At 40.7% G+C, this 60,948-nt stretch overlaps 3 protein-coding genes across 6 annotated transcripts; 2 read left to right on the top strand and 1 right to left on the bottom strand.

Moving 5' to 3' along the window:
- Positions 1-327: 327 nt before the first annotated feature.
- Positions 328-29,628, bottom strand: med23 (mediator complex subunit 23). Of its 4 annotated transcripts, none has more exons than XM_074684980.1 (31): positions 29,430-29,628; positions 28,867-28,898; positions 28,629-28,716; positions 28,409-28,533; positions 27,514-27,625; positions 27,080-27,178; positions 26,836-26,937; positions 26,667-26,736; positions 26,351-26,463; positions 25,048-25,143; positions 24,381-24,398; positions 20,121-20,327; positions 19,531-19,674; positions 17,835-17,980; positions 17,267-17,512; positions 17,024-17,166; positions 16,723-16,897; positions 14,735-14,898; positions 14,514-14,638; positions 14,218-14,423; positions 13,631-13,826; positions 13,384-13,554; positions 13,013-13,229; positions 10,986-11,095; positions 10,760-10,886; positions 10,430-10,595; positions 10,218-10,290; positions 9,918-10,132; positions 9,703-9,823; positions 1,870-2,001; positions 328-1,076 (listed from the first exon to the last, which is right to left on the bottom strand). In XM_074684980.1, exons 1-31 carry the CDS (start codon positions 29,478-29,480, stop codon positions 840-842), a joined length of 4,227 nt encoding a protein of 1,408 aa, XP_074541081.1. In that variant the 5' UTR covers positions 29,481-29,628; the 3' UTR covers positions 328-839. The 4 variants fall into 4 exon arrangements, with proteins under 4 accessions (XP_074541081.1, XP_074541082.1, XP_074541083.1 ...); XM_074684981.1 differs by having other exon boundaries at positions 13,631-13,811; XM_074684982.1 differs by lacking the exon at positions 24,381-24,398.
- Positions 29,629-31,058: 1,430 nt separating this feature from the next.
- Positions 31,059-35,928, top strand: il20ra (interleukin 20 receptor, alpha). The gene is made up of 7 exons (XM_074685655.1): positions 31,059-31,107; positions 32,175-32,298; positions 32,637-32,845; positions 33,015-33,190; positions 33,315-33,459; positions 33,797-33,933; positions 34,405-35,928. The coding sequence occupies exons 1-7, from the start codon at positions 31,059-31,061 to the stop codon at positions 35,470-35,472; spliced, it is 1,908 nt and encodes a 635-aa protein (XP_074541756.1). The 3' UTR covers positions 35,473-35,928.
- Positions 35,929-37,820: 1,892 nt separating this feature from the next.
- ehd3 (EH-domain containing 3) lies at positions 37,821-58,255 on the top strand. Its single transcript, XM_074685051.1, has 8 exons — positions 37,821-38,945; positions 43,730-43,906; positions 44,493-44,590; positions 51,468-51,609; positions 51,733-51,832; positions 53,539-53,709; positions 55,908-56,072; positions 56,166-58,255. Exons 1-8 carry the CDS (start codon positions 38,719-38,721, stop codon positions 56,691-56,693), a joined length of 1,608 nt encoding a protein of 535 aa, XP_074541152.1. The 5' UTR covers positions 37,821-38,718; the 3' UTR covers positions 56,694-58,255.
- Positions 58,256-60,948: the final 2,693 nt, after the last annotated feature.

Here is a 60,948-nt window from a genome sequence, read left to right as displayed (position 1 = left end):
TCTTTCTCTCTGCCTGTGCTTTAACAACACAACACAAAGGTTGACTAACTGGAGCAAGAGTGAATGTTAAACTCCCCCTGCTGGTTTCAGCCCTCTGAGTTATTTTCCTTTTTTTGTTCCACGCAGTCAAGCAGGATTCTCAGGAACTTGGGCATCTGGGTTATGACTTGTTTAAGTTTTTTGTTTGTTTGACAGAGGAAAGAGTTCGAGAAGGTGAGTATGATTCTGAAACACAGCTTAACAGGACAATGAAGCTATCCTCAAAAAAAAAAAGAAAAGAAAAAAAAAAAGCATTAAAATGTCCACTGAAAAAAAAAGTTTATTACTTCAGGACTTGCTACAAAAGATTCAATAAAAATCTCAACAAGCATAATTACATCCTCTTTTAATGAAGTAATAATGATGCACAATATAAAAAGTGAGTACAAACAACAAAAATAAAAAAACTAACTACGATACTAAGACAGGTGCTGGCCCCCTGAAAGCAGCAGCTTCTGGAGGATATATGTTTTTATACAGCTACACCTTTCTGTTGTGATGATTCATCACATTGTTAGATGCAGATTAAATAAACAAAGCAGTCCCTCTGGTTGATTTGCTTTTCAGTTTTGAAGCAAAATCTCTGACAGTTTGGATTTCAGGACAAGCTGTGATTTCGGAAATAGAGTTTTTACACAATTTTAAAATGAATGAAATATTGTCAGCTCGGCAGGGTTCTTCTCAATCAAGATTTTTCTCCTAGTGTGCCAAAGAGAAAAAAAGCAGTGAGAAAGTGTTTGACATCTCCAAATAATGAGGTCTGTGATGTTACTTTGTAAAAGTCCATCTTTATTATCAATCTAGATGGGGGTGTGTGAGTGCTGCGTGGAGGAAGGCGAGGCGGCGGCAGATGATGCCGACAGCGAGGAGGAAGTAGTGGGCTGCGGGGTGGAGGAGGAGGAGGACGCAGAGGAAGCAGCTGCTGCGGCGGTAGCTGAGGTGGCAGCTGATGACGACGTCTCTATTATGCTGCTGTGTGTGATGAAACGTAGACGCAGCTTCATGGCTGGGCACAGCGTCATGATGATTTTCTCGACCTGAGGAGGAGAGAGGAATACAGAGCAGGTGAAGTCAGGATTAATAACACAAAGCTCTACAGACTTAACTGCACTTAATTTCCTAAGGCAGGAAATTAACACAGCACAGTGTGATCACCCTGTCCACACATTTTACTTTGGTTTGGTGTCACAGCCTCTGCACCAAAAATACACAGGAGACCCAACACAGGCTTGTCAATCAAATTAGGGACTTGGAAAAGACGTGAAGTGTTGTGTAAGTACACTGGTGTAAGCCTGGAGCACAATAAGGAGCTACAGTTTCCTCTCCTTTAATTAACTCTGCTGTCAGCTCCGGGCACTGGAGGGAGTCTTCTTGGTGCACAGGAGGTGACAGATTCAAACTAAAAAAGGAAAGTGAAAACATAAAACTGTCTCCTGAGGAGCTGTGTGTCCACAGATGTCGTCTCTCTTGAAGACTGGGTCACGAAGGTCTCTGCTTGTCTCCACTTCTAGTTTTCGTCAGTGTGATATAAAGTGGTTGCTGTTTATTGTGGCTTAAATGCATTGAAGCACAGATGGAGCAGGCGGGGACTGTTCAGCTGGAGAACAAATTGAAAGCCCTCAACCAGGCCTGATTTTTGATTATTTTTAAACCTTGTTATCCTGATTTACGGTGAGAAGCACTTTTAGACGACCTCCTGCCTACCTCTTTCCCTTTGCACACTCCTGACTTTGGAGGAGTGTGCAAAGGGAAAGAGTGTTTTATTGCAGGTAAATATCTCTTAATGTCATTCATTCTTCTCCGTCGCCACTGTGAGAAAAGTGTCCTCACCTGCTCCTTCACGCTGTCTCCTGTGTACATGTACTTGATGTGATAGAGGAAGTCACAGATTGGGTCCATGTAGCTGAGATGTTGGCACTGTTGGTCCACAGCCTGAAGCATCTCATAGAAGGCAACGCCAATCTAAAATGTAAAAACAAGAAAAAGGCTCAATGAAGTTGACACACAACTAAAACAACAAAGAAAATATGAGCTTCATAATCACGCACACAAACATAAAGTGTCACTTTACTTAATGATGCACAGACACATTTATGCCATCAGCGCCTTCATTAACTGAACATCAGCTACCCTGCGTCAAACGGTTTCTTTTTCCCCCTGACATCAAAACTTCAACATGACCTCTTAACTGGCTAGTTAATTAGTAAGGCTAGTAGCTTACAGCCATTTGTTTTTTACGCTATTACCAGAAGAGTCAAAAAACCTTTTTTTCCTTTGAGGGGTGTTATGTTGTCTGTTTATTAATACGGGCACCGAAGTGAGGTGATGTCCCATTTGATCGACTCTTGCTCTCCAAAGTGCGGCAGTCTCCTTCCTGAAATCATGATTTTCATCCAATAGCTGAAAGAGGACTATGCCAATACATTTGACCGCTGTCAATTAAACGTACATGTGGCGTCAGGACTTTATCAACCTGTCACCTGCACACTCCTTACCTCCGCCCACTGACACGAAAAACAAAAGTAAAAGCCTCAGACACCAAACTGCAGATTTAAGACAAGAAACATCCTGGGAGAAAAAGGAGCTGGTAACATGTTTATTTAAGGTTCAAACCAGTGCAGGGTGATTCACAGCAAGTGTTTAAGGATCTTGATCAGTTATTTCTCTGCTCCGCATGGAGGTGGGTATGATGCAAAGTGACACACGTCGTGATGTAAAACCTACAGAAATGGCCCGCGCAGAAAGTTAAAATGTCGTCACTTGTGCATTTTTGTTTTATTGCACACAGACTAGTTGACCTTTAAAAGCTGTGAACATACACTGAATGTAAAAAAATGCTGATACCCTAAATGTATACGTTCACAATATCTCACAAGCTCTGATAAACTGTGGTTTCTTTTTTGAACTTTTACAAGTTGATTGTTTCATAGTTTTTATGAATATCATTTTCCAGCGACAAATGCATTTCCTTGTCTTTTAAAAAGGAAAAATTCCATTAAAGGGAGAAAAAAAAAAAACACAAACGTGCATACTGTGTGCAACCAAATCAAATTGTTGATATTTGTATAGCTTTGTATAAGCTTGGTCTAATTAGAAATGTTAATGTTTCAGGGTTAGATGGACAATTAAAATTTTAGTCTATGTTTTAGCGTTGTAGTAAAATGTCCTACATTGTCCCGCATTGTCCTGCACAAACACACTCCCACATGTCCCACATTTGGCTTATAAGCACCTGGTCACCCTAGATGTTAGGCATTAAAAAGCAGAAAACCAGGACATTCATGTTGTGTCTGTAATTTTAGAAAAGCATGTGAATGTGGATAACCAATTTATCACATTATGAAAATTGTATTGAAGTAAATTGCTGTCATCCAACAAACAAAAAGATCACTATCATGTTATAACACAAAACTTTTCTTGACATAACAATATAGCCTTTTATTTATTTTATTATGGTATTACTATGGCTTGATAACTTGTTTCATTATAACTAGTGCTGTCAGGCGATTAAAAAAATTAATCTAATTAATTACAGGATTTGTAATTAATTAATCGAATTAATCGCATTTTAATCTCATATCTGCTTAAGGTCCCAAAATAAAGATTTTGAATTCCAGGACATTAAAATTACATTAAAAGACACTAAAAAAACATTTTAAAATAAGGTGGGAATATTTAAAACACATTTTTAGGTACCCTGATGCATAAGCAACACATGAAAAAAGTTTTATGGTTCTATCTTTACAAAATCTACGCATTCCTGCGCCTAAGATAAGCTGATTTGATTTTTAGGGCGGTTTTTGCTTTTACTCGATGTTGACTCGATTTTCACTGCAATATGAACTTCTACACTTCTATGAGGTCAGGAGAACCAGGGCTAAAGGCCAAAAACTGTGAGGAACTATGTACAAAACACTTAATTCAAGTCTTGGATCAAAGAAAAGTGAAGTATTTTCAGTTTTACATGCTCTGAACGCGATGTAGAAGGCAGTCTCGCTTCCCTCTCTCAGTTTTTTTTTTACGTGTGATACATTCAGGGACTGTTGGAAATTTGAAAATCTGACGAGAACACCTCTTTTTCCAAGTAGGACACACGGTTTGTAAATGCCAGACATTTAAAAATAAGTGCGTCTTTGAACGTCCCGCGGGTTTGGGATCCAGATTAATCTGCGTTAATTTTTATAAAGCGTTAATATGTGGTGTAATTAATTAATCTAATTAACACGTTAAAATGACAGCCCTAATTACAACATAAAAGGTTTCACATTTAAATGTGACCAGGATTGCCAGAAATACAACAGTTATCGTATTTGTGCTACAATTTGGTCTGGTGTACAATTAATAATCCCAAAAAAGGCAATGTGTACAATAATTTGACAGTTTCGCAAATGTGTAGTTGACAGTGAGACACTTGTCTGTGAACCTTGAAGGCATCTTTTACCAAAAGATGTTTCCAGACAGCGATAGTTGGTTGAGGTGTGAGATACGAGTGACGTTTGTCTCAGAACAACAAGCATGATTGACAGCCAATCACGCTCCATAAGAGCTCAGACAGGAAGTTGATTCGATTGAGGGAAATGAGTGCAGCTGGAGAGGACGGAGTGATGAACGAGAGGCAACCAAAATTATAGAAAAAAGCTGGAAAGCAATTTAAATATTGATGCATGGCTGAGATCTGTTGCAGGCTCTGAGTCTGGTGGTGTCGTAACACAGAGCTGGTGGCTGAAATCACAGTTCTAAAACACCACAGAAAATCCAATAGATACAAGGAAAATGAAAAAATTCAAGCACCTGCATTGAAGTCAATCATCAGATGTGGGGCGATGAATGAGCATTCTGTACTGTAGGACACAATTAAACACAGTGTGGCTATATGTGACCATAATGCAACAGTAAGCTAGTTATTTTTGTTAGGACTGGTGTATGATAAATTTACCCAGAATAGTATAATTTTGAGTCTTTTGTAAATGTTTTAACCGTAAAGTGATTACTTTTATTTTCAAACTCGTGTTTGAATTAGGAAAAAGTGAAATGGAAAATTCAGCTCACGTACACGATGTGATCTAAATCTGCACCATGCTTGAGTTAAAACATGGAGAGATTATGTACACCACTATTTTGTGGAAATATCAACAGTGGTGTATCTGTGTTTTGGGCCATGGTGGAGCGACTAGATTAATAATCATGGGGAGTCAAACACAGCACAAAACTTGTCTTGTGTGACCATGAAACGTTTCAGATTATAAACAAATATGCAAAAAAAGTTTCAATGTGAATACTTTAGCCTCACAAAAGGATACATAGGATTTTGTTGAATACTATTAAATATATAATTTTGTAAGTTGAATCTCATTATATCTTGTTATAATGTGATACATATTGTTATAAGAGGAAACATTTCATAACATTATCCTGATATTGTTTTTTTCATGGCATGGCACCAGCAAGCTCCCATAATTCATAGCATTTAGTTTTCAAATCATTTTTTGGGACCCATTAAACCAGAGATTGGCCATCAAAGAAAGTCATTCTGCTTCTATTTTGTCCAGTAAATTCTGTGACTGGCGGCTGGATTTCAACTCAGAGTTAATTTTGGACTCTGTCAACTCGGTACGCTGTTCAGTTTCAGGGCAGATTTCAGGCTGGCCTTTTCTGTGGATCCAGATGGTGGTCAATGACTCCAGAGCAATGCTGACACAATCTGATTTACAGACACAAAATATGGAAACCAAGAAGTTTTCAACAAAAAAAAAGAGTAAAAAGTAAAAAAATCTGAGTTCTGGATTTACTTTTACAACAGATTCAATGAGAAACAAACTGTGCTTCATGCTCAGATCTGGAAACTACTGTGGCAGAGAGAGAGAATCACACCGGAGGCTTGTGAAAATGTTGCAGCTGTCTCTTTCACAGGCAGAAACAAGACTCTAAGCATGTTGCCAAGATATTACCAGTTGTAATGTTAGCGCAACAACACCAGCCAAGAAGAACCAATACTATTAATACAACAGGAGTGAGTTGGGTAAGATACGTGGCAAAGAAAAGAAGGGAAATGAGTTGAGTGGTTGAGAAAAATTTGCTCTAATCGTAAAACAAAATCCACAAGAATGAACAGAATTCATGTAATTTTTTGCGGGACGGTTGGTCCTTAGGGGACTCATTAAGCCACATTGTTTTTTTGGGACCACTCTAATGCTTCAACCTTTGACTGTGCTGATCAGCAAAAGTGGAACATAAGGAATAGGTAATTCATCTCACTGCTGTATGAAAAATAAAAGTTTTTTTTCTCCCACACATTATTCTTCAGGATTTGAACCAGGTTGACTTGAGCCCTGGATGTGATCAGCAACAGATGGAAAAGCAGAAACCTCTTGAAACAACAATTTCAGGTCATATGGTCTCTCTTTAAACCTATTTAAAATGTGTGTATGGCTCCTGTCCACATCATTTCAATAAATTAACATAAACCAGTAAGAGAGGAAGAGAGATCGGGAGAAAGAATGAATATACACTCACCAGCCACTTTATTAGGCACACCTGTCCAACTGCTCGTTGACGCAAATGTCAAATCAGCCAATCAAATGGCAGCAACTCTATGCATTTAGGCATGCAGACATGGTCAAGACGATCTGCTGTAGTTCAAACCGAGCATCAGAATGAGGAAGAAAGGTGATTGAAGGGACTTTGAACGGGGCATGGTTGTTGGTGCCAGACGGGCTGGTCTGAGTATTTCAGAAACTGCTGATCTACTGGGATTTTAACCCACAACCATCTCTACAGGGAGTGCAGAATTATAAGGCAAGTTGTATTTTTGAGGATTAATTTTATTATAGAACAACAACCATGTTCTTAATGAACCCAAAAGACTCATTAATATCAAAGCTGAATGTTTTTGGAAGTTGGAGTCAGGCTTTTTTAGTTTTAGCTATTTTAGAAGGATATCTGTGTGTGCAGGTGACTATTACTGTGCATAATTATTAGGCAACTTAACAAAAACCAAATAAATACCCATTTCAACCATTAATTTTCACCAGGGGAACCAATATAACAGCTAAACATTCACAAATATACATTTCTGACATTCAAAAACAAAACAAAAACGAATCAGTGACCAATATAGCCACCTTTCTTTGCAAGGACACCCAAAAGCCTGCCATCCATGGATTCTGTCAGTGTTTTGATCTGTTCACCATCAACATTGCGTGCAGCAGCAACCACAGCCTCCCAAACACTGTTTAGAGAGGCGTACTGTTTCCCCTCCTTGTAAATCTCACATCTGATGAGGGACCACAGGTTCTCTATGGGGTTCAGATCAGGTGAACAAGGAGGCCATGTCATTCGTTTTTCTTGTTTTCGACCCTTTCTTGCCAGCCACGCTGTGGAGTACTTGGATGCGTGTGATGGAGCATTGTCCTGCATGAAAATCATCGATGGAGACTTCTTCCTGTGCCACTGCTTGAAGAAGGTGTCTTCCAGAAACTTGCAGGAGGACTGGGAGTTGAGCTTGACTCCATCCTCAACCCGAAAAGGCCCCACAAGCTCATCTTTGATGATACCAGCCCATACCAGTACCCCACCTCCACCTTGCTGGCGTCTGAGTCAGACTGAAGCTCTCTGCCCTTTACCGATCCAGCCACGGGCCCATCCATCTGACCCATCAAGACTCACTCTCATTTCATCAGTCCATAAAACCTTAGAAAAATCAGTCTTGAGATATTTCTTGGCCCAGTCCTGACGTTTCAGCTTGTGTGTCTTGTTCAGTGGTGGTCATTTTTCAGCCTTTCTTACCTTGGCCACGCCTCTAAGTATTGCACACCTTGTGCTTTTGGGCACTCCAGTGATGTTGCAGTGCTGAAATATGGCAAAACTGGTGTCAAGTGGCATCTTGGCAGCTGCACACTTGACTTTTCTCAGTTCATCGGCAGTTATTTTGTGCCTTGGTTTTTCCTCACGCTTCTTGCAACCCTGTTGACTATTTTGAATGAAACGCTTGATTGTTTGATGATCATGCTTCAGAAGCTTGGCAATTTTAAGAGTGCTGCATCCCTCTGCAAGAAATCTCACTATTTTTGACCTTTCTGAGCTTGTCAAGTCCCTCCTCTGACCCATTTTGCCAAAGGAAAGGAAGTTGCCTAATAATTATGCACACCTGATTTAGGGTGTTGATGTCGTTAGACCACACCCCTTCTCATTACAGAGATGCACATCACCTGATATGCTCAATTAATAGTATGCTTTCGAGCCTATACAGCTTGGAGTAAGACAACATGCATAAAGAGGATTATGTGGTCAAAATACTCATTTGCCTAATAATTCTGCACTCCCTGTAGGGTTTACAGAGCATGGTCCAATAAAGGGAAAATATCCATAGAGCAGCAGTTCTGTGGGCCAAAATGCCTTGATGATGCCAGAGGTCAGAGGAGAATGGACAGACTGGTTGGAGCTGATAGAAAGGCAACAGTAACTCAAATAACCACTGGTTACAACCGAGGTCTGCAGAAGAGCATCTCTGAACGCACAACACGTCCAATCTTGAGGCAGATGGGCTACAGCAGCAGAAGACCACACCGGGTGCCCCTCCTGTCAGCTAAGAACAGGAAACTGAGGCTACAATTCACACAGCAACACCAAAACTGGACAATAGAAGATTGGAAAAATCTGGTCTGATGAGTCTGGATTTCTGCTCCACATTCAGATGGTAGGGTCAGAATTTGGCGTCAACAACATGAAAGCATGGATCCATCCTGCCTTGTATCAACGGTTCAGGCTGCTGCTGCTGGTGTAATGGTGTGGGGGATATTTTCTTGGCTCACTTTGGGCCCCTTAGTACCAACTGAGCATGGTTTAAACACCACAGCCTACCTGAGTATTGTTGCTGACCATGTCCATCCCTTTATGAGCACAGTGTACCCATCTTCTGATGGCTACTTCCAGCAGGATAACACTCCATGTCATAAAGCTGGAATCATCTCAGACTGGTTTCTTCAACATGACAATGAGTTCCCTGTACTCAGATGGCCTCCACAGTCACTAGATCTCAATCCAATAGAGCTCCTTTGGAATGTGGTGGAACAGGAGATTCTCATCATGGATGTTCAGACGACAAATCTGCAGCAACTGTGTGATGCTATCATGTCAATATGGAGCAAACTCTCTGAGGAAAGTTTCCAGTACCTTGTTGAATCTATGCCACGAAGGATTGAGGGGGTTCTGAAGGCAAAAGGGGGTCCAACCTGGTAAATGGACTAAATGGTAAATGGACTTGAGCTTATATAGCACTTTTCTAGTCATGGACTACTAAAAGCTGCTTTACACCGCAGGTCACACTTACCCATTCACACTCACATACCCTCACTGATGGATCACAGTGTTACTATGTTAGATATCCATCAGTATATCTAACACATTTACACTCTTTCATGCCCATTCACACACCACTGACGCAGCAGTGGGAGCAACTTGGGGTTAAGTGTCTTTCCCAAGGACACATCGTCATGTGTCGCCCAGAGCTGGGCTTGAACCTGCAACCTTCCAATCACTGACCAAGCGCCACCGGTACTAGCAAGGTGTACCTAATATATCAGGTATGACTGTATATCAGGTGTACTGGTATTTGTCTTGTTTCTGTGTGACTACAAATGCATCCTAAAACACACTTTCATGTACCTCCAACATGCATCGTGTCCTCTCTTGCTGGAAGCGCTGCAGGAACGGCCCAACCAGGTGATACACGTAGAGCAGCTGGAACTCTGTTTGAACAACCGGCTTCAGCGTCTCTGACAAGAATCTACAAACAAGCAAATCACAACATGCATGAAGACTCATCAAAGAGTAAACCGAGAGAGCTGAGCAGTAAAAGAGTTCAAGGAAGACTTCTTTACTTGGGAATGAGAGACAGTTGTCCGATAGATGAGTGATGCCAGACAGCATGTGCTAACGCAAGCACGTAGCTGCAGTTCATTTCACTGTAGCTCTGGTGGCAGGCTGTGAAATCCAGCAGGGAGAAGGGGTAACCCACCCACTCCGTCTCTGACGTCAGAGCTGGAGAGCTGATCACAGACACGATGCGGTCGTGGAGGACAATCCAGTAAGGCTCCTAAAGGAGTGGAAAAGGAAGCCAAAAAGTGTGTTGAGAATTCATGAAATAGTAAAGAGCTGTGAAGAGTGTTTTTATTTCTTACAGGGAGAGCGGTTATCACAAGTCCAATGGCGTTCATCCAAGCTGTGATGTTCTCTCGGGGAACCAGAGGTTGGCTACAAGGTGAAAAAAACAGTGTGACTCATCAGTGATTCATGTCAGTTGCCTATATAACCAGAAAATATACAAAAATAGAGGCTTGAACATTCGTACAACACATAAAGAAACAAAACAATGACAGGCTTTATTTCTGACCTCTTCAACACCACATTGAGCAGAGCATTGCCCACATCTTTGCCTGGCACGGCCAGAGCCATGAGCTCCACACAGGTGACGTGCAGGGCGTGAGCCGCAGGGTTAGGGAACTCGTTAAACCTCCAGTCGCAGTTTGGGAAAGGCCCTGGTGACTTGCCAGCCATCGGTGAAGAAGAGAGTTAAGAAAGACCGCGAGCAGGTAGACAGTGAGGTTAACATATCACACAGGTTCTCGAGAGGCCTATAACTTAAACAAGCAATGATCAGGGTCTGAGGAAGAGGCCTGAGGAAGATCAACCTGCAGACAGAGAGATCATAAAGGAAGGATATTGTCCACCAGACGTCCGATCAGCTTGCAGTAGTATGTGTCATCAGGGAGCCACACGTTGTCCTCTCTGGGGTTCATGCCAAACTTCAGGTACGTCTCACTGAGGCACCAACCAGGCGTGCGGTTGTCCTATTGAGAAAATAAAGTCTTGTTAGCATGGCAAGCTAGTGACCAGTGTTGACATAAGATCTTTTATTCCCTTCTTTCCCTGCTTCTTTCTCAGCTTACCTTTAGCGCAGACATGATGACGTGCACCAGCTTCCTCTTCAGGTTGGTTCGGTCCCTCAGATGTCGTTCATAGTAGTGAAGTGTGTTGTACAGGTAGGTGACTGGGCGATCTGCGTACAAGTGCAGCAGTTATTCGGATTCAGTTTCAGAGTCAGACAACTTTATTAATCCCACATGGGGCATTTCATGAGATGCTGCTTGCACAAGACAGATACACAAACAGAAACAAGGACAAGTTAATATAAAAGCAACAGTAAAAAACTACACAAGGTGTTAAAAGTTAAAGAACATAAAAAAGACTAAAGGAGATGATGACACTGGGGCATGGTTAGAAGTCAGTCTGTACAAGTTCCAATAAAAAATAAGGTAAAAGATAGATAAAAGATAAGAGATAAACAGCGCTAAGATAAAAGATCGTTAGGAAGCATTCAATAATCTAATTGCAGAGGGGATGAACGACTTAAAATATAACGGTTTGTTTTACAGGCAGGTAAAACATAGCAACGCTGTGAAGCAGAATTCATTTAAAAGGACATGAGTTGGAGAGGCTAAAATATAACAGCCTTTCTGAGTGTCTGCTGGTGGCAGAGTGGTTGTCAGACTGTTACCGTCTTCGAAAGAGAGCTCATGACGGATCAGTGTGTGCAAAAAGTTGTATTCACGCGCCCACTTCCTGTTTTTATTCATGAGTTTATTGCCATTTTCTTTTCTCTCATTTTAAATCAACTTCACAGAACTTCTTTACTTTTTCATCTAGCAATGTTTCCCCTACCTTTTTTCGGGGAGTGACCTGCTTCCCCAACGGCAGCACACCACCGGTCAAGTCAAGTAAATCTTATTGTCCATATAGCACCAGATCACAGTGGAAGAAATTAAGAGTTACCTTGTGACGGAGCGACACACACAGACGCACTCGCTTATTCACTCGTTCAGTATGATCCTACATAGACTGGTCACATAAAACTTAATTTCCCTCTTTTCCTGTTGCAAGTACTACCAGGGGTGCACACCTGGGCAACGCTGCTCTATTTTCTCATACACACACGCAAGCACAAATACACATACAATCGCACACCTACGAGGCACTTACCACAGCTGGGAGATAAAAGGAGGGGAGCTCAGAATACTTCCGCTTATGTAAAGCCTGGCATGAGTTTTTTTTCGGTCACATGGTCAGGTAATTACTTATTTTTCTTTAATATTTAATTTTCTGCTTATGGTAATGCTTTGTGATTTTTTGTTTGGGAGATTAAAATGTTCTTTTAAATGAGAGGTGCTTTTATTTAATAGTGTGGGTTAAAATATGTTTTTTAAAGTGTAAAAATTGAATATTATGAATGTGTTTTTCCCCTGTGAGCCGAGAGGGAGGGGCTACAGGTGTTTAAAAGAGCTGCCTTGGCCAGGCAGCTCAGTTGGTTTGTGAAAACACACAGAGTTAGTCAAGCTGCTGTTACATTGAGGGTAACAGAGAAAAAACTGTGCTGTCCATTCTTAGGGACATTGTATTGTATAGTGGTTTTCCCCTACTATGGGTGATTTTGATTTTTCCTGTTTATGTTATTTTGCTATTTGTAAATAGTTTCACCTTTGCACTGTAAAATAAATCACACTTATTCTATGACTATGTTGCCAGATTACTTTTTTTTGTAGTTTCTTTGGGTGACAGGCAGAACCCCGCCACATACCTCTCTCATAAATCGGGTTGTTTCTTTATTTAACAAACCAAAAAGCCTTATGTTGTTCATCTTATTTAAATGACAGGATGTTATTTGTCTGTACATTGTCACGTTTCTCCTCTTGCACTCTCTTGCGCACATGGTGAAGTGCCGCCCAAACACGTTCACAAACACACAAAGACAAACACACTCAGTATAGCAGAGTCAGGGAAACCTAAACAAGATGTAGAAAAAAAAACTCCCAGTGCCTTCTTGATGAAAATGCAACGCCCCCTCACCTGCTGCCGACATCACTGTCCCCACAAGGCTGTAAACTTGGGGAAAACATTGTCCAGAGACGACTTCACTCACCGTGGAACTTGTACAGCCCACCCAGATGGTCAAGCAATGTCTCCAGAGACTTGGAGACAGGAATGAGCTCCAGGAAGCGGTGGATGACAATGTCGAAGACTGGCAGGAATCTAAGGCACACATTCCCAAAGTAGATGGGCAGGTACTGAGGCTGGTGCTGCATGGGAGGGTTGACCTGGTCTGCAAGGCCCTCAAAGTACAGCTTCTCTGGATATTTCTGACAATGAGGATTTAAATAAAAGAAATACATTTAAAACATAAAACTGTAGAAGAAGTGATTAAATGCTGGTGTTTGCAGGCGGCAGAGAAAGAACCATCTCAGCCTTGTTCTTTTTGTGGCACTAGACATGTTTGTTTTCTCACACGTGTACCTTGTGGTAGCTCATGTGCTTGTTGTGCCAGTCACTCTGTAGCCAGTGCTCCGGAGCGTTCTCCTTCACAAAGTCGTTGACACGGTTCCTGAAGTCGTTTGGTTTGAGCAGCAGCAGCTGGATTATGAAATAACAGACCTGGGCCTCGTTGTTCTCGTGGCTGCGCATGGCCTAGATGTGGAGAGTAAAAAAACTCAGACACACACTCCTCACGTACGGCTGATGAATGTGGAAAGTTTCCACTCACCAGACACAGGATGAGTCTATCCAGGGTGACGATGTTGTATTTCCAAACCATGTCGTTCAGCATTTCGATGTTCTTGTTTAGCTGAGGTCCACCGGCTGACGTGGAGAATTCATAGACGAGGAAGTCCGCAAATGTTCGCACATGAGCCACGAGCGCACGAGCCCCGATGCGCTCCAAGACCCTGAGGGACACAAGACTAGGATACAGTTCTCTGATCATCCTTCAAACACGCTGTATGCACATGCTGAATCAGAATTCTGCAGACTGTGTAAACAGACACAAAAACACAGCTGAGCTTTCATTTAAAACAGTGATAACAATGATAAGGTAAAAAACAACCACGATATCAATCAAATGTGTAATAAAACTGGGATGAACTGAAAGGTAACGTTTGGTCTCTTACTTATTTGTTATTCATCATTTAATCTAATCTAATCAATTTTTAATTGTGTTTAGAGTAAAAAGTTTTTCATCCAGTCCCTGATGGTTCTGTCAGAACAACATCTTGCTGTTGCTAAGCACAGTGTAAGTCTAATACATGTTCGATCATGTGTGAACTCTGTGTTTCAGGGAAAAGCGTGTCTCACCTAAAGCCGATCTGGTTAATGTGGTCTGTGTCCAGCAGCATCTTCCACAGCAGACAGAGAAAGAGCGGTGGAGAGCCCTGCATGGAGAAGTGTGTGATGATGTCGTTCTCATTGGTCATGGACTTCCACTTCCTGTACTCCTCTTCCACGTTCTTCTTCAGGTTAAATCGGGACTCTTGGGGAACATTGTTCTGCTTGAAAAATGCCTAAAAAGAAGAGATGGATAGAAGTATTTAAGACAGAGAAGAAGAAATACATTTATACTTGATGATCCTTCGACTATGTCTACAACACACTTGTAGCGGGGCGGGGAAGCAGGACAGCGTGTGTGAGGCCCAGTTGTGAGGAGTGAAGTTCATGATGGTCTGGAGGATTTCTTTACACCAAGTGCCGTGGATGGAATCTGACCCTGTGAAGAAATCTAAAAGGAAAAATGGAGAGAACAAATGAAGGATAACATAAAACAAGTAAGCAACGAATAATCTTCAGATGTAAAATGAACTTTTTTTTTTTTTACCAGTGACGTGTGTAGCTCGGGCCAGGGTGAGGATCAGTGCTCGGTTCAGCTCCTCAGACTCAGCTGACAGAACGGTCTTTGGGTCGTTGAGGAAGCGGGTGAACTGAGGCTGCACCTCTGAACTCCCCAAAGCTGTGATCAACCTCAGAGCTGTGCTCTCCACACTGGCATCAGAAAGGAAGAGATAGACAATGGCGACACATTATCAATCTTTGGTTCCTTTTCTTGTTGTAATTGATTTTTGTGGAAGTGTTTCAGAAACTTCTGCACAGACTTTGACAACATTCATGCAGTGACGTTTCTGTCGGTGGTATTTTCATTTAAAAAAAACAGCTGCACATATGCTGATTCTAGGCGAGTATTGTACTTTTATAACTACTTTACCAGATATTTATTTAGTTGTCTGTCATAATGACAAAAGTTTTGATGAGTTTTAAATACTAAAACTGGATCCATCTTCAAGTGTGCACGGTTCTCTAAAGCAAAGTGCAACCAAAGTCTACACCTACATCATGGAACAGTGTAGTTATTACAGGGTACTAATGTGTAAAAACCTCAGTTTATATGCTCTATCTCAAACCCATCAATACATGTATTTAAAAAAATATATGCATGTTAGTTCTTAAACAACCGCTAATTATGCTCTACATTGATGATTGGGCAACACTGCTGACATACACTGCCTGGCCAAACAAAAAAGTCTCCACTGAAAAAAAAGGTCTTACGCTGTAATATTTTGTTGTAAGGATAAGCTTATGCAATGCTACAAGATTTATTTCCATCCAGTTTTGCATTAATTTTTCACCAAGATCTTGCACCGATAATGGTAGAGTCTGTCAGTCAGCATTCAGTGAGGCTAACCAGAAAAAGAGGCTTCAGTTTTCTAGGGAGCATAAAGGTTGGACTCTGGAGCAATGGAAGAAGGTCATGTGGTCTGATGAGTCCAGATTGACCCTGATCCAGAGTGATGGGCCATCAGGGTAAGAAGAGAGGCTGATGAAGTGATCACCCATCATGCCTAGTGCCTACTGTCCAAGCCTGTGGGGGCCGTGCTATGATCTGGGGTTGCTGCAGTTGGTCAGGTCTAGGTTCAGCAACAGTCTGTGATCAAAGAATGAGGTCAGCTGACTACCTGAATATACTGAATGACCAGGTTAGTCCATCAATGGGTTTTTTCTTCCCTGATGACACGGCCATATTCCAAGATGACAGTGCCAGGATTCATCACGCTCAAATTGTGAAAGAGTGGTTCAGGGAGCATGAGACATCATTTTCACACATGGATTGGCCTCCACAGAGTCCGGACCTTAACCCCATTGAGAATCTTTAGGATGTGCTGGAGAAGACTTTGCGCAGTGGTCAGACTCTACCATCAACAATGAAAATCTTGGTTGAAGTTAATGCAACACTAGATGGAAATAAATCTTGTGACATTGCAGATGCTTATCAAAACAATGACACAGTGAATGCGTGCCATAATCAAAGCTAAAGGTGGTCCAACAAAATATTAGAGTATGTGACCTTGTCGTTTAGTGGCACCTTTTTTCGGCCTGGCAGTGTATCTCCACTTTAACTTGTATGAGCAGAGCAGGTGAAAGTTGAAAAGAGCGCAGAGTGGGATTTTTCTTTTCAAGGATGGGAGCGAAGGGTTGTGTTGCTTCAGTTTCACTCTGTTACTGCTCACATCACCAGTCTGGCATACCCAAACCTGGTCCAGAATCCAAACCAGAAGGTATTTTTTGAGTGAACGCGGAGAGGAGAGGGTGTAGAGATAATAATAATAATATAGTAGGCAGGGTGGAAATTCTCACTGCTCCACTCTTCTAATATGTAATTTGACTGTTACGCGATTACTCTCATACTTAACAAAGCTAAAACAGACGCTGGCTACTTGCCTCAAGTGTCTTGAGTATTAATCATATCAGGATCAGAAATCTAGCAGGGGCTGTGCTGGAAATACAGTGTGTTAATATTTGTATTCACTGTACCACAGATGCAGCTGATTCTGGTTGGTCTGGGGAACAGCAGCCAGACTGTGCAGGTGACTCAGCAGCTGGACTCTATAGTGCGGCTGGATGTGGTGCATCCTGTAGCTGAACATCTCCAGTAAGGTGTGAAGGATGCCCCACGCGTGAGACTTGAACACGTTAGGCAGCAGCTGGCCTGAGCAGAGGGAGGGAAACACGTCGTTCAACATGTGAGAAAAACTGACATGAAATAACAGATTTAATGTTGTGACAAAGAGCACACAGTATGCTGCATGAATGTGTGTGTGTGTTTCTAACTCACTGATGAATCCTTTGATGCCCAAAGACTCAATCTCCATGTAGACCAACAGTCTGCTGTAGGTTTCTACCAGTGCAGGGGCCAAGGCCAAGCTGGTTTTGGTGCTGGCCAGCTTTATAACCCGTGTGGCGATGCTGTGAATGAGACTGCAGACAAGACAAAGAGTCAGTCATACTTTAGGTCCAGAAACAGTGAAATCAGCCTCACAGCGTTGATTTATCGTAACATCTCCCGTTGTGTCTCTACCTCATCTTTGCATGCACTGTGAGTGAATCCAGCAAGTTCATGGGAAGAGGAGTGACTGATCCTGATGCTGCACAGCTGGTACCAGGCAGGTTGATCCTCATTGATCCGTTTCCGTAGATGGTCTCCACCAGGACGCCCATGGGCAGAGTGAAGCATTCTGAGTTGGTGCTGTACGCGTTACAGAGCAGGGCGATCTTATAGTCAGACATGCCCAGAGACTTGTTACGCAGCGACTGCTGGAGGAACCTACACACAGCAGGGAGAGAGGAAGGAGAAAGATGTTTCATAAGGTTTGATTTAACACTTCAGGCACACTAGTTCAAAGAGTCCATTCCGTCTTTTAAATTCAAAAACATTTTCAGTAAGAATTTAGTTACAGAACCTGTAGATCTGTGTTTTTTGAGCTGCTTTCACTCTTGTATCTAAAAAGGTTTCTTTATTTCTCAAGTTCCTGCGACCAAATTGTTTGCTGGTAATGATTAAATAAACAGTTGTTTTCATGACCAACATTTTTAAATTTGGCTCAAGAGGTTTGATTTGTATCTGGACGTATTCTAAAGAAGCTTACTCATGGTGCAGTTTCAGGGAGTGTGGAATGGGTATCTGCAGTTTGGAGTTGTCGTTCTGAGCCTTGCGGTTCAGGTGGATCCAGATGCAGGTCATAGCGAATGAATGAGTGGACTGGGGCTTGTTAATGTCAGGCACTGGGATGCACTATGAGAGGAAAAGAAAGAAAAACAGAAACGAGTTATATAATACAATCTATAGAGTGATTTTCTGAGAACTAACACTCCAATCCTGCTACCCTCAACCAAACTTTTTATAACTTTTGACACTACATAAAACACCTATTGGAACAGGTTGTAATGGATTCACACACCCTATATTGAATTGAAAATAAAACAGCAATATATCCAGGTTTCACTGCAAATGGAGCCATTCAAGCTTTGTTTGCAGATTCAACATCTGACATGTTGAAACTGAAATATTGTTTTATTGTTTAATGCAAACTTGTGCTTATTTTACCCTTGAAGCCAACAAAGTATTTTCAAACATTGGGACACAGGGTGCTTCTCAATGCGTCAACTTCGTGTCTCCTCCGTCCTATCTCCTCCGTCCTATCGCCTCCACGGAAGTACTTTCCCAGTCTCCACTTTGAGGACTGTCTGAAAGCGATAATTGCGACAGAAGGAGAGAGGAGAGAGGATGGGGGAGACTGATCGGAGGAGCTATGATGGAGGAGACATGAAGAGCCTGCTTTGCGGAAGTCTCTTCACTGACAGACACGCCCCCATACGGGATATCACTCTCTGATTGGACGCTCCAGTGGCTCAGACTTCTCCACATGAAACTTCACAAACACAACAGAATTTAAAGAGTTAAAAAAAGACGAGCTGAGGACAGGCATCTGAGGATCGTTAAGAAGCTAATTATAAATCTGGTAATAAAGTGTTTGTTATGAGTTTAAAGCACAAAACACTGAACACAACCATCATCAAATCAAATCAATATAATGGAGGATTAATACAGAAAACTGAAATCTAATAAATAATTTCTTCCTGAAACACAATAAACTGGGTTATATTAATAAGCTTCAGAGTTCACGATCAGATGGGCTCTACATAAAGGCTAAATAATTCATAAATAATCTCAGAATAATGCATTTTACGGGTAAAGTGACGGTACACAGAATAAACAGAGAGCAGTTTTTCTTCTTGGTAACATGTGTGTTTAACTGGTTAAATGAATAGACAAAGCTCTGTTACGGTTTCTGTTTGATCAGAGTTATTACAGCGCACGTGCCCAGACGCACAAACAGCTGTTAGAGCTGACTGACAGATGATCCAGAGGTGATCAGCTGATGCCGTCATCAATGAAACATGTTGCTTCATGTCACGCTCTGGAGGAGAGGATGTCCCATTGCTCTAAAAACCAATCTCCTCCATCCCCTCTCCTCTCTTCATTTCCTCTCGTCTCTCTCATGCATCTCTGGTGGGAGGGACTAAGACGCAAGTGGAGGAAGGAAGGATGAGACTTTGGAGCTTTGAGACGCACCCCCAGACATGGTTACCATTATGTTTTGGAAACTTACATGGTTCTCGGTGACACACAAAATTGTGCCGTCCATTACAACCATATGTTTTTGTTTTATTTTTACTTATAGAGTTTAGTTTGTTTTCATCCATCAAATTCTGACTTTTCAATATTTTACACGCCTCTGGATGACTTCAGATGACGATTTCTTTTGTTTTGGAAACATGCACCTCTTTCTCCGGGTACAGCAGGTCAAACAGCTTCATGACAGGCAGAAAGTCAGCCAGGGCGTTCTTCTGAATGCTTCCTGAGATGAACTGCAACAAGACCCACATCAGGTGGTCTCTGCCTTTGATGAGACCTCTGCCTGCAAGCTGTGGAGAGGGAAGGGGAGAGGGAAGCATTCAATATCTATCATATCAAAGATAATATCAGATATTATTTGAACACTCTTTGATCTCATCGTATTTGCAGATACATTTCATTTTTAATCTGGCTTTTATCAGATGGTTTCGTGTTTCTTTGATGAATCCCAGCAGAGAAGATTATTCTAGCTGCTGTACAAACAGTTTTTATATGTTTGGTAAAGCTCTCCTGACATGGATGGTACGTGTCCATTTCTGATATGTGTGGCTTTCCTTAAATACTGTCTTTAGGTTTTTATATGGATTTTTTTTACAAACACTGTCTTAACACAGTCTTTGTCCTCCACAGATACACTTACTTACAAAACATCTGGGTTTCAAACCAACAATGACTGATATATTTTAGTCTATGCAGTCATTTGCTGGTGGTAGCTCAAAGTGCTAACTTCTCTTACCTTTTGATGCAAAGAGAGCACCATGTGTGGGAAGCTTGCAAACTGAAACAACACAAAGAAGATGAGCTGGGAAGAGAGATGCTGCCACAGCAGCTGGCTCGTTCCTCCGATATCAGCATCAAAGTGTTCCTCGGTCTCAGAGCGCTCCATGGCGTACACGACGAGGTCCACCAGCTGCTCCTCAAGCACCGGGCAGCGCTGCTTTTGCTGGCAGGGGGGAGGCGGTGAGTGTTAAAGGACAAAGAAGAGGGCAGCGGGAAAGAGAGAAGTTAAACAGAGAACAGGAAGAGAAAGGCGGCGAGGACGGAGGAAAAGACAGGAGCAGAGGAGGTTGGAGGAAACATTGAAAGGAGGAGGAAGAGAAAGGGGGCACAGACAGAGAGAGGGAGAGAACGTGGGATAGATTATTATTTAATTATTTCACACACAAATGTTTATGTTACTAGAGCCCCACGAAAGCACAACAATCAAAAAGTTGTCCCATCTCTGGCATGCAGGACGGTTTCTCCTTCCTGCCTCTGACTCACACCAGCCCGAAGACAGAAATGCTCAGAATACGCACTTTCATTTTTTATTACTGACATTAAGTAATTGAATTGATATCATTATGATGGTAAGAGTGGGTCTTATGCAGGTATTATGATAACATGATAGAGGAACAGGAGAATGAAGAAGCAATGCAGAGACTTCTGAAGGTAAAAGGGAACTTTAAATGAGAGAAAACAAAGGTGCAGGGTGGAGGGAGAGCAATAAAGAGAGGAGGTAGAAACTGAAGTGCAGGGAGAAGGAGAGACAGGGAGGTGTAGAGGAGTGTGTGGATGGGGACATGGAATAATTAAAGTTAAAATGAACCGAAACGTAATTCAGACAGTTTTTGACTCTCAATGCTGTCTTTTTTTTTTTTTCCATTTTCTGGAAATGCAAATTGAGTAGTCCTGATATTTTGCTTTAAAAAACTTGATTTCACCCACTGGTGACAGAGCAGAGGGAATGGGGATCTACCACTGTTAAAACACACGATTCACACACAGCACAGCACAACAAGACACACAACAGCACAGCGCCAAACTGAACACCAAACCAAAGTGTGCAATGCCATCCTGCATGCAGGCAAACAGGTTTAGGGAGGAGGAGAGGAGGAGGAGAGGCTGGGAAGAGGAAGAGGAGCAACAAGGCCGACAGTCGCTTCTCTTCCTCTGCTGCGAACACACACACATGTACACACACGCTCAGTCACTCTCACAGAGGAAGAAAGGGGAAGAAACAAAACAAAAAAGGGAAAAGAGGAGAAGGATCCACAAGCGTTATTCCTCGCACTATGTGAACAGAAATCAGCCCGTTAGCTTCACAGTCACTTCTTGTAGGAAGAGCTTCTCAAACTGAAAAACCACAGTCGTAGCTGCCAGAGATCCACTGTGACTGTGACAAACTCAACCTGACAACAATTCAGACAACTTTAAGCTCTTATAAAGTGAAATAAAGCACTGATTTTCAATCCCTGTCTGATAGACGTTTAAATCACTGGTTGTCAACAATCATCACCTGTAGGGCTGGGACGATGTGCTATTCTCAAGATTTGATTCTATAACAATTTTTGGGGCGCTGATTCCATTTAAATAGGGATTCTTCAATATTTATGATTCTTAACATTTTTCAGTTTGCTTTTATAGCACTGAACCATGTAAAAAAAATTAATGATGATGATAATGTGGAAAATATATCAGAAGCCATATTTGCCCATGAAATACACATCACATGAGTCAGAGAGAAACATTTCGCCCTCTGCTGGAGAAAAGTGGAAACTTTTTTCTAATTCAGTTTATAAACAAAGACTGAAATGAAGAATTTGAATTTGAAAAAAAAAAAACTAGTGCTGGGCATGTTAACGTGTTATTTTCGCGTTAACCCGTCAATCTATTAACACCGTTGAAGTATTTTCTTGCACATTAGTGCATGTTGCTCACATGCTTTTATTTTGTAAATGTCTGTTGCTGACCGCGGTGGAACCGGAAGTGAAATTGGCGGAAAAACACAATGAGTAACCAAAACAAGCATGGAGAAGAGGGGCAACGCCACGGAACTTAAAGGCGCTCGCCGCTTAGTGTATCAGTCCGTGCGCGGCGTGCCAGATGTGAACAAACGCAGGTAGTCTGCCAGGACGGAGAGACACGATGAGAACTAGAGCCTTATTTAGCGGTGTTTTTGTGTGAAAGTAACGCGCTAAAAATTCTCTAAATAAAGCGTGAATGCAGACCGATATCAGATTTTTTCGGTGGGAGTCCGTTTATTTGTGTTTTTGGTCAAGTAAAATATGGCCCCATCTGAGTGCAGAGGAAACCGGCAGAGGAGCAGGGAGGGGGTGTTTGGTGTGAGCGCCCTGGGCTTCTGCTGCACAAAAACACTGCTGTAGGGGTAATTAATGCCCTAAACCTTGTGATAGGACCCAACTTGTTCCATCCCATAGTATCACTTTAATGCCCTGACAGTGGCAATAAGCTTTAATTTTGTATTTACATTTTGTAAATTTGATTTGCACTAAATATAATATTTAACTATTACTGTATAACAAGTACGGATTTAGTGTTTGCATGACAGATGTTAAGGCACTTCAACAATAAGATTAATTATGATTAATCAGGGAAATCATGCGATTAATTACAATGAAAAGTTTTAATTGTTGCCCAGTCCTAAAAAAACAACAACATTTTTTTAAATCCAGAATTTTGTTATTTTTTAACAAAAAAAAATCCTGATTTATTGATTTTTTTTTCTCCCACCCCTAATCACCTAGTTATTATAAAAGCTGGGAGTAACAAAGAGCTTTAAATTTAGATCAGTCTTCTTTACGCTGATCTTTTCTACTTTGAAACACTGAGTCCATAGTTTGGTGTTTGCACTCATTGCTCAGAATAATTAATCAAAAGTTAAACAAAGATGCAAACTGGAGGGCAAAGAAGTCAACAAACTAAACTGAAGAAGAAGTCAAAAGTCAGAGTTTACTCAAGTAGACAGCCATTCAATGTGACTCATGAGCTGACATAGCAAAACACTGATCAGCACATGAAAAATGAATAAACGTAAAGTGCTTTGGGTTTCAGACTTTGCCATGTCTTCTATTCTCAAAGATATCTGTGCACAGCTCAATTCAACACCCTGCTTTCTGTGCTCTGAACTTTGTAGTCACAATACGTTTCCCAAAAAATTAAGAGTTAAATAGATGGCACAAGTTGTACATGAACAAAGCTTACTTAAGGATGACTTCCTGGTACAAACGCAGCTCTCCCCAGGAGAACTGGAAAGCTTTTGCAGTTTCACTGTTTGAGTTAACCTGACAAGCTCTTAGCTGACTGGCTAGTCCTCACTTGGTAGGCGAAAGCTTTTAGCATAAACCGTAGTTTTGCCAAAGTCAGCATGACAGAGAGCAGCGTTGAGTCAGACATGACCTCACTAACACCAGGCACGGACCGGACTACATCCACACATGCAGCGCTGCAGGACTTGAAATGTCAACAGCAGGGTTTTAAGAAGTGTTAGCCAGAACCAAAGACTGGAATGATGATTCTGTTTTCTGTGGAAGAAATCTAAAACTGTCCCAGTTTACGTCATAAACTCCCAGAACAGCTCCCATTAAAAATAAAGTGTGCACCAGCCTGAGAATGGTGAAAGGTATGTGGGTAATTAGATATGATACATCCACACATTCTTCAAAGTTATTCAGAAAGACCAAGAGATGTAAATATAAGCTAGAAGACATCATTAGAGCAGCCTCCAGAGTTTACACATGCTTCTAAGAGTCTCCTCGGAGGATCAATAAAAGATTACCTTTAATAATCTGGAGGTTAAATCTCCTTGAACAGACCTGAACATTGTGTTTTTCTAAGGTTTCGATCAATGACTGTATTTCTTCAGCTGCAGTTTTACTCTGCTGCATTAAACAGTGTTATGGGAGCAGGTGAAGCAAAGTGAGGAGGTTGACTGAGCAAACATTAGCGATTGGGATCTGTAAACACCAGTGATCAGCCTGCTGCTGCCTGTCTGTTCATCATTATGCGTGTTTTTATTCATCTCTTTGTAGGGATCTAAGGCCTGCTGTGACCATCTCAAGCTCTGTAGCATTTCTCTCCAGCTCAGTTTTCCTTTCCTTTTTTCATTGCCAAGTTCCAATTTTCACAACATCAACGTGCCAAAGAAAAGCTAAGCCATCCGATTGGGCTGGTTAGTTGGTAGATAAGGCGACCAGGAAAAGGAACAACAACATACCTGGGCAATGTTCAGAGTCTAGAGAGCGCATGGCAGGGAGAAAAAAAACACAACCAGAGGACAACAGAGAGAGACAGAGAGAGAAACAAAGAAAGGGGGAGAAAGAAACAGAGAGAAGGGGAAAAAGGAGAGACAGACAGAGAGAAAGTGGTGACTAAGGAGCTAGGTTGTTCGCTGTCCGTTCAGCACAGTTAGCATCAGCAGTCAGGTTGAATTCTGGGTAATTAAAGTTTCAGATTAAAATCAGAGCTCTGGCCGGTGAGAGCTGGTCCACCCGTGTCTGTGGTGCTCAGCTTAAACTGTGTGAACCCAACAGAGAAAACTAACCACAGTGCATTATGGGTCGAGCTCAAAGCATTGGCTTGCTCTTAATCTGGTCTTATTCAGCTGTGTTACCAGGGCAACAGAGGAGAGGGGGGATGTTTGGGGAGGAGAGGAAGAGAAATGTAACAGAAGAAGAAGTTAAAAACAAAAGAGAAAGACATGAACAGGACAAAGTAAAAAGTGAGGAAGGAAAAGGGCAAGACAAGGAGAGGAGGCAAGGATGGGAAGGAGGGGGAGCAATAAATAAAACAAAGAGGAGGATAAACTGGACAGGAAAGGGAGGGCAGGTGGAGAGCCTGGTACAGGAGAAGAGGAGCAATATGAGCAAAAGTGATGGTCATACCTGCTTGTTGAGTCCCAACATGTTGCACACCATTTCTCTGGAGTATGGCTGCTCTAACACGTAGCGCAGGAGGCCTGTCTGTGGCTCAAACAGGTCCTGAACATAAAAGACAAACATGTTGGTGTGATGTGAGTGTGGAGAAGAAGATATACTGCTACAATAAGAGGACTTCAGACTTTAATAGAAGGGCAACAATACATGATGCCTCCTTGGATACTCGGGCTGGGACGATATGCTATTCTTGTGATTCGATTCCATTATGAATTTTGGCCTGCTGATTCGATTTAAATTGCGATTCTTTGGCATTTATGATTTTTGTGATATCTATGTTGATTTTTTTAACACCAGACCATGTGAAAAAATTAAATGATGATGATAATGTCAAGAGACTATATCAGGAGCCATATTATCCCATAAAAGGCACATCACGGAAGTCAGGGGGAAACATTTCACCCTCTGCTGGAGAAAAGTGGCCTATTCAGTTCATAAACAAAGACTGGAATGAAGAATTTGAATTTGAAAAAAAAAATCAAATTTTTGACAAAAAGTCCCAATTTTGGCATTGTCAAACAAAAAATCCCAATATATTGATTTTAAATTTTTACTCCCACCCCTATTGGATACTATGTGAAAACAGGAGACGTCAGCCTGACAAAATAGAATCACTAGCCACATATACATGGACCCAAATATTCCACTTGCATTCGGTTTATTTGCTCTAATGGAAAGAATTTAACCTTTATATACACCTCATTCCAAAGGAGAGGTGCCAACCCGAATGGACATTTAACCGGTTTCACAGGGGTGGAATATTCCTTTCCCCAAACCCATTGAGGTATCATGTATCCACTCAAATGGAAAGTTGTCAGGGTGGGTTCTTTCAGCCTATGCTCAGATATGACGTAAGATGCAACTAGAGATGTTCCTCAATTTGTTTGCGCATGCCCCATTGACTATTCTGTTTGATTATAGCGGCCCATGTAGACCAGATATTGGATATTCCTTTCCACGTGTACAATTGTTTTCGGAAAAGTCATTCAGACAGATTCTATTCGGAAAGACAAGAAACTTCTCATGTAACCGTGGCTATTGCCAACACAGAAAAAGCCAACAAATATTTTACAACACAAGATCGACGTAACTTCTATGTAACAATCAAAAACAGTAATTCACCACTATGTTTTGGTAACACTCTCTGTGCCCTTTCTTTATTGCACTGTTTCAACATGTGTGATGTAAAAATGTCAAACTACTGATACTACTCATAAAGCCTGGAAGCAGTGCATGTGAGTTAATATGTCACCTTGTCGTATGGTAGCATCCCTTTCAGGGGGAAGCGAAGAGTAGTGGGGTCTAATTTCCAGGAGTTACAGATGGCACCACTGTTATTCACCACTGGTAACAAGCTGCACCGACCTGTGGACACATTCACACATGAGATTACTCAAAAAGGATTACTCTACTCACAAAAGCTGCATCACGTCTTCACAGGTATTCATTTTTATCACTTGGAAGGGATGGTGTATTTCGCCAAAAACAGGAGTCCTCCAAAATAAAAACCTCTCATCCTTCATTGATATCTTTCACACTTTCAGTTTTAGTGTGTTTATGTGTCTCACCACAGATGGAATTGATTCTGGCCGTTGGTCTGAAACTGTCCACAAAGTCTGATATCAAACTCCCAAGAAGCTACAGAGGTGAAATGAAATAGTGAATTAAAAGAAGGGTTTGTGGAGAAGCAATCGTAATACATAAATTTTATATGCAAAGAAAAAAACCTTCACTTACCCAGTGTGACAGCTGACCCTCTGGATAAAGTTTTCTGATTTCATTGATGGCAAAGTATGCTGGCAGGAGGCACGCATTTCTGTCCAATATGTATTCTACCACCTGGAATTCATACAAATGCATGATTAAAGAAATACATGTTTTATTCTCATGGATAATTACTGTAGCATGCAAAGGGTATGAAAAAAAAACAAAAGCACAAATAACAGAATTTTTCAAGTAAAAAAGGAAGACCATAAATTACATCTCTTGCTGCCAGAAGCTGTTGGACTATTGCTGAGCTGACGGTGGTAGGAATAGTTTGAATTTTATCCAGTACAGCTTTCAGCAGGTCTCGCACACCCTGAAACATACAGACACAACACACTTTTTAGAAACATCCACAAAAAGTTTTCTTTAAAGGATGAAGCTGCAATATTGACTTTATTCAGCTTAAAACACGCCAAGTAGCAGAATAAGATTATTTAAAAAAACAAAAACAATTTATAACTCAAAATCGATTTTAAGACACAAGTTCTGAAAGCACCAAAGTAAGTGTTTGACATCATTACTCGGCCAAAAGCCACTTTTGGCAAGAATGACAAAAGTCAAGTCAGCTAAACATATTTAGAGCCAAACAGTATCTGGTTTTAAAAAAAGCCTGTCTTCTATGAATATGTGCGTGTGCATGTGTGTGACCTTGTAGTCCACCCCTCCAATGATCTTGCGAATCAGCTTGAATGTTAATGCCCACAACTGTGTCCTCTCCCACTCCAAACTGTCCGAGCTTATCAGAGCGACACAAACCATCCTGTAGAAAAAGAAAGACACACATTGGACCTGTAGAGGCCATTTCAAATTGTTCTTGTAGAGCAAAATAATTATAGTTTGAGTTCATATGATTTATTCTGGGTATACAATTGATTTAAATTTGTTAGCTTTAAAACAATTAAGTAGTTAGTAATTAAGGTAGTTTATGTTATAGATTATAGTAATAGATTTATTTTAGACCGTTTGAAGTGCTTGGTTGTGGGGGGAGTTTTGTTCATAAGGGCAGTCAGTGCAGGTGTGGGGGTCAGTCTTTTGTTTCGTGCAGGGTGAGGTGAGCTAACGCCAAACGTTTTTGTGACTGTGAGATGGAAAAAAGGTCTTTTTTTGTTGGATATTGTTGAGATAAGATTCCTAAGAAATGAATGACAAAAACTGATCTTTCATCTGTAAAATAAAAGGACCTTGGACCAGATTCGTGAATACTGGATTTATTGAGAAAAAGATAAAACATGGACACGCGTCAGGACAACAGCTGGCTCCTCTCATTCAGGTGGCTTTTGAAACACAAGGCAGGATTTGCCACAACAGGACCGATAGTTATCGTTTGTTGACTTTTGTTTAGTTATCGTAAACAACAAACACAACGGGTTCACAGTGCTCTCAAAACATAAGGACAATGAATCTTTCATGGTAGTATTGTTATACAAATGCTGTCAGTCAAAATTAAGTCATAATAAGTGTTAGATTATCTACAAATCTATAAAGCCATACATTAGGGCACACAGTCTGTTTGTTTTTGTGAAAAAAAAGTATGTGCACATACCTGGGTGTCAACAGACTGGTCTCCACAGCCATTGCCAGACAATCATAAAGAAAGGAGATCCTTTTAGGACTGTGCTGGCTGTGGATAAACCGCACAACCCACTGCACGCACTGTTCATGAGAATCCTGCAAAAAGACATGGAGAAAATTAGAGAAAATCAAGACATACAATTAGTGTTCACTGAATGAACATGACAAATTCATTCTGTTTGAGTAGAGACCTGTGGTAGTGTCCCCATGTATTGTCTGAAGGCTCCCAGACAGCTGATCAGTTTCGTTCTCTCATCCTCTGGAGTGTCCATAAACATCCTGAAATCAAACAAAGTGGATACTTTAGCCTTTATCATTTTTTCATGTTTTGTTTATGGAATACAAAAAACATTAACATTGCATTTTCTTATCAGATGCTCACTCATTTTTTGCAAATAAAACAGAAGAACATGTTTGAAGGGGTCTTACCCAGCAAAAGCCTCTTCTATCATCTCCGTTTTCTGAAGAGAAGGAGGGGATACATTTACTGAGATAATGAAATGTTAATTTATCTTTTTTAGTTATCATTATTTATATCAACAACTGATTTTTGGAGATTAGCATTTTGGCATAGAAACTACCACTTGTACTAAATCGTGTTGTGGTTGGGGAATGATCACACATTCCAAATGCTTCAGGAACAAATTGTTACTGAAAACATATGAAATGTTTATGGTTCTGTGCACACGTCGTTAGTATTGCAGCTCAATGCATTTCAAGCAACAGATCAACAAATGAAAGCAGCAAGTACAAAAATAGCTGCCTGAGTAGTTGTATGCATCTATGTTTGGGTATTTAAAATGTGCAATGAGGGGTTATTTGATGCTTGTACTGAGTCGTTCAAGTAGAGACCGTAAAATACAATTCCTGAAGTCTAAGTCTATGGACAACCTGAGATGGTTAATTTGTGAATACTAAATGCACACGGTTAACGTTGTCTGAAATGCTGACTAATGTTAGCTTCAAACGCAGGCAATGAAGATTCAAATTACCACAACATCCTCAAAGATGCTCTGCAGCTGCGTTTCCATCGAAAGAGCCATTTTATAGTGATTGTTTTAGTGAACCATCACATAAATCATCCTGGTCCTTTGCCTCAATGAGCTCAGTTTCAAAAAGCTACATGCTAACAGGAAAGAAGCGCCAAAGACTGCACTTCCGCAAAAACAATCCGGAAAGAAACTTGAAGAAACAGCACGAGCGTTCCGCCTCAATGTTACATCCCTCCTGTGCTCCATCTCTGTTTTCAGTCATTTAGACCTTTAAATATGTGCCGCATGTCTCTTGTAAGTGGTAACCGTAACACATGCAGTACGAAGAAGTGTATATTTAACTGTTTCGGGACATGCTACCAGAAACGTACATCATCTGTCTTGAGATGGTTACACTGGAGAAAATGTCAGTGATCCAAAATTGCTCAAACAAACAGCACAGCTGATTTTTGTGACATTTCATTAAAATAGAATTTCATTAAAATAGAATTTTAATTAATTCATAGAGGGCTTTTTCCTCTTTTTTATCCTTAAATTGGTGAATCTGTAAAAGGGGTCTGTCCCCAGCAAAGTTTGAGGTGAGCTATTTCTCGTGAAGATGTAAAATTGTGTTAAAACCCAACCATATTATGCAGTATTAACTGGCAATGACTCATAGTGTCCACCAGATGTCACTTTAAGCACATCAGCGTTTGAAATTCTGGGTCTTGGACTTCATCTCATGTTCCATTGAAAACAGAAATATATGTGTAGTTTAGTGTTTCTAATTATACGTCATATTGGTTTCATTATTTATTTGCTTATGAATACGTGAGTGTATAATCATTTATTGGCAAGTAAGTAAGTCAATAGTTTCATGCACACAAAGGCTTAGGATAGAAATATGTTTCTCAGCACAAAGTTGTTGTGTATGAATTTGAATCCTGAAAAACTTGAGGGGCAGCCTTTTAAATATTTAAATCACAATTGAAACTCTTTTCATGAATAGTCTTTTTATACAGTGAAGACCAGTTGGAGAGAAAATTAATGAAAATTGTTATTTTTGTCATCTTGTTCCCAAAAAATGCTACTAAACATAATAATGCATTGCATTAATCACCATTGTGTGAAAAGTACAGAGTGTAAATCATTTGTGATGGAAACATTTGACTGAAGAGTATTTTGTGACGTTTCTTCTACTGAAGGCTGTTTACTTTTTGGACATATTAACAAATGTTGGTTTAGTATCATATAGTAGCCTGCTATAGTCATAAACAGTTAATGTGGCCATCCAACCCGAGCACTCACTTACACCTGCGCAGGTGTAATGTGCACAAACAAGTGAGGTCACATTCCTTCCTCATACTGCCACCGGTCGTACTTAGTTGTTTGCTTTTCCCGTAAATCATTGAGTGTCTGGGTTTGCACTCACTATGAGGACTTTGTACACACACCTTTACTTCCTCCTGGGCTCTATAAGTTTGTTGTCAGCTTGTTGAGGTAGACATCGGGCTTCTGGAAGGTGCACCATCGACCAGGGACAGTAAGGAGTGAAGCCAAGCGAGCTGACAGGCCGGAGGAGGGACAGAGGAGCTCTCAGGGCTGAAAATGTTAGAGTTCGTGGTGGAAACATGATCTCCTCAAACAGACATGTGGATTGTGTTCATTTTTTTCAGCTTGGGGGCTCTGTACAGCACAGGTAAGACTTAATTTATCGATAGTTTGACGGGGACATGTCTTTTGGTTTACTTCATTTCTTTGTTGTCATAATTAAGCCTTTTTCATGTGTGAAGCTAATGTTAATATAGCATACTTGATAAATTCAGTTGATTTTGGGCATTATTTGGTTTCCTTTTGCTTGTGTCCAATAATCACGTGCCTGTCTTGTAAAATTGAGATAAATAATTGACGAGGCCATCTCTAAATCATTGACTAGTTTGGATTTAACTATAGAGCAATAACTTCCCTGTTAAAACCACAGAGGATCTCTGTTTATCCAGAGGGTTTGATTAGTTTATTAAAATGGCAATAATACAATCTGCCTCAGTTTTACAAACCGCACTGGAACCATTATGTAAATATTATTTTTGAACAAAAGGGTCAATGGTGTCATCATAACCGAGCAGCGCTGTTCATCATTGAGAGCCTGACATGATAATAAAAAGTTCACTTATTCATGGGTAAATCTCAAGTATCAACATATCCTCATGCTGTCATCACACAGATGTGGCTTTGATTAACTTGCATCTGTGCATGGATTGAGTGTGTAATAAAAAATAGGTCACAGCCTCTTTATTTTGGGTGGGTAACAATATGTGGCCTGGGAGTAATTATGTGTTGCGCTCAACCTTGATTTCAAGTTCCTAGATCACAATTCATAAATTATTCTCAGTATGTGTCTGAAGAGAACATGGTGTGATAAGCTTTGTTTTCCTTTTTTCACTTATTCTCTCTGTTTATGTACATTCATTTTATAGAAATTGCCATATTTGTTTAGTTTTAAAACTTTGGTTTGTGTTTTGATATTACTGGAGCAGGCAATTGTACAATGTCGGGACTCTTACTTTTAAGCTCAAGAACTTTCCTCAGAGATGTACTAGAACCATGGTCTCCATAAAGCCCAGGAACTTTATTTCCCTGCCATCGCTTGTTGAACTGGTGGTGCTAATAGGGTTGTCTGGTAGCTTGGTCAAGCACTGCATTTAACACTTTTTCACACAATAGTGAAAATTTCAAATAAAAAAATCTACTATCTTCTCTTCCCAGTCTCTTCATCTCCTCCCAGCCCCATTGATGTCACCTTCTCTTCTGTGAATCTGAGGAATTTGCTGCAGTGGTCTCCTGGAAATGACACACCAAATGACACGCATTATACAGTGCAGTATGCCATGTGAGTAAAGTTTATCTAAATTTAAAAAATAAGAGTGATCGCCTTTTTCAACAAAGAGATAATACTGTGAGAGATAATACTCCCTCAATCTTGATGCAACTTTGTAAGCATAACTTGAGCAAAGCTGCAGGACAACTTTCGGCACGTCTCACAGGAATAACAAACAAAAAGAAGCAGGGGGAGGAGGCAGGTAGAGAAACAAGAGAAAATGAAATCAGATCTGACAAACAGCCAATGTAAGATAAGGTTTCTGGCTCTAAGAAAGGGGAAACTGAGAGGAACATTTCAGGCATACTTCCTTCATTCTCCTCTGATCTCTGTGGTCTTGTGTTTTCCAGCTATGGGGACAGTGTTGAGGGCAGCAGAGGGAAACGGGTGCACTGGAGGTCAGTGCAACACTGTACAGAAGTGGTGCGCTGCTGGTGTGACCTGAGCCATGAGACGTGGGATCTGGAGCAGGGATACTATGCCAGAGTTCGAGCTGTGAGCAGGAAAGTATCCTCCAAATGGGCGTTGACACTGAGAAGATTCGACCCAAAGTCAGACAGTAAGCTAATGTGACACTCCATCTAAAAAAACTACAATTCAGTCTTTGCATTTTAGAAATGAATTTCTTGGCTTCATATGAACACAATGGTAACAAATATTAGCTTGGCACACAGGTAGATAGATGAATAAATCAACCAACAAAGCATCTTTTTAAACATTTCTTTTAGCCACATTTGGCCCTCCCTCGGTAATGGTGGACACGGAGGATAACAGTGCCATCATCACCCTGAAGGGACCAATGAGATATCAGCCAAACAACCAGACCGAAGCAGTTTCCATGGCTACACTCTATGATCAGATGACCTACAACATCTCCATACACAACCTCCGTAGCAGTCTGATGGTGGGTGAAAACATATGAATGTCCTGGCCTGTCCCCACCCTCTTAAGACGGGCAGGTAATTAAATCAATCACACCAAAAGTTTTGCCCCACAAGAGAATAATGTTTGTGTGTATTCATGTTCAGAGCCATTTTCAAGTCGCCTCCAGTCTGTACAAATACCGCCTGATGGAGTACAACACAAAGTACTGCTTCTCTGCAAGGACAAAGTTTCTCTCCATGCCTGTCCACTGCCAGCCCTCAGAGTGGCACTGTGTAACCACGCCTCCAGGTACAACCACACCGCGTATGTGTGTGTGAGGGTGTGTGTGTGTGTCTGAGAAGGAGAGCATGTGAATATTTCCTCCCTCTTTGACAGCTAGAAAGGAATGTCATGTAACTTGTCAGACTGGTAAGCGCCAATTAGTAAGAGATGTGTTTCGTTTTTGTTCATGAGACATTGGAGCTCCTTAATGTTGATCACAAAACGTATTCCTTTTTACGTCTTAATAAAATTCTGATTAACACCTCAGATTGTAAGATGCATCACGTAGAAGTCATGTTTGCACCACTTACACTCTTGCATGTCTAGATATATTTTTTTGATTCTTATTTTTGTGTCTTTACAGACCCCTTGGTTGCCCAGCTGCAGTGGGTGGTTGTGGGTATTGTTGTTCCATTTGCGTGCATGTGTGCTCTGGTGGTAATTGGCTGCCTGCTCTATCAGTACCTGACAGGGAAAGGACAGAAGAGCCCATATACACTGGTAATGAAAACACACACATCCATATATACACACTAACATATGTGCAACTCCAGCGCCAGCTTACCCATTAGGCAGTGCAGGCAAATGCAAAGGGCACCGTGGCCTCAACCAGGCTGAGAGGTAATACAAGTACCAAAGATGCCTAGAAACTTAAAAGTGACACCAAGGAGAGAGTGATGACGCTAACTGTTGTTGGTAGTTAGCCAGCTAGCTGCATGGGTGGAGCGGTGTGACTCAAGTGTAGGGTGGAAACAGCCGACGTCAACATAAAATCGATTTCCTATTTCTTTTAACACAAGCAGTCTGTTGGCTGCTTACACAGCTTATGTCTGTGCTGATTAACTTTTTACCTTTTCTCTACAACAATATCAGATGCTTAGTTTTATTGAGTGGTTTGTATTGCAAAAAAGTCACTTTTGTTATTTTCATGTCAAAAATGTTCACACAACATCTTCCTTCTTTAAACTCCAGAATCCACCAGCCCTTCATTTGCCTCCTCTGATATTCCCTCTTGAGTCTCCAAATATTGTCCTCATCAAAGTTGGGCTACCGCCGGAAGAAGTGAACATGGTGTCTGACACAGCATGCAACAAAAAACAGCAACATATCCTGGAACCCCCACCAAGATATGCTCCACAAAGTTTGGAAACACCTCCAGAGCCCGTCGAACCCTGTGATGATGAATCCTTGGACTATTCTTTTGTCTGCAAAGCCTCAGAAACTCATACCAGAGAGGATGATGAAGAAAGAGAAGGAAGTTATGATGGAAGAGAAGATGGAAATAGTGAGAAGAAAGACTGGGGAGTTGATAATGGTTGCTCTGCTAGCACTTACACTCCTCAGGCCTCCAAGTCTTATCTATCTCAGAAGTCTAGGGTGAGCACACATGTACAGGCACACACATGTGTACCACGGAATTCAGCTTTACTGTTCCAGAGTCAGGCACCACCACTCATTTTTCAAGAGGGTGAGAAAGACAGACAGTTGTCAGGCGTGTTTGTGGACAAGAATCCAAAAACAGGGCTCTTCAATATTGGTTGTAATGTGAAAACAGAGGAAGGAATCATAGGAGAGATGGAAAGTGGAAACGAGACAGCACCCCTTCTTTCTGCTTACGCCTCTCAGAACATCATTACCAGGCGTACTTCCCAATCTGACCAATCAAATTACCTTTCTGATGACTACGGTGTTCTGAGTCCAGCTGAGCCACACGATACAGAGGACACTGAGGAAGAAGAGGGACCTATTTGCATAAATTGGGATCCTGAGACTGGGAAACTAGTCCTGCCAGTGATGGTGATGGAGCTCAAAAAGCAAGATGAGTTGATGCAGGGAGAGAAAGAGAGGGAGAACAAAACCGGAGAAGAAGAGGGGGGGTATGTGATGAAGGGTGGGTTGAGGTTGGAAAATGTGTTTGTCAGACAAGGGTCTGAGGAAAAGGCAGAGGCTCTGAGAGAGATGAAAGGGAGAGAGGAAACCGGGTGGGAGGCAGATGATCTTTTTAGCAAATGGGACTTGGTAATCTCGATGGATCAGTAGATGATATTCATCAATATTTATTTACCTCAGTCAAACATGAAGCGTTGTTTTCCTGCTTTCTCACCACACTCTAAGATCATGGAAGTATTCTAATCAACATTAGTTTTATTGAGAAATCGCATAATTACTTAAAGGTAGTGTCTGCAGCAATTTTCATTACTTATTAGTAAACACAACATTCAAACTGGGCTCCTCCTCCTTGGCTCAATGCCAGCAGGAATGCACACCAACAGCCTCTGACTGTAACTACGTCCTCTGTCCACTATAGTATCTGCTCAGGGTAGCGTCTCCACTTGCTACCAAATCACAAAGTCACTTACACACTGGACATGCTATGATTGGCTGAGGTAACCACGACTAATTTCCACCTGGAAACGTCCCAGTACAACCCAAAAATCAACATACAGGCTGAGGAGAGGGTTGAGGTAGATTCAGACACTGACACACATGTATAGAGGCCAGAAGTGACAAGTGAGCCTAATTATTCCTGTAAAAGTTGACATTTATTGTTTTAGGGAAAATCCTGCAGACCCTACCTTCAACCCCTAGGAAAACCCCTAGGTTCTTTAATAATTACGAACAATGCTGCTTTACTTCTATTATCATTATTATTATTATAAGTAGTAGTAGTAGTAGTAGTAGTAGTAGAAGTAGTATTAGTAGTATTATCATAGTGATTCGTGGCTTATACATCTATCAAACCACATAATATAGTGCAGATACTTGCAAAGTAATTAAACTGTGATTATGTCTGAAGAAAATTATCTTCGCTAGAGAAAATAAACTAATAAAAATTATTAAGTAAAATTAGTTAAATCTAACTGATTTAGCTCAAGTCATAACTTGTTGGCCTTCTGGGATCTTTGCTTTAGATTTTTTTTTCTTCCTGAAAAGCAGTCCCAAGGACAAACGATAACTCATATTTTCAACACAAACTGAAAAACCTTTGTGATTGTAATCTTTTGAGTTTAGTGTATTCCATTTTGGAAGTCAATTGTATTTTCTCTCAATTTTGAAGGTTTTTTCTTTTTTTTTCTTCTTCTATGAAACCACAATGAAGATGCTCTGTGACTGTATATATCCGTTTTTACTTGATTTATTGGTGGTGCCTGTCTTAGACCAAAGTAAAGCACTTATTTTATCTCCACTAACTCATATTTTGTATTTTTTTAAAATATCTTTTTGAATATTTAGGGCAGCATTTTATTTTGGGCAACATTCAAAAAGTAATTATTGCTTCAGTTACACAGGCATTTGCTTTATCACCAATCTATTTCTGAATATATTACAAAAATGAAGGCTGTGTGTGTCTATGTAATTCATGTATTCTTATGCAATGAAGACAATATACAACATACAGAGGATATTAATAGTGCAGCTTTTAGCTTTTTGGTCACTATCATGTGTAATTCTTGATATTGTTAAATGAAGGAAATATATGAACACACATACTGGTATTGTGCTATTACAGATATTGCTTTCGGAGTTTTCTGGCTTCGATTTGCTGTAAGCTCCTACAGCCACAGTAAAGGAGAATTATAAAACTCTCTATTTAGTTTCAGATTGATGTAACTCAGGTGTCTGCCATGTAATGCCAAGTTTGATGCTGTGCATGAAGTTTTACTAAATGTTTTACACTTGGAAATCCACCAGTGATAGTTTGTATGTTGCAAGACTTAGGTACTGTACATTCAAAATGAATAATAAAGTAGACACTATAATTGTTTATCCTGTTATTTTTGAAAAGCTTCCTCCAGCTTTTTTTTACTTTACAATGATTTTGTTTTTTTGGAATTAAGTGTTTTCTTGCAGGAGTTATGTAAACATATCATTATTATTATTATTATTATCATTATTATTATTATTATTATTATTATTATTATTATTATTATCTTTGCAATTTTTAATTTGCAATAGACCTTGTACAACTACAGGCTAGGCAAGGAGTCCACTGTCTGGAAGTCTGTCTTTATGCAAAAAATATTTAGGTTATTTTTTGTGAAAAATATTAAGACCACTATAACAGTAGCAGTGTGAATTTTTTTTTCCTTCTAAGAGATGCCTAAAGTTGAATTATTGAACTTGTTTTGAAAATAATCTTATGTCCCAGATTAAATTTGGGCAGGGTTATATAGGTATAGCTCAAGTTGTTTCAAGTGAGGAGATGTCTCGACAGAGAAATAACGAGCAGCAGTTAGTTGTAATTTGGTGATAGTTTGATATTTTCTTCTTATAAAAAGATAGTACCCTCTCAGAAAAGTAAAAGCTTCCTTTAGGTGGCGCACTGTCGTGTAACGGCAGGTCCTCCATCTCTTCTCATCCATCATGGCGTCGTCCTTCCCGGCTTCAGCCCCAGCATCACTGGGCGGGACCGTGGAGGTCGGACTTGCCAGTCCTTGGGCACTTCCGCCGGGCTCGGGTTTCCTTCGACTCGGCATTTAAATTGAGCTGCAGACCATCAGCTGCTGCTACATTCAGCGCTGTGCTGTGACAGAAACTAACCCGTGGTGCTAGCTGGACAGGCTACCCGTTATTTTTGACACGAAGACGACAGAAACCATTGCTGGTCCGGTGCAGGTCTGAGGTCTACGGCGTTTAAGGGACAGAGGAGCGGGAGCGGTAGACAATAACGGCGGTTGCTCATTGACAGCAGCTCGGTGCATCATATTTGGGATTCCTCTGCTAGCTGTTGGACGGGATTGAATAGCAGTAACGTGATGTTGGACATGACCTGCATGAATTAGGCTTTTGGAGCAGCGTTTTTTACAGAAACAGACAAGTAAACAAAAACAAATTCACCGTGCGTGGTGTTATTTTAGCCAAGGAGCTCGGGTGGCCTGGAATTAAGGGGACCAATGGACTGGATGATGAGAGGGCTTTGGATGGGTCAGGTTTAAATTCTGGTCAAATTCACAAATATTTTGAAAATTGTATATGATTGCACTTACTGCAAGGGTAGTACTTCAAAACAGTTTTCATTTCAAATTAATTTATGTCAGGCAGAACCTTGGTGTTATAAATAGCAGCAGTCTGGCTTGAGACTTTTTGTTGTTGTTGTTTTCAAAATCTTTTTAAGTGAAAGCCCAGAGCAAATAGTCTAAATTTTGTGTTATTATTTTAATTAATTTGGACTTTTTCCCTCTCATATGTGAGGAAATATCTTCTACAGCTTGAATTTTTTTCATCTCTCAAGCATTTTTCACATATCAGTGGCATTGATACTCCAACAACAAGCTTCCAATAACAATGTTCAGCTGGCTTGGAACTGACGACAGGAGGAAGAAGGAGCCAGAGGTCTTTCAGACTGTCAGTGATGGACTGAAGAAACTCTACAAAACCAAACTCCTGCCGCTGGAGGAGAGCTACAAGTTTCATGAGTTCCACTCTCCAGCTCTGGAAGATGCAGACTTTGACAACAAACCCATGGTCCTACTCGTGGGACAGTACTCTACCGGCAAGACTAGCTTCATACGGTGAGAAAACTAAAAAAAGCACACACACACATTGTTAGAGTTTCTTGTGAATAAGAGGAATCAGAATCAAACACTAACACATGAGGCAGAGGCCACCAGAAAGAGAGGGTGAGGCTGACACACCCTGACCGACTTAACTGTCTCACTGTTTCACAAGTGGCTTATAAACCAAACACAGTTGCCTTAAAACAATCAAAAACATGTGGAAATAAAAGAGAACACATTTTCTCACACAAAACATGTGTAGCCTGAGTGTTTGGAGCCACACCTCTGCCGGCTTTATTGAAACCATAAAAGAGTTAATTTGACAGCTAGCATAACAAATTCACATGTAACTTAATGAGGCTGTGTCTGGTACTGCAGACTCACCAGTGTACTACCCATAAAGTTTAGACAATTAGAGTGACAGATGTAGCCATGAATTTAACATAAGGGGTGTTCTTTGGACGTAGTTCACAGAACTCTCTTTAAGATTACAAGCAGCCCAAAAAGTGCTGCTTCTGTGACAAATGATGTAAACAAAAGGATCTGCCTGCTTTGTGACGACTGAAATACTATGTATGACAAGGAGCGACATTAATCCAGATCTTTCATTTAGATTAAAGTGCCAGTTATATTCCTAACATTGCAAATATTCAGATTTGATAAGCTAAATTTTATGAATGGGTTTAATAAGTAAGCTGTGCAGCAGTTGCATCTTTCTAGTGTAAAGAAAAGTTGACCTGGAATATCTCTGCATTTAGCATGTGTGTATTTGTGACAGCAGGACACATTAACAGCTGGGTGTTGGGCCTCTTCTGAAGACAGCTTCTAACATCTTCCCCCTCTCACAAGTATGCACTCACAAACACACACGCACACACTCGCCTGCACAGAGTAATTAGTGGGATAAGGCTTTGAAAGCCTGAGAGAGGATGCTGTTAGTGACTTCCTGCTGTAAGACAGGACCACGCAGACATCCCTGCTCTCTCTTTCCTCTTCTGCATCTGATTCTCACTGATCCCTTCTTGCTTCCTTTTCAAATAATTCTTCACTCTTTCAGCACCCACTAGTCAGCAGCTTGAGCCGACATTGTAGTAGTGAGACACAGACTGTACAAACTGCTGGGTAACCTACGTGTAGATTTGCTGCATTCACTGTATCTTTCTTAATTCATGGTGTCACACCTTGAATGGAGGAGTAAAGCAGCTATTTTAAATGTTTGACAAGCGTTATTTTATTATTTTGCACTTGTAATGAGCACATGGATATTTGTGTGGTATTTTGACCAGAGAGAAAAAGGAGGGTGATTTGAGTTTCTCTTCTGTAGCAGTTATTTAGAGGTCAGTAATCTGAGCCTGTTTTCATTTCAGGGAGAAAGAAAAAGGATTGATTTTCTGCATTTGTTCCATGTTCTCCCTGCTGAGTTTCCAACAGAGCAGATTTATCAAAGGTCTTTCTTCAGAAACCACAATGATGCAGAGGGAGATGTCATGTTCATGGATTTCAGACCCCTAGCCCCACATTTGCTTGTAGCATGAATCACCAGAATTATATCATTTTGGCACCTTTTCAATGAATTTTTTTTTTTTATTTGTGTTTTGATTGCATTTTTATCACAATTTTCTTCTATTTTGGCTTTTTGAGATAGGGCAGCTGGAGGTCGGGAAATGAGGGAGCAGAGAAGGGGCAGTGACATTTAACAAAGTGTCCAGGCTGCAATAAGGAGTATTCTCAGTACATGGGGCACACTTGAATTGAGTCTGTGCCTCTGTTGTTGTTGAGGTTCTTAATGTTATGTAATATGCTGTGTTCTGGGATCCATGTTTTTTTGTTTATTACCCTTTTGTCATCCAAAAAGGAAGTTTCCTCTAAAGGTTAGAAAACTCGCCTTTAAGTCAACAATCTCCAACTGAATTTAGATGAGTGTAAACTTTAGTGTGTACACAATAAAACAGTCAGAACCTGTTTCATTTAAAGAAAGTTACTGTAAATGTTACCTAAAATATTTATTAGCACAACATTACCCATGTGGGTAAGATGAAAGTAGAGCCCGACCGATATGGGATTTTTGGGGTCGATGCCGATACCGATTCTGAGGGCAAAAAAAAAAGCCGATATCCAATATATCGGCTTATATCCGATATATCAGCTGATATATATATATAATAAATTCATTGATATAAACAGGATATATACTGTATATAATCTTAAATCATTATAATACCCATGTGATTCAAGACAGACAGAACACTATCAAATAAAAACAAGGAACTTTAATTATAAAACTGTCAACATAAGAACTGTAGTGTTAACCAATGATAAATAAGAACAAGCTGTAAACACAATAAATAAAGAAGTCAAACTGTAAACACAGTAGGTATAAAAAATTTTTTTACAAATGTAAAGACAAAATGAGCAACTTGCACAACGTTAAAACACCGTATTATAGTCTTACATTAGATAATGGTAGAAGTGTGAATTAACAGTAGCATTTATCTCTGTTTATCTCACAAAAAAGCAACTAACACAATGTTAAAATGTCACTCTATAGTCTTGCATTTCATAATGGTGGACGGAGGGGGCGGGCACTCGGGCAGTGTGCAGCCCAACACACAGACACACAGGAGAAGATGCGACAGAATCTCTGTGGAGCAAAAATTATTATAATCGGCTTGCATGTCGATGCATCGGTGACAGGCATAATCGGCCCAACCGATTAATCGGCCCAACCGATGGCCCAACCGATGGCCCAACCGATTAATCGGCCCAACCGATTAATCGACCCAACCGTCTTTCTAGATGAAAGACCATGAAAAAGTACCAAACATACTTTAGTTTGTTTGTTTTTCACTTGGCCTTTGTAGTTGCAGCAAACTCAGCTGACTGTTAATACATGTACACAAAGTTATGAAGCTCATAAAGTTAGAAACAGGGCAGTGAATTGCATTATTTCTGATAGAGCTTAACATGTTTGTGTAATTATACTATTAATTTTTTAGATGATTTCATGGCATCTGGAAAATGTCCCTTCTCCATAATGTTCATGTCGCTGTTGCACAACCTCCCCACAGACTTATACATGCTGACAGACAGACAGTACACAGACACGTGTGCAGAGAGACAGCTCTGCCAGGCACTGTTGGCCCCCCTGACAAGGTGTGTGTGTGTGTGTTTGAAGAGATGTGTAAGTGCACCATCCTCACATCTGGCAACAGTTAAAATGCAAACACATCCCACCATCTCAGACCTGAGATTAATGGCTCCTTGAGTTAAAGCGTTCTGCCGAACTCTCCCTTTTTATGGCCCATGCTCACTTTGTCAGGGCAGCAAAACTCAACAGAAACACACTTCATCTTCATTTGTACCACTGATGTAACAGATAGGGGTTGGACCTATCAGACCTGAAACACATTAGTATGAAGAGTCAGCGATGAGAGATGTCTACTCTCTGAAAGATGGGAAACTATTTGGCTTTATTTGGGGAATGTACCCCAGGTTTTGTGTCAAACCAAACATGCATCAAGTGAAGTGTTTGGTTGTCTGCCCCTTAACCTTTTCACCCCCGGTCAACTGTTTTTCATCATTAGTAAACGAAACAAGAGTCTAAGTTGTAAATTTGACCAGTCCTGTTCTAGGTCCTGGTAGAGCTTAAACAGATACTTCAACATATTTGCCTCTTGTCTGGTTGCCTGTTTTGGACTCTGAGGAAACTAAATTAGCAAAACTACAAGCACCAATTCAGCTAGGACCTCATCGTTTACCTCATGTCAGTCCTTCAGTGTGTTTGTGAGGTTGAATACCTAAATATTTCTCCTCCAACACGCAGATCTGTGATCATTTTGCTCCACCTTTGGCAAAATGCCTCCAACTTTATCTCAATAAATCACCAGGGCCTCATCCAGAAAGCAAACCTAAATCAAACCTCATGCTGCTGAGTTCTAAGCACTGGCTTATATTGTGTTGATGATGTAAATTATTCCCCCAACCTTCCAGCAGCTTCTAACTCAAGGCAGACACGCATTGGATCAGTATTTAAACTACATTTAACCATTCTGACTTTTTTCTTTTGTGGATTGTGCATCCATAAAAATTAGTGATAGTGTAGTTCCTCTACAGCAGGTTTTTTAAAGGTAGGGTCTGAAGGGAATTTACGTCACTTGTTACTAATCAACACGCAAAGTCACTTGTGCACTGGGTGCACTGTGATTGGCTGAGGTAGCTTTTCTTACATCCACCCAGAAATGTCCCAAAACAACTAAAACATCAACATACAGGCAGAGGAGAGGGTTGAGGTAGACACAGACACGGACACACATGTATAGAGGCCTTCAGGAGATGATGACACAGGATTTTTCCTGTAGAAATTGACATTTTATTTTTTAGGAAAATCCTGCAGACTCTACCTTTAAATCATAGATTGAAGATACTTTACTGTTACCATTACTACAGGTGGCTGTGATGAATCTTTACATTTCTGTAAGGACTAAAATGAGGTCTGTATAAAACCTTCATGCATTTGTGAAATAGTTGGATACCACATAAACGACTGTCTGGGTAATTCAGAATTCTTTTCACACAAATACAAAAAACATGCTTGTAAAGCTTGGGCTATTGTCTTACAAAGTCATAAAAATCTATTTTGGTTCCAGCTCACATACGCTAGCTAAACAATACCCTCTTCATCATGAGTATTATCTCAGGCAACATCTCCCAGTGGAATGTATGTAAGGTTCATTTCTCCAAAAACGCCTTATCATCTGGGTTGTTTTGTTTAACGCTATGTCCCACCATCTCCTCCACAGCTACCTGTTGGAGCAGGATTTTCCCGGAATGCGGATCGGTCCTGAACCCACCACAGATTCCTTCATCGCTGTGATGCACGGCGACTCGGAAGGTGTCATCCCTGGCAATGCTTTGGTAGTCGACCCCAAGAAACCTTTCAGAAAGCTGAACGCGTTTGGAAACGCATTCCTCAACAGGTGAACACGCACCCACACACACACTGAAGCATAATATGAAATGCTATGATGGCAGAGGCTGTTGGGTACCCTTCAAGGGTGTGTCCCGGCTGAAATACAGTGATGTAAGTGGTTGAGTATTTGAACGTAGAAGGGAAACACTGAGAAAGAGCATGGAGAAGAAAGAAGGAGTGAGAGTACGAGTGAGAATCCACACCAGAGCTCTACATTCCTGGTTGATTGAATTTCCCTCTGCTCACTGGTCAGGCTCTTCTCTTTTAATGGCCCTCTGTGAGAGAGCGCCAGACAGGCAGAGAGAGAGTAAGACAGGCAGAGATCTCTGCAGAGTCATCCTTCAGGAAAAAGAAAAAAAGCTGGCAAAAAGTAAGTCCTCTCCTCAGGGGATTATGGGGGTTCACAGTGAGGACGACCACTAACCTGTTGGTATTGATACAGCTGGAGGCTGAGAGAGGAAGAGGAGCAGAGACAGAGGCGCAGCGAGAGGGAGGATGTTTGTTATTAAAACGTTTTACACTTCTGTCCGCTTTTTTTTTTTTCAAACCATCCTCTCTTTCCTTATGTGTGTGTATGTGTGTGTGTGTACCAGGTTTGTGTGCGCCCAGCTGCCTAACCCAGTGCTGGAGAGCATCAGTGTGATCGACACACCAGGAATCCTGTCAGGAGAGAAACAGAGAATAAGTCGAGGTTAGAAGCGCACCAATGACACTTACACTACTATCTTCCTCTGTGAGTGTGTGCGTGTGTGTGTGTGTGAGAGAGACAGAGAGACAATATGTCAGTGTTCATTCACTTTGACCCACTCGGCTGCAGCCCCCTCATCCCACTGAAGTCCAAACGAGCATGTCAGCATTTCCTTTGGTTCTTTCTGTGTGTGTGTGTGTATGTGTGTGTGTTTATTTTAGGTTTTAGCTATCAGGAGGATTATGGCTCATTCATTTCAAAGAACAGGAAGCAGTGACAAAAAAAGAAGCTTTGAATGTGCTCTATCTCTCAAACACACACACACACACACTCACTCACGCACTCTCTCTGTCATACACACACACTGGCAGGCACACAGGCACTGACACAACAAATCTGAACACTTAAAGTGCAGCTTTGATTTGATACTATGATAACAGATTGTGTATTAGCTTGTTTATGCCTGAATTGTTTGAGTTTATGTTTGAGTTTCAGTTATACTTACATGAGCTTTGACTCACACAATAAAACTCCTTTTTTTGCATTTATTAATTCCCAGTACCCTGAATAAAAAGGCCCCAACTTCACTAAGCTCCCACCTCTCTCAAATGATTTAAAAAAAGCCATTTTACCATCACTTTTAGTATTAGTGATGTTTCTTGTGACCAGTGTCAGTGTTTGAACAGAGGTTTAAATTCAATTTCACAGACTCGCCTAAATTTAAGAAAAGCTCAGAAATTAGGGAAAGCTGATTTAACTCTGCTAGTGTCAGAGTCTGAGCAAGGTCCAGCTGTTTTTTTTCTGAGTGTGGCTGACATTAGCCACATCTACATGGACCCAAATAGTCCGCTTGCATTCGGTTTATTTGCTCAAACGGAAAGAATTTAACCTTTGTGTACACCTCATTCCGAAAGAAAAGTGCCAATCTGAATGGACATTTAATCAGTTTCACAGAGGTGGAATATTCCTTTCCCAAACCGATTGAGGAATCATGTATCCACTCAGACGGAAAGCTGTCAGGGTACATTCTTTCAGCGCATGCTCAGATATGACGTAAGACACAACTAGAGACGTTCCTCAACTTTAAAAATGCCGGCGAGCCGTCAGCACTGGACTGCTGCTGAAAGTTTGTTTTTGATCCAAACTGTAAAAGAACCGAACATAATTTCAAGACTGGACGGACGACAAACTCGCAATACAGAGTATTGCAACACCGTGATAAACAAACTGTCGTCCTCCAGCTTTGATAAATCTCGCGATGTTTAAGTTTTTCTGCGCATGCCCCATTGACTATTCTGTTTCATTATCGCACCGCATGTAGACCAGAGATTGGAATATTCCTTTCCATGTAGACCAGTGTTTTCGGGAAAGTCATTCGGAAAGATTCCATTCGGAAAGACGAGAAACTCCACATGTAATCGTGGCTACTAACAGAGACAGAATGACCAGTTTTTGATCCTCCTTGTAGGTTAATGATGCTGGATGGCCAAATGCCAGTTGAACCAGACACAACTTAATCTCCACTTTCTAAAACAAACTAATGCCCTGCCAGGCCAGCTGTCACCTGCGCTTGTTTACACCTGAGAAGTACAGCCTCAAAACAGTCACAATTAATTCAAGCTACGGCCTGGCTGGTGGCAGGTGTTACAGCTCGGACACAACATGTGACTGGCCTTTCAGGCCTTTAAGACTAAAAGTAGTTCAACTGACTTGTAATCCTAGTGCTGCTGATCACCAAGGTGACAACTTCTAATGTGCACACATCTGTATTTGACACCAGTCAAACTTTCTGCTAAGATGTCTTTATGTTAGGAGCATTTTAAGCCATAAATATTCATAAGAGGAGTTTGCGTGAATAGTATTCTTATGGGTGAATTCACAGGTAAAGTGGTTAAACATGTCATTCTGACAATTCATTCAATAATTTCTGGAGTTCTTTGGGACACGTTATGCATTAGTCATGTTGACCCTCTTCCCCTGAATTCAAACAACTTTTTAGCAAATTAGATCAAAGTTCTGGGGTAGGAAAGATCTGAAAAGTATTTTCTGATGTCATTTTTCATTGATATTTCATCTGTTAACCAAGAATTATGTCACCTCTTGATTTTTTTATCATTACTTACTTTTTTAAATCATGGCAGCTAATCAGTCTTCTGTACATTTGCATTTAAAGTACAGTTTGGTCCAAAACTGAACTGTAAAGTAACCAAACAAGGCTATGATAAACCTCAATGATTATTTTTCTGATCTGAGAGATCCCAGCACGGCTGTCAGACTGAATAAAATGACTTAAGATGCAAAGTTAAGTCGTGAAAGGCCCACAAGAATTCCTCCCACCTTTCTTGCACTTTGATATGTGTCCGGCGAGGTTGGCATTCCCAGAGCTGAATGCTGGCATTGCCATACCAACCGCTAACAGAAACAAAAGAGCAGGAAGAATTAAAGAACACTGTTATTTAGTCTTTCCCACATTCATTCACTGTTCCTCTCTGTCCATCTTTAAATTTCTTTGTTACTTCTTTCGCTGTCTGCTCTTGATTTCTCTTTTTTGTGTGTTTGCTCCTAAAAGCTGAAATCAACCGAGCAGGGTTCAAAGCTGTTTTTGTAGGGTAAGGCTTGCTGAACATGAATTCTGATATACCTCAGAGGTTAATCATAGTAGGACTTTGTCAAATAATGACGTTGTGATTTCTCCATTATGACACTTTGTATTGTACTTTTTGTGTTGTCAGCCCTGCTCCAAGCAGCTGTGCTCCTCCAAAAGACATTTTCATAAACTCACACTGCCTAAATAAGCACTTGAAACATTGTGGTCATCAGAGTTCAGCACATTACTTCATAGCAGGGTTGGGTCTTAATCAGTCTTTGTCATGCAAACATAGTTTCTGCAGCTTTTCTGTTGAGACAAAACAAACTGAGGATAAATGTTCTGTTAGCATAAACAGACTTTAACGTTTAGTTTACAACTGGAGATAATTTGATTGTTACAGACCCACATCCACTCTGTGTGTTTCTGTTTATTTAGTCAAAGTCTCTGAACATGTTGTCAAACCAAATAAGCGGCACAGTGAGGTGTGACCCTGCTATTGTCTGCTGGATATAAAATACAGGCCAACATTAACCTCTACTGAGTCAGCACAGCTGTGTTGTCTCTAGAGACAGTGTGTTTCTGTGTGTGTGTAATGGAGCCTTTGTTTTTGTGTATTCATGGTTTCATTTTGTTTTTCTCATCAAACGCCATCCATAAGTTTTTACATTTCTCATTTTTATGCGTCATTTGTATTTTGATCTTTGCGTGTTTTGTGTCTCATGTTTCTGTTCTCATTGGTTTAGTCTCACTCAGTTGCATTGTTTTTTACCATTGTATTTATCTTCTGTGTGTGTTTGTGTTTGTCTGTGTGTGTGTGTACGTGTGTGTGTGGGGGGGCACACCCAGATGAGGAGATGTCAGGCTATAGCTGCCTTCATAGATGTCCTTATGGAGGTATTGATCATGAACACCTGAAAACAGCCAGCTGCAAAAGACTAATGAAAGCGATACTTTGAGGAATTAATGGACTGATACATGTTCTTCACTTGGCTCTTGTCAAATGGTTTGGGGAAGAAAAATGTATTGGCGTTTGTGCATTAGAGGCAGTTTGTTTTGAGTTTCTTCAGTTGTATGTTGTCTTTTTTACACCATCTGAAAAAAACATTTCAAGTTACCTCCCATACCTTGTTGGGTTTATTTTCACAACTCCCCTCAAGCGCCACCCTCAGGCTTTGAGGCCAAAATACACCAGATGCGTCACCGGTCTGGCGCCGCTAGATCTGCAAGGTGCCGGACTGAACACGCAGCCAGTGTTTGGTGACAGATGAGAGATCATGCAGTCACTGCGTAACAGAGCAGGGCCAGACTGGCGACCCATCTGGTGTGTTCTTGTCGTTAAAATAGGGACCTGAAATAAACTGTTTTTGTGTGTGTTTACCTGCCCACACAGACATCATTACTTTCTCACCAGTGTGGTTCCAGGAACACACCAATCTCTTTTAAGAGCTTTTACATAAAAAGGCAGAATCTGTTAGTAGTGGCCTGAATAACAACACATTTTAAAAATAAATTGGAAAATTTAAACCTGACTGCCAAAGTTGCTTTTTTCACAAGAGCCGACCTGTTTTTCATGATGTGGATCAAAAGTTACCAAAGAACTTAGAGTTTTGTATCTTCCTCTTGTGGACAGACCCAACAAAGCTTTCATGTGTTGTTTTGGCAATCTAAAAAAGTGTTGTCTCTAAGTAAATGACAAGACAACTGCCTTGATAAAACCTCAAGGAACTACACATTTACAGGGAAACCAAGACTCACCAGAATCAAAAGAGTTGCAGGCCAGAGAAACGATAACTCAACAAGTTAGTTTTTATTTTGCAGACTTATTTTGAGGCTTAACCCTGCCTTGGATCTTGACACATGCCCACTCCTTAAGTTGCTCACTGAACTGTAAACTATGCAGGGCACAGAAAAGGAAGTCTCAGCTGAAAGTTGGTAATTACTTACTACATTTGAGGTTTTGGGTTGAAGTTGTGAAGCTACCATCATGTTTTTTCCCTGAACCAAGTGAAGAACAATCCACTTAAATTCAGCATATCAAGGTATCCGTCTCTTTGCTAAAGCTTTATAGTCATGCTCCAATCAGCTGTGTCCCTTCTCTTCTTTTAGAGCATAAAGACAGGTGCGTTTATGAAATGATGTCTTTTCTATACTTGGTGTTATGACTGTTAAAGTTTTCCTACATTCCAATAAGGACTTAATGAATAATCAACAAAATAAGTCAGAGTAAAAAGCCACCAGGGCTTGTACATGACATTTTATTGACTAATACACATAAAAGCAGTAAAAATCATCCATCATGTACAGAAACTATCCCTCCCTAAGAAGAAGCAGCAGTGTGTAAAAAGGAGGTCTCATGCCGCGGCCACACCAAACACAAACTCGCAAATTCAAACATGCGACATGCCTGTAACGTTCCTCGTGAACGCCCGAGTATGGACGCTGGACTATTTTGACCAGCTGAGGGGCTGGCGGAGTAGAGAGCCCGCTCATTCAAAGACCGGGAGCCCAAAAGAGCATCTGAAAAACAATGAGCTGTGGTTTCAAAAGCGCGACAGGAGAGTGCATGAAAGCCTTGGAGATCACAATCAAGGCCTGCTGCCTTTCCCTGGTAATCCACCTCCACTGGCCCTGCCTGGCTGTTCCCTGCGACCTCATCCTCGCCCCCCGACCCATGTTCCCGGAGGTCTCCCTGGGAATAATGAAGGGGTCGAGGAAAGAGAGGACCGCAGAGAACTTCCTTCTTTTCCCTGGCTGCCCCTGCCCTGCTCCTCCCTCCTCTCTATCAGGCTCAAAACTCCACAGAGGAAAACACAGTCAGACTCAGTGATGACCCGTGCAGGCAAATCCAGCTTGAAACGAATATTTACAGAACTTACCTTCAAAACCTGTCTCCTCAGCAACTTTCACCCAAGCCTGCTCCTTTTTTTCCGGTCTCTGTAGAGTACACACGTCGTATCATAAAACTCTGGATAACGACACACCGCACTGATTGTTTTCTCCTCTATCTTCCAGCAGGGTTGGAGTTGGAGCAGGTGGCGGTTCCCCCCCAACGTCATCAAATAAATGACATCGTCGAGGAGTGTCATCGTTGATTGGCTGCCACGGCACAGCCTTGCGCGAATTCGCGTTGAAAGTTCAATATTTCCAACTCGAGCGTTTAAGTGTCTGACGCCCAAACGTGCGAACGCTCCAAATGCGCCGTGCCAAACGTGTCTAACGCGCCGTCTGAGGCGAATTGTAGTCTAAATGCGTCTTTGCATTGACTTTGTATGTAATCTCAATGCAAATTCGCGTTTGGTGTGGCCGTTCCATTAGGATGGAGTCACACTAAGGTATATTCAAACTTGTTGATTTTTCATTGAACAGCGAAGCTTTTACCAGAAAAAGTCAATCTGACACTCTTTGTACTAACATAAACCTACTAAAGTGCGTGCTTTATAACAAAAAGAGCTGATACTCCACAATCCAACAGCTTAACCACTCACACTTAACTTCTTTGTAGTCCTTACATGTTGGTTTGATTTTTTACCACAGTAATCTGTTGTCCCGTCCTTTTGTTCTTGGTCCCCTCATAAAAAAACCTTTAGGTAAGAGTCAGCTTTGTCCTTGAGAAGGAGAGAAAGTCAAAGGAGGAAATTGTGTACTCTTGCTGACAGCCTTCATCAGTGATTCATTTATTCCTGCATTATAGAGGAATTTGGAAAGGATTAACTCTGTCATGCATTTTAAGCCACCTTCATTCATTGCTGAACATTTTTAACACTTAGAGAAATCAGATCTCGGCCAAATAAGATGAGGAAACATCAGTGTTAGTGCTTTCTCTCCTCATTATTCAGGTTTATAAATCCACTAAGTTGACCCCTGGCAGCGCAGCCTCGCTCAACAAACACACATTCTTTTCTCTCAGCGTGTTGTAATAAGGGCGTCCTTCATATCGCCTCTTCCATGACCTGAAGCTAGTGTTATGGTTCCCTCCTGGGAAAATTGCAACACCACAGCTGAGGTTCATGGCTTAGGTCTCAGATAATACATAGAGTGGATTATTAATCATAAAAACTCATTCATGCTAGGCTTTACTTCATGTGGGCAGGTTATTCTTCTGTCAAGTTTACTTACACCAGAAATAAAATGGCTATGACAAGGATATGAGATGGGAGCAGAGAAACAGGAAATAGAGGAAACAGATTTGATTGATCTTAACCTCTCCTGTCAACATTTTCAATCTCATTTTCACTGTTTCCTTCACATCCCAACAGTTTTTCTTGATTCTCTCCTCCTCCTTCCCTTCAGGCTATGACTTTGCGGCTATCTTGGAGTGGTTTGCAGAGCGAGTCGACCGGATCATATTACTTTTCGACGCCCACAAACTGGACATCTCTGATGAGTTCTCAGAGGTGATAAAGGCCCTGAAGAACCATGAGGACAAGATCAGGTACTGTGACGGACAGATATGTCAGATTCTACACATCTGTGAAAAGTGGATCTTGTCTCAGTATCGGCACTAACAGATATTTTGGCTTTTTAACCTTCTTCTTTTGTGTCCCTATGTCCTCAGAGTTGTGCTGAACAAGGCTGACCAGATTGAGACCCAGCAGCTGATGAGAGTGTACGGTGCCCTAATGTGGTCACTGGGGAAAATAGTCAACACTCCGGAGGTAAGCTGGAGAAGTTTGAAAACAAACAACAGACCTTAGAAACGATAGTCTAGATAGAAAGAAAACCCAAGTTTGGGCTGAAAGTCAGAGTCTGGGTCAACTGGGATAGGCAGAGCATGCTGCATTAAGAAAGTGATGTGAAAATAATGGGCCCATAAACGCAGAATAGAAATGTAAACAGAACACAGTACTAAGATGTATGAAAACTGCAATTACTGCTCCTTTTGCTTTTATTTCCCATTAGAAACTTTGAGTTCATATTGTTTTGGTAAAGTCAAATCACACTCACATCTCTATGAGAAAACCTTGTTTTGGCAGGATATTGTAAATGCCTGTGTCTGACAAAAGCCTAGTGAAAGCAGGGCACTGCTCAAAATAAGTGTTATGGCAATATCCTTAAGCTCCCCTGTCAATATGTTCATTAGTGTACATGTGACAGGAATGATACAGGTAGCAAAAACTGTGAAGGCAGTTTTAAGAAATTCCATGGTTCATGGTGCAGTGCACATCAAAGCCAACAGGTGACAGTAGCAGCCAAATCACATCATGCAGTGTATGTCTCATAAAAAAAAACACAGAAGAAAAGCTATTATTGAAGCAGGCAACGATATAGAAGCAGTTTAGGGGTTTTGAAATACACCGGGAAATGGGCATTAGAGCAGCTGCTAGCACTAACAGTTAGCTCTGCTGCACACGGTCAGTGCATAATTGCACGAAACTTTCAACTCTAAATTTCTACAGACTCAGAAAATCACAGAAGTACATAAATTCTCTGCTGTAGAGGCAAAATATTGTTTATCCATGCAGTGCATTTAAGTTGGCTCAAAGTCAAGTGAAACTACAGTATACTTGTTGCATCCAAAAACCTAAAGGAGAGAAATCTTCAGCTACTCATTAAGAAGGAAGACGAGGAAACCCCTCTACATTGTTTCTGCCCACTTCCTGAAAAAAAGCTTTCACAAAGAGATTTAAATTGGCTTCCTTGGTGATGCAAAAACAGGAGTGATTTGCGTGGGCTTGCATTTGAAACCACACCTTTTCCTCCTACACTGTTGTGGTTTTACTTCGGTGTTATAGAATCAAGATGTCAAAGGTTCAAGCCAGACATGGAAAGCGCTTGTTGGTAGCCGTTCTGTAGCACTGAACACATTTGATTTGGTGTTTTTCAGCCTCTGCATTAGTTGGTTTACCCCGTTGACAACATGTAGGCAGCCAATCAGCGCAGTGCCTAAATATCATGGCGTTCTTCGTCACTCTGATCAGTGCATGTACAATGAAACTAGAAATTTCTGTGTGTCACAGAAGCTGTTTGTATAATGATTGTATAATGAAATACCCAGCCTGTTTAGCAGCATTTGCTTTCAGATGTTAACAATCTGAAAAAGCATAAATCTTCTCTCTGATTGTCCAGTTTGCTTCTGCAAGTCATTTGAAAGGAGTATTACATTTAACTTGTTTTTTTTTTTTCTTAAAAACTCCTTTAAGGGTTTTAAGACAAAATTTTGAAAATCTTGAATTGAAAGTTGACTTATTTCGTTAGAGAAACAGTGATTTTAGTTTTTCAGTTTATATGAACTCTGTATTCATAGCTGGTGCCTATCAGTCTGTACATTCCACCGGTGTGATGAAATGCCATTTGCTCTATGTACCATTTTTTATCTTGTTTTTTTCCTGCTGTTGATTTCCTTCGCCTCTCTTTCTGACAGGTGATCCGTGTCTACATCGGATCCTTCTGGTCCCACCCTCTGCTCATTCCTGACAACAGGAAGCTGTTTGAAGCAGAGGAGCAGGATTTATTCAAGGACATCCAGTCTTTACCGAGGAATGCTGCGCTCCGAAAACTCAATGATCTAATCAAGAGAGCCAGATTAGCAAAGGTAGTAAAGCCAGTGTTATTTAACAAGTGTGTGTGTGAGAGTGTGTATGTGTTCCTGTTTCTCTTCCTATCACTCACTCTGTCCCTGTGCAGCTGTAAACCTTGACAGAAAAGGCTTGTCCCTGTCACACAGCTAATAGATGCAGACAAATGTGGTGGTTTTCCTCTCGGTGAATTGCTTCCTGTTTCCTCCTTGGGACAGGAAGTCAGGTATGAGAGGCGACAGTTCGCTGCCTGTTCAAGGAAACATTAGGGATACACACACACACACACACACACACACACACACACACACGCACACAGGTTTATCAAGAAGAGTAATGAGTGCAATTTTCCTGTGTGACAACTGATAGGGTGTGTGTGTGTTTTTTTGTGTTTGTGTGTGTTTCGGGATGAGTTTCAAGGACTTGAGGTGGATTCAGGGAAGAAAAAACACATTCATCACCAAGCAACAAAACAAATACAAGTTTTCCCATCACTCCGGTCATCTTTAGTTTGTGCTGAATATTGAAAACAAATGTCAAAAAAGATAATCTGAGAGATTTATGGTTATAGGAGTGTTCAGTGTCCCCAGACTCCAGAGCTGGAACAGACGGGGTCTTGTGATGTTAGTTTCGGGCCGTTTGTTGAAAGTCCAACATAAAATCATCTACACAGGAATCTGAATTATAACGATTCAAAACCAGACAGACAAAGAATCCATAAGTACAAGTGTAATGAAAGTATTTTTGTTCTAAAATCAATCCAGTGATCATCCTTAGCATTGAAATACATTAAGTAAAGGATGTCTGCCTGTGTGTCAGCTGCATTGTGTCCCAAAGGATCCAGTTATCCTTCCTGTATCTACATATTTGATGCTGAGCCAGTTCTGTTCAACATCGAATCAGCAGCTGTTATTCTACACACTCCTTTTTCTTCAGGGACTTAAAGGAAACTTTTGGTTTTGTGCTTCCAACTCAAAATAGATTCAGAGTTAAAGCTTGGAAATGTAATTTTCTCAAGAATTTCGATGTCTAGAGTTTTCTCTCACCCACAAAATGTAAATAAGCCAAAATAGTTCTTAGGGATGATCGCATACCGACTGATGGTCTGATCAGAATCCACTTGTTTTTTGACCTCACTTGGTGAGTGATTATAGTTGTACCTGCCTTCTCACTTTGTGAGCCACTCTCAGAGCGTTGCTTTGTAAAACCCTGTCATGGATTTACTCTAATGAGTAGGAACTGATAGAATGAAGCGCTCTACCATCTCCATGTTGCTGCGTATTTATGAAGTATTTCTTCACCTTGTGTCACCTTCACTAATCTACATTCAATACCCACCACTTTGTTACATCCATAAGGTCAAGAAACATGATTTAGACAAGTGGTCCCCAACCTTTTTTGCACCACGGACCAGTTTAATGTCAGACAATATTTTCACAGACCGGCTATTCTTCTGTCTTCTCACTGGCTCTTTTACCCTGCCTAAAGAAACTTTCCAAAGATGTTTTTTTTGTCCATTTTGCTAGCTTGGGGGGTTTGGCGTCAAAAATGAGTCATAGATGGGTATGACCGAGAGAATCTGGTGATTTTTCAAAATAAAACATTGTTCAGAATTAGACAATAAATCAAACTGAGAAAATGTAAGTTGAGTATTTTTTATGTGCGGCCCGGTACCAATTGACCCACGAACTGGCACTGGTCTGCGGCCCAGGGGTTGGGGACCACTGGTTTAGACTTTACACGTGTTTAAATCTACATATTATCAATCTATAAATCTGTCTCTATGACAAGCAGACGTATAGAACCAGTAGTAAAATGACTCAAAGTTAAAAACTGACCATTCAGAAAAGTCTTTTTGTTTTCTGTAGCTACCTCTGACTCAGTTTCAAATATATACAGCAGCACTTTGCCCTCTAATGCAGATATTTTTCTGGGGACACTGACAGCTTGTGCTCTGTTATTACAAGCAGAAGAAAGGGGCAAGGTAATAGGGGCTTATTTGGATTTAAAGAGAGACACACTAAAATTGAGTGGCTGTTGAGAGCTCATCCAAATCCTCCTTCAGACCGAAATATAATAAGAAAATGTTATTTAGACTACAGGAGGTGGTGTTATGTTATTGGAAAGAGGGTATGATGTATCACTCTTAAAAACACAATCAAAGTCAGTCAACCAGCAGCTGTGTACTTCACCATCTCTTGTTTTCACTCTTCAGGTCCATGCCTACATCATCAGCTCACTGAAGAAAGAGATGCCCTCTGTGTTTGGGAAGGAGAACAAGAAGAAGGAACTGATCAGCAGCCTGGGAGATATCTACAAACGCATCGAAAGAGAGCATCAGATATCACCTGGAGATTTTCCTAATCTGAAGAAGATGCAGGTAAGCAGGAGGAAGGCTGCTTCACTGTTAGTAGATGATGCCCTGATAGTTAACTTTAACTTAAGTTGCTGTTGTTTTTCTGGACTTTTTCAGGACCAACTCCAAGCTCAGGATCTCAACAAATTCCAGCCACTGAAGCCAAAACTCCTGGAAGCAGTAGATGACATGCTGGCCAATGACATTGCTGGCTTAATGGTCCTGGTCCGCCAAGAAGAAACCCAGCGTCCCAATCCGGTGGTAAAGGGCGGTGCATTTGACGGTACTTTAGACGGTCCGTTCGGACACGGCTACGGTGAAGGAGCTGGCGAGGGCATTGACGAAGCAGAGTGGGTCGTTGCCCGTGACAAACCTGCATACGACGAGATCTTCTACACTTTATCCCCCGTCAACGGAAAGGTAACAGGAGCCAATGCCAAGAAGGAGATGGTGAAGTCCAAACTGCCCAACACGGTCCTGGGAAAGATCTGGAAGCTGGCAGATATCGATAAGGATGGGATGCTTGATGATGAGGAGTTTGCGTTGGCTAATCACCTGATAAAAGTCAAACTGGAGGGACATGAACTGCCATCAGACCTGCCTGCACACCTAGTGCCTCCTTCCAAGAGGAAAATAGCAGAGTAAATGTTAGATTATATCCTTGTCTGCCCCCAAAATCTGTAAGTAGACCCCTCCCCCTGCACCCTGAGAGGAAGTATCCCCATTGAAGTATCATGTAGCATAAAAGCAAGAAACTTAACATTTCCAGCTTCATGAGCTTTTTGCAGACATATCTGCAGTTTTAGTCTTTTTTTTCCATTTGAGAGGCAAATTCTAGAGCAGAGTATTTACTAACCTTTAAATAAACTTAATGTAACTAGACGACAGGTCACAGATTCATTTCTGCAGCGCTGGAATTTCTTTTAGAAGGTTAGAAAACTGTGTCTTAAAACAGCACAAGTCTTAAGTTCAAGCCTCTAGCTTGTTTGTCTTTTTAATTTGAGGGTAAGATACTGGAAGATGATAGGATGGATGTGGACAGCCTGTAGGATGTTCAGTCTAGAAAAGGTTTGAAGGAAGAAACACTGGAACATAGAGGAATGTAAATTAATTTTAACTACTGTCGGATAACGAGTGGGATGCAACAATGTGAATTAAAATGAGAGAGGATTCAGCCTCTTTCGCCAAGAGACAAAGTATGAAAATATAAATGAACAGCGTACCCCAGTTCAAAGTGTCTCCAAGATAACAAATGTTGTCGTAGTAAAAGTTACTAGTACAGTTCATGAAGTTTAACATTTCATAAAACTTTTATCTGGAAGTTTCTGGCATGAACAAATATTCTGTCTTTTTTTTCTCTTGTGGATGTTTAACAAACAGCTACTAAGACTGTCTCACACACATGAACATACACGCACTAACACTGAATGATGACAGCTTTGGTTACACAGAATTGAAAACATTAGAGACCCCTGATTTTGAAAAACAAAACAAAAACCCAAACAGCTTTTAAAGACTGTTTATGTGATAGTCAGATGTTATTTGTGTACAAGTATGTGTGTATGAGTGTGTGTGCATAAATTGGAGTTGATGTCATTGCTGTAGCATCTGGATTTGCTCACGATGATGATGACAAAGGTTTCTCTAATGGAAACAAACAGGATAATGAGCGCTTTGTCTCTTTCTGTTAATCCCGGAGAGCTCTAGATATCATAAACATGAACACTGAAATGCTGTGACTGTGATGGGAAAATTACTGTTTCATGGTTTTTCTTTCAAACATGCTGTGCTGGCCTCCTTCAAATTTAATGTTGAATGTTCACAGTTGTGTGTTGGCACATTTTGTATGAATATGATCACATGTACCAGTGTTTTAATTTGTAACATATATATTAAAATTTAAACATCACAAAAATTACTAAATCAGTATATTACAGTTGATTATTGGAATATCTGATCTAACCTGGGATTCCAAAGAGTGAGCACAGCTTTGTGTCTATCATATGATGTTATCAAAAGGCTTATCAGTAGATTTCTTTCTGATTTTACAAGAAATGTCTCATGAATGAATCTAATCTCTCTTTAGAGTGTTTGATTTACTGTAGCGACATGCCAGTATGTATGTTTGTGTGTATATAAACGTCACATTAGGACCCTATTTGTGGTTTATCAGTGACAGCTGTTACTGTAAGATGTAACGCTACCCTTATAACATTTGGGATTTCCATATAATAAGAAATCACCCATGTGAGTGTTTTTTTTAATGAGGCAGTATTCAGCTTCAGGACTGACTTCATAGTTCCAGTATTTGGCCCTTCTCTTCGCCCTCCCTGTGTCTGTGTACTGTTACTGTGAATCTACTGTACATATAAAAGACTGTTTGCATTCCATGAACACAGGCTGGGTATTCACACGCATCATCTTTGGCATTTTGCTAGCTCACATTTCATAACCAAACCACAACAGATCAACAAGATTTACAGTAGACGGAAGCTTTAGTCTGGTTTCTGTCAAAACAAACTCCTTCCCTGAAACGAGCTCCCCTCATACTTCAGATTGCAGCATTACATCCTGTGTGATGAGAAGAAAACTGGCGCTTCTGTTTGAGATGGTTATGCATTGTAAGATCTGTACTTCACTGCTATTCTGTCACAATGTACAACAGTCCAAAAGTGTAATAAAAGTTCATTTATTCGACTTTCAGGCTCTGTTTTGTTTGTGTAAATAGTAATGTAAGAAAAGAGCAGATGTTACTTTTGAGGAACAAGACACACAATACATTTATTTCCTGTTCTAGCAGAAATAACCACTCTACAGATGGGTTATTTATATTTAGAGATTTCCATAGGATACATTTTGTCCAACAAGCAACACTTGCGTGATAACTTGAAGTGTTTAACAGTAAGGTTACAGAATGCTAAACAAATTTACTAGACCAGCCAATGTAAGGTGTATGCCACTGCTGCCCTTAATTAACAGATTATCAAAATAGTTTCAAAGTTTTTGTAAGGGGTAATCCATCAGTATGTTAGCTCTTTGATAAAAGTTATTGTTGTCCATGAATTTCCAAATGAACTGATAAAAGTAAAGCACATTACTATTTTTATTGCTAAATTAGTTATTTACTCCCAGTCCTGAACAGATAACTTTATTTTTGTGGTTGTATGTTTCTCTTGATTTCTAAAAACAACTATCTGATACTATATCTATACCACCTAAGGACTAGGGATCCCAATCAGCCAGGCAACAGTGCAGGTAATCATAATGTGAGATGAGGAAAAAAATCACAGTGTTGGCTTTTTCAACAAAAATATTTTTGTTTTGATAGAAGACATATCTTAAAACAAAATTAAAACATGTACAATACGCTGACACGCTCAGGAAAGATTATCAAAGAAAACCTTGTTTTTACCTCTGTCACCTGATAAAAGTGAAACTAACACTAAAGCACCACTGACTTACTATCAAATTCAAAATAGGCTGCTTTAATTTTGGATGTACTGATAACTCTAAATTATATATATATAAAATAATGTTAAACATTATTTTTTGCGACTTAGTATTTGGGAAAAAGGTTGTAGATAGTGATAATGTGCAGGGATGAAAACAGTGAATCCCTTCATGCCTGAAGCAAAGAGCCATGTTCTGATCTGTGATCAGTTTAAAGAGATGTAATGTTACATTAAGTCAGTGAGAGAGATTATTCCTGGTCAGCTTGTAGTTCTCATTTATTATATTATGCTCTGCATATATAACCTGCTGTACACCACAATTTTATCAAGATATTGAACTCAACATGACATGAGCAGAAAATGGCAGCAACCCTAACACTGGAATATGAGCTCATAAGCATCGTACCCTTATTCAGGGACTTTCTTATGTAATTCAATAGGTGTGTGTGTGTGGGTGTGTGGGTGTGTGGTAGTGATGTGATGCATCCTTCTCTATCTCTGACTCAAAAATTATTTTAACATATACACAAACACACTCACACAAACACATCATCTCACACAGGAAGTTCCCTTTTTCCTGTACATCCCACCTTGACCCTTTCACACCAACACACACACAAACACACAGAGGATGCACACCTGCACTACATCTCGCCTAAAAAAATAACTATTATATATTTTTATCATAAATAAAAGAATAACTGACGGTTATTTTAGGAAGTGTGCAGCTCTGTTTTGATAATGTGAAAGCTTTGGTATGGTTTCAAGAGCTGTCCTAGATTATCTTGCAGGAAAATAAACAATAAAACAAACATCAGCGATAGGAAACAAACAGCACGACTATTTAAAGAAAAGTATTTTTGCCATTCCTGGAAAATGTAGTAAAAGAGCGGAAACAGACTTCAGAGTGAGTCAGAACAAAGTAAGATACTGAAACATGTCTTCTGTTTTTATCTTATCTATTATAGCAAGCAGTACATCTTAAACTAGTTTTTTAGTGGTTATTAATGTAGGATGCCTGTCAGCAGTGATATATGACTACGTGTGTGTTTGTGAGCCAAAAGTGTGTGATGGATGTGTGTGTTTGTCTGGTGGAGAGGGGAGTGTGAGGAAGCTATACATCAGAATTGTATGTATACACCCAGACACACAGACACACGAGGGAGCTGGTATCTGAGAACACTGGGTGGGAAAGATGTTCTCTGTCTCACACACACACACACACACACACACACACACACACACACACACACACACACACACACACACACACACACACACACACACACACACACACACACACGGTATCCCATTAATGCTGGTAGTTCAGACATATGTGGCAGACCAATGATGTGTCAGTGGCATTTGATCGCCCCCTATGGGGAGGAGTATGCTACTACACTTTTCTTTCTTAATGTTGTGAGCGCTGCATTGTAAAAAAAAAAAAA

This window comes from Halichoeres trimaculatus, unplaced genomic scaffold (genome assembly GCF_033239565.1).
Source record: "Halichoeres trimaculatus isolate MK-OKI-2021-1 unplaced genomic scaffold, fHalTri1.1 fHalTri1_scaffold_13, whole genome shotgun sequence".
NCBI lineage: Eukaryota > Metazoa > Chordata > Actinopteri > Labriformes > Labridae > Halichoeres > Halichoeres trimaculatus.
Note: the sequence above shows the minus strand (reverse complement) of the source record. Positions and strands in the feature narration are given on the sequence as shown.

Excerpts from the sequence above, each read along its gene's own strand:
- med23 (XM_074684980.1), bottom strand. The coding sequence starts at position 29,480 with ATGGCTCTTTCGATGGAAACGCAGCTGCAGAGCATCTTTGAGGATGTT. Across the intron at positions 27,179-27,513 it reads TTGGAGGGGTGGACTACAAG|GGTGTGCGAGACCTGCTGAA; the intron begins GTCACACACATG and ends TGTATGTTTCAG. Across the intron at positions 14,899-16,722 it reads CAGAATCAGCTGCATCTGTG|TGTGGAGAGCACAGCTCTGA; the intron begins GTACAGTGAATA and ends TTCTGATGCCAG.
- il20ra (XM_074685655.1), top strand. The coding sequence starts at position 31,059 with ATGTGGATTGTGTTCATTTTTTTCAGCTTGGGGGCTCTGTACAGCACA. Across the intron at positions 31,108-32,174 it reads GGGGGCTCTGTACAGCACAG|TCTCTTCATCTCCTCCCAGC; the intron begins GTAAGACTTAAT and ends TTCTCTTCCCAG. Across the intron at positions 33,191-33,314 it reads ACCTCCGTAGCAGTCTGATG|AGCCATTTTCAAGTCGCCTC; the intron begins GTGGGTGAAAAC and ends ATTCATGTTCAG.
- ehd3 (XM_074685051.1), top strand. The coding sequence starts at position 38,719 with ATGTTCAGCTGGCTTGGAACTGACGACAGGAGGAAGAAGGAGCCAGAG. Across the intron at positions 51,610-51,732 it reads AACCATGAGGACAAGATCAG|AGTTGTGCTGAACAAGGCTG; the intron begins GTACTGTGACGG and ends CTATGTCCTCAG. Across the intron at positions 53,710-55,907 it reads AGAGAGCCAGATTAGCAAAG|GTCCATGCCTACATCATCAG; the intron begins GTAGTAAAGCCA and ends TTCACTCTTCAG.